Here is a 72,089-nt window from a genome sequence, read left to right as displayed (position 1 = left end):
CTCAGGCAGCAATAAAACCAGGAGGCTAAGATCAGTTTGCCTCAGCTTTTCTCTGCCTACATAATGACCATACCTGGGAGCAAGAAGGAAGATATCTCAAAGCAGTCCTCTTTAGGTAGAACACTTCTATTCATGTCCTAATCTGTAGACTTTTAGCCTTACAGCATTGGAAAGGACCTGAAAGATAATTTAGGCATTTTGGGTGTTTGGTGGTGGTGGTGGTAGTGATGGTGATGTTGCTCATTTGGTTGATTTTGTAATGAAGATTTTATTTCAAATGAAATATTATGTGGAGTTAAATATCTATAAGAGAAAAAGCAGAACTTCTTTAGAAGAGCAGAGATATGGAACCAGAACCCACTCTTTCAGTCTCCCGTTGCTTCCTGAAGTGCCTTTTGAAGGATTTTCCCAGGGCTCAATGGAACCAATTTCTAAAAATATTGATTTTATCTAATTCTCTCATGTTACATGTGAGAAAACTAAGGCCAAAAGCCACACTAAAATTTAGTTTATTTCCAGATCTAGAACCCAAATTTTCTGATTGCTAAACTAAGGAACTATCATGATTCCAAGCTGCTGTTTCTTATAAACTTATCCCTAAATTCCTGTGGGCTAGGATACTTTCCCCATAAAAGTAAGAATAAAAACTTAGATCTTCACTATTAATTGGTTTTTGCTGGGAGCACTACACTTTTGTGGTCTAATGAGACAATTATAGATCTCAAGTTTGTCAATAAAATAAACACATAATGTCAAAAGAAAACATATTTCTCGGCCTAAAGCAAAAAGGATAACTTGATTATAGCTCAGTCAGTCATGTCAATATCTAAAGGTACAATATGTTAATTTTTAAAAAGCATAAATCGTTATGGACACAGAAAAACAAAGTATTAGAAGGATCCCAAAACAAGACAAGTAATATCAAGTGTTGGAGAGGTTGTGGAGAAAAGGGAACCCTCATTCAGTGCTGGTGGGAATTTAGACTGGTACAGTCACTATGGAAAATAGTCAGTGATTGCTCAAAAAATTAAGAATAGAGTTACCATATGACCCAGCAACCCTTCTCCTGGGTATATAGCTGAGAAACTTGAAAACATATATTCACAATTATATACGCACACCTCTGTTCATTGCAGCATTACTCACAGTGGCCAAACCATGGAGACAATCAAAATGTCCTGCTATGGAGGACTGGATAAAGAAGATGTGGTACATATACACATGGAAGGATGGAATACTGCCATTTGCGCAAACATAGATGGACCTTGAGAATAAAAAGCCAAGTGAAACAGTCAGGGATAAAAAGCTAAGAATCATATGCTTTTACTTATATGGCGGCTATAAAGTTGAAACCCTTGAACACAAACAGCAGTGGAGTGGTTGCCAGAGGGAAGGAGGTGAGGATGTGGAGGGAAATGGGAGTCTAATATATATAGTGATGGAAAATTATTTGACTTTGGGTGGTGAGCACACGGTGCAATATACATACAGATCTTGTAACATAGAAACCCACAAGTGAAACCTATATGATCATATTAGCCAATGTCACCCAAAAAACTTTGTTTTGCTAAACTAAGGAAATATGTTTTATTTTAATAAAAAATTAAAGAAACATGTTTTCTTTAATTAAAAAAAGAAAAATTAATTAATTAAAGAAAATATGTTTTCTTTAATTAAAAAAGAGACGAATTTTAATTGACAGTATATATCTTAGAAAGTCTAAGCACCACCAGAATCGAAATGACCTCCAAACTCAAGTCATTAAAGAAAGTGTTTCTAACAGGTAGAGATGGTCTGGATTAAATATCCCTTAAATTTATCCACCTCCTTTTTTTAGGACGCCTTGCTTATTAAACATCTTTTGCATCTGTTTAAAAATTGGGATTTCTAGGAGGAGAAAGTGTTCCTTCCTTGCAGGCTCCTTCTTGCCCTTTTAAGTCCTCTATTTACTTCATACTCTTTCTGGGCAATTATCTCCACTGTCACAGCTTCCACTTCCTTCTATAACCAATGAATCACAAATCTCTGGCTCTAGTTTAGGTCCCTCGCTGAGTTTTAAAACCATTAATCCAATTCTCTACTACCATATGTCTCTTGGCTCACGTGACCCTCAAACTATAAAACTTAATTCCTGGCAAAGATGTTCTCCTATACAGTGGGTTTCCATTTCATGTTGATGCTGGTTTCTCTTGCTGTGCAGAAGCTTTTGAGTTTGATTCAATCTCATTTGTTTACTTTTCCTTTGTTACCCTTGCCCTAGGACAGGGGTCTTCAAACTACGGCCCGCGGGCCACATGCAGCCCCCAGGGGAGTCTGATCCTGCCCACCAGGTTTTTTGGGCAGTGAGTGCAGCCAAGGTGTTACAGTAGGAATTAGTAGTTCATATAGTCCAGCCCTCCAGCTCTCTGAGGGACCGTGATCTGGCCCCCACTTTAAAAAGTTTGAAGACCCCTGCCCTAGGAGATGTGTTGGTGAAATGTCTGCTCAGTGAGATGTCTGATATTTTGCTGTCTACATTTTGTTCTAGAATTATTATGGTTTCACAACTTACATTTAGGTATTTTATCCAATTTGAGTTTATTCTTTAAAATTTTTTTTTTTATTCCAGAGAAAAAGGGAGAGGAAGAGATAGAAACATCATTAATGAGAAAGCATCATTGATCAGCTGTCTTCTGCATGTCCCCTATTGGAGATCCAGCCCACCACCTGGGCATGTGCTCTGGCTCAGAATCAGTCATGACCTCCTTGTTCAGAGATGGATGCTCAAACATTGAGTCACACCTGCTGGACTTCAGTTTATTTTTCTGTATGGTTGTAAGCTGGTGGGTCTAGTTTTTTTTTTTTTTTCCTGTTTGTTTGCTTGTGATTTTTGTTTGTTTATTTGTTTGTTTTTGCATGTACATGTCCAATTATCCCAATATCATTTATTTTTTTAGTTTTAATTATTTTTAAATTTATTTATTGATTCTGGTATCACATGATTGTCCTAATTCACCCATTCCTATCCCAAACTCCTCCCCTTGTATACTCCACCCCCCCTGCTGTCCATGACCACTGGTTAGGCCTATATGCATGCACACAAGTCCCTTGGTTGATCTCTCCCCCCTACCCAAACCCTCCCCTGCAGTCTGATCGCAGCTTCTCTGTCTCTGGGTCTGTTTTTGTTCATCAGTTTATGTTGTTCATCATTTCCCCCAGATGCGTGAGATCATGTGATACAAGAAATACCCTTATAAGAACTGAAACTGAGACAAGCCATAATGGTTATGCTGAGAGGCATATGAATCAGTCTGTAGTGAGTTCCTTTCTGGGCCAACAGTTCTTTTGAGTCCCAATTTCAATGTAAAACAGTTCCTTATGTGTACATGTCAGCCATGACATTTCAGATTTGGTTGGTGGACAAATGGTGTTCATGCAGGTCCAACCCTCTCTGGTTTGGCCCTGGGCATCCTTCAGGGACACACAGCTACTTTCTGCTAGCATGCCAAGGCTTCCTCAGCATCTTCCATCTCTGGACTGTTTTTCTTCTGTCTTCATGTCTGAAGAACTCCTGTCTATTCCTCTCTGTTGCAGGAATCCACATGGTCTCAGAGTTGTTTTCTGAAAATATAAAAAACATATACTCCACCAAAATTTAATAAAGGGATATTTTCTATAAATTTTACTTGAGATCCTTTTTCTTTTCTCTCCCCCCCCCCTCCACCCCCAAATGATTTTTCTCTGGCTTGTTTTGACACCATGTGTATTTTTTATGGGTATCTTGCTCTTAACATTTCAAATGAAAGTTAATTTTCTAAAGTACAAATTTTCTAGATGTAATTTACTTGCAGGATATTTTTCCGTACATGATATTTTTCCACAATAACTCCTTCTTTTAATTTAAATATTAGGAGGCTTTTGGAAATTTTATAATGTAGTCTTGATAACTTTTACATTTTAATTATTTGTGCTAAAAATATGACTGCTTTAAGTTCATTACATGTTATACAATTTTACCATGAGATGAACTGCCAATAAGAATTTATGTTAACACTTTAGGAACAGTTTTTTGTACAGTACAACCAATTTTTCTAGAATATTAGCTTATTTCAATTACCCAATATAATTTCCTCTGAGAAATTGACTACTATTCAACTGTCAAACTCAACATTCTAACAACAATCTTATTTTACCCTGTGTGTATTAGTGGAAAGGATTATTTGCCTTCTTGAGTAGGCCCTGAACATTACTGGTACTGGGCTGGACTTGGATATTAAAAACCCACTTCCCCATGCCATGTTTACAAGACATCTCAAACAAGTCTTGTTGCTGTGAGAGGGCAGCTGCTGCCAGCCAAGTCTGTCTGTTACCTGGGTCTCCATCTGAGCTGGGCCAAGTCTCTGTCTGTTACCTGGGTCCCAATTTGAGCTGTGATGGGAAGTAAAGCATCCATGGGGGAAGGAGACCTCACTCAGAAGGGGTGAAGATTCACGCCACTGCCAAGTTGTGTGTGGGGGGTAAAGGTCTGTGCCCCACCTCTCTTGAACACCAAGTTCTCTCATGATGGCCCCTCTATGACTGTGTCTGTCTTAGGTTGTTCCTTCCCTGAGGAATCTTATCTGTTTCTGGCTAACCAGCCATCCTCTGAGGCCAAGAAGGGAGATGTGAGATTCAGTTCTGTCTGCTTGGTAGCCTATGCCCCCATGGCCTCCACGCCCAGCACCTGCATTGGGATCCCCTCGCCTGCCTGGGCACTGATCTCATATTTTGGGAAACCCAGGTTTTTTCTACAGAGAGGGCCCAGCTCACCCCACTGGACAAGAGACAGATCCATGGTACCAGCCAACATGATGCTTCAATCTTGGCATGAACTGAAAGCTCAGGCAACAGCTGTGGGCAACTGGACCACAATAAGAGGGTCCCTGTTGGCCAGAGGGCAAGAGGGGCCAATATAGAATGCTCAGGTGCCTTCCCAGAGGGCCCTCTACACAGTGTAAGGGATAAATCCTTTCATGTCATTTTTAAATTACTGCCAGACATTCAAAGAATTGATTTGTAAGTTTGTTTGGGATAATTGTACATTATGATGTTGTAATTCTAAAATATCTAGAGAAGTGTTACATTTGTCTCAAAGCACCAAAAATATGTTTTTTTATTGATACCCAAGGGTGTGAGGTACTATTATAGGTAATGGGGATAACCCAACTTTGGGAATAATTATAATGGCATTGTAGAATAATATCATGTAAGGATATTCTTTGCTCTAGGCCATGGAAATTCCATTTCAAACTGGCTGTCAATTTCTTTTTGTATAGACAAGGTCTTAGTTCCATTTTCTGCACCTCTCTAAGGAAGAAGTAGTGATGGTCCCTTCATTTGGTGTCCACTCAAGCCAGAACCTCTCTTTAATTTTCCACACAAAGGAGCAATGGTTTGATTTTGTGTCATACAGAAGGGATGCTGGGTGGTGATCCCTGTGCAATTATACTTCCTTGCCCCACCCATGGTCCTCCTGGATGACCAAGGTGTTTGGTATCATCAGTGACTATTAATACATTAGGTGGGGGGATCAGTCCATGTAAGGGCTCCATCCATGAAGAATCAGGAACATAAGTCCAGAAATACTTCCCCAATAGCCCTAGGTTATATTACCGTACAGCTGATGACTGCTAGCATGGCAGTAAAGACGTTCTCAGGTGTTCTTGGGGTTCTGGTTACCTCATACTTTCTTTTTAAAAAATTTTATTATTATTATTATTATTATTATTATTATTATTATTTTACATATGTGTTCTTATCCCCCATTACCCTCTACCCCCCACTCATGCCCCACCCCCCTGTTACCTGTGTCCATTTATTAGGCTCATATATATGCACACAAATCCCTTGGTTGATTTCTCCCCCTTACTCCCACTGACACCCCCTCCCCCCCCCTTTCCCTGAGGTTTGAGATTCTGATCAACGTTAGTCTCTGGGTCTATTCTTGTTCGTCAGTCTATGCTATTCATTATATTCCACAAATGAGTGAGATTATGTGATGTTTATCTTTCTCTGCCTGGCTTATTTCATTTAGCATAATGCTCTCCATCTCCATCGATGTTGTTGCAAATGGTAGAAACTCCTTTTTTACTGCAGCATAGTATTCCATTGTGTAGATGTACCACAATTTATTAATCCACACATCTGCTGGTGAGCATTTAGGCTGTTTCCAAATCTTAGTTATGGTGAGTTGTGCTACTACCATATTTCCCCGAAAATAAGACCTAGCGCATGGAAAGATAAGACATCCCCTGAAAATAAGACCTAGCACAACTTTGGGAGAAAAAAATTAATATAAGACACTGTCTTACTTTTGGGGAAACAGGGTGTGAACATAGAGGTGAATATGTCCTTTCTGATTCGTGTTTCTAGTTTCTTGGGATATATTCCTAGAAGTGGGATCACTGGGTCAAATGGGAGTTCCATTTTTAGTTTTTTGAGGAAACTCCATACTGTTATCCACAGTGGCTGCACCAATCTGAATTCCCTCCAGCAGTGCACAAGGGTTCCTTTTTAAAGGAATCAAAACAACAATGTAGTACCATCTTACCCCAGTCAGAATGGCTATCATCAACAAATCAGCAAACACAACAAGTATTGGCGAGGATGCGGAGAAAAAGGAATTCTTTTACACTGCTGGTGGGAATGCAGACTGGTGCAGCCATTGTGGAGAACAGTGTGGAGTTTCCCTATAAAAACTGAAAATGGAACTCCCAATGCCATTTATTGAAGAGACTATCTTTACTAATATTCTTTTTTTATGTTCTTGCTTCCTTGGTCAAAAATTAATTGAGCAGGAAAAGAATGTTGTAGAAGGAAGATGGCAACGGGAAGGAAGGTAAGGAGGGAGAGAGTGTGAAAGTGTGAGGGAGAATAGTGGTCATTTGAGGTGTGTGTATGTATGAGCTAATGACAGTTAGATTCTGAAGGTCTTCCAAGGGGCTGCAAAACCAGGCAGTCTTAGATGGCAGAGCCCCGCTCCCAATTTGGACACTTCAGGGTGGCCATCTTGAGAAAAAGACCTGTTTGAGACTAGGTTCCTGACCTCAGAACCACCCAGTCTGTTCTCAGGTGCAAACTAGGACTCTTCAGACACTGGAGACACAGAGACTTGCAACCATGGCTGCAGAACCACAGACACCAAGAATCCAGACATCCAGACTGCAGATTTTTGTGAGTCACAGAGCCTATTCCCCTCCCCACATGCTTGGAGGCAGTGCCATAGTAACTGACACACCTGCCATTGGACAGACTGCAGTGATGCTACAGGAATTTGAGCCCGGGAGCATGCAGACACTGGAAATCTGTTTCTGGCAACACAATTGGTGAACAAACCTAAAGCCCACACAAAGTGGAATGCCATCTGATTTTGATTCTGGGCAAGTGCACACTGAAGTCTGTTTTCCGCAGTGCAGAAGAAGAACTCCTGCCAACACAGTACAACTGTGCAACCCAGTCCCCCAAGCTGACCAGGACATCAATTCTCCAGACAGGAGGCAGCACTGAGTACCAATGAATTGACTCTGTTTCTTATAGTGTGCACCTGGGATCCCTGACTCCCAGTGCATTCACACTAAGAGCCAATGACTCCAATTCTTGGTGTGTACACACACAGAGACTCTAATTTTTTGCATGAGAATGCAGAAAGCATAAGACGCTCTGATACTCAATTCCTGGAGCATGCACAGGTTAACTATGACTGCTGGCATGCACTAAGGGGCTCTGATTTTCAACACACACCAGTGGGTCTCTGTTTCAGTGTGGTGCAGGCAGGGTCCCTGATTCTAGGTGCACACACGAGGCCACAATAAGCACTGATAATGCTGACTCTGGGCGAGTTTGGTTCCCACCGACCCACAGCACCCATGCATCTCAGTGTCAGAGCTATTCAATGACACTCAGGTGATACAAAGCTCCCACTGCACATGGTCCAGGCCCACACAATTCATTGTTTGAACCTTATGGTGATAGTCAGAATGGGGAGACAATACAATCCCCAGAGGAAAAAAAATGAGGAGTTGCTAGGAAAGGAAATTAGTGAAATGGAAGCATGCAACATGCCAGAAAAAGAATTCAGAGTAATGGTCCAATTAATTCACTGGGTAGATGAAAAATCAGCAACCTATGCAAGAATCAGGAAGAAATAAAAAGTGACATAGCTACAATCATAAACACAATGGAAGGTTTCAACAAGAGACTAGTAGAAGCAGAGAACCGAATTAGTGAGTTAGAACACAAGGTAGAGAAACAAGCTCAATGTGTATAGTAATTGGAGAAAAAATAAATAAAAGGAAGAAGGAAAGCCTAATGGAGCTTTGGGACAACATGAAACGAAGTAACATACATATAACAGGACTGCCAGAAGGACAAGAAGAGCACAAAGGATTAGAAAATCTATTGGAAGAAATAATGACAGAAACCTTCCCAGATATGGGGAAGAAAAAAGTTACACAAGTACAGTGATTGGGGGGTGCGGGGGTTGAGGGGTTAATATGGGGATGAGGTTTGTTCCTGGAAGATGGCGACAAGGTAAACACTTGTATGTGCTGCCTCTCACAACCACATCAGTGCTGCAACTGGGGATCTTATCTGAGACCTGAGAAAACCACAAATATGGGGGCCCCGACCAGTGCAGACACACGGATTCCACAGAAAGGTTGGATTTTGCCGGGGATAACATGGTTGTCTGTGTCCCAACAGCGAAAGCGGCAGCCACAGAAGCTGTGGCCTCTGTGGTGGCAGAAGCAAAAGCGTGCACGCTGGGACCATGGAAATCTGTGTCCACAAAAGCCCCCTGCTGTTGGGTCTGGCATGATTCAAAAGTGTGGACAGGGATCCTCAAGGTTGCTAATAGTGGGGTTCTCTAGGGAGCAACCCATTCTGATCTGACTCGGAGGGAGAACATAGGAGTTGGAAAGCAGTCAGTTTGTAAGTGCGCGCAGACTGGCCCATCGCGCACCTAGGCTGATTCCCCTGAAACCCTTTGCTTCTGATTACAAAGGAGAGATCACCCAGATTGGCTGGCCCTAAGAGACAGCAGGGGGAAACTGCTTTTCTTGAAGCTTAGAAGCAGAGTGGGGAGAAATCATCTGTGACTCAGCTCCAAGGCAAAAAAACAAAAAACAAAAGCAGTATTGAGTGCCATAGAAAAAGAGGGCTAGAGCAGCCAAAAAAGACCAGGACATCAATCCAGAAACACTGCCACCTAGGGGCTGGAGTACAAACTGACTGTGTTTATTACAAGTTTTATTTGATCAAAAAAAAGAAATTAAGGAATCGCCATCTTAAAATCAAGGACTAGTTTAAAACACAGAGGTGCAGGGAACTGTAATACTGTCTGGACTGAGAAACAGGTGTGCCAAACAGAATAAGAGAAGTGAATGGCCCTCACAACTGCACACTTTTTTTTTTGCTAATTTTTTTTATTTTTTATTTTATTTTCATTTTTTGCATCTCTTACTTAAGAAACAATTTTTTTCCCCTTTTTCCTCACTTGATTTTACCATTTTAATTATTACACATTTAGGTTCAATCAGCGTTATTACTACTGCTATTATACGTTTTTAAGTGCCATTTTATTTTCTCTTTATTTTACATTGGAATTAGTGTTCTTCATTTTATGTTCATTTCTCCTTTAACATTGTTTAACCCTATCTCAACACGACCTTTATACAATCACTCTCTTCCTAACCTTCTGCCTTTTGCTATCTTCTTTATCTTAACCATTTCCTGCTTTAGATTTTCCCTACTCTTTCTGTCTCCCCCCTGCTAAAATTTCTACTCTACTTATATATCTAATTTATAATCCCCTGTGCCAAGTGCATACACACCTCTCTCTGACCTGTATTAACTAGATTAAAAAAAAATTGTTTTCCTCTCTGTCCTTTTGATGCTGTTTGTGGGAATGTTGATTATATTGAACTTTTATGCTTTCTAGTGAGAGTATTTTGCTTATTTTTTGTTGTTGCTGTTGCTTAGTATTTTCTTATTTGATTTCTTTTTGTTTTTTTGTGTGTGTTTTTTACCTCTGCTTTCCCTTCCTGTGCTGGATATTAGTGGGTGTTGTGGATTTTATTATTCTCCAGGTACTGCTGCCAGCATTTGCTGGGGTTGGTGGTTGTTCTATTGAAATTCTCTCCCCATATATATAGTTGATTCCCCTTTTATCTCTAGTCTCTTTCTTTTCTCTCTCTTTCTCTATCTATCTATCTATCTATCTATCTATCTATCTATCTATCTCTTTTTCTTCTCCCTGCTTCCCAATTTCATTTTGACAATCAAATATATATATATATATATATATATATATATATATATATATATATATATATATATGTTTCCCCCCAATCTTTTTCTTTTCCTACCTCCATCTTCTCTTTTTACTCTTCTTCTTTCTCTCCTATCCCCTAATTTGCCTTTCCCTAGTGGTCACCTTTATTGGAGGTTATTAATATTACAAATACATTTCTGTTCAGTGCCTTGTGTGTTGTACTTGGTTGTGTTGTATTTTGTGCCTTTAAATCAATGCAGGAAAGAGAGAACTATTATATATAACCAGACATCCTGAAAAGAGAGAACATGGGGAGACAAAGAAACAGCCCAGAAATTAAAGAAAAGCAGGCATCACCAGAAAAGGAAGTAAACGAGTTAGACATAAGTAACCTACCAGAGCAAGAATTCAGAGTAATGATCATAAGATGGCTAAAAAGAATGGAAGAAAAATTTGACAATATGAGTAAGACCCAAGAGGAAATGAAGAACAACCAAGAGGAAATGAAGATGAATCAAGAAGAAATGAAAAATAACATCGCTACTATGAAAAACTCAATAGAAAGCATCAAGAGCAGACAAGAAGAAGCAGAGGACCGCATAGTGAGCTAGAAGACAAGATAGAAAAAAATACCCAATTAGAGGAGCTTCTAGAAAAAAAAAAAAAATTAAAAAGCAGCAGGAGAGCCTAGGGGAAATTTGAGACAACACAAAACAAAACAATATCAGAATAATAGGGGTTCCAGAAGGAAAGGAAACTGAGGAAGACATGGAAAACATATTTCAAGAAATAACGACAGAAAATTTTCCTGAGATAGAGAAAAAATCCCCCACATTAATCCAAGATGCTTGCAGAGTCCCAAGCAAAAGGAATCCCAGAAGACCGACGCCAAGGCACATTATAATTAAATTGGCAAACACCAACGACAAAGTAAGAATCTTTTTTTTTAAATTTTTTTTTTATTAAATTATTATCTGTGTACATATTTTAACATTGACCCCCCCCCATACATACCCTCCCTCCCCAGAGTTTTGTGTCCATTGGTTGTACTTATATGCATGTATACAAGTCCTTTGGTTAATCTCTTATCTCCCCCAGATCTCCCTACTCTCCCCGCTGTAATTTTACAGTCTACTTGTTGCTTTACTGTCTCTATATCTATCTTTTGGTTTATCAGTTTATAATGTTTTTTAATATCCATAAATGAGTGAGGCCATGTGGTATTTCTCTTTCATTGACAGGCTTATTTCACTCAGCATGATGTTCTCTAGTTCTATCCAGGTTGCTGCAAATGATGAGAATTCCTTCTTTTTTATGGCAGCATAGTATTCCATTGTGTAGATGTACCAAAGTTTTTTGATCCAATCATCTGCTGACGGGCACCTAGGCTGTTTCCAGATTCTAGCTATTGTAGACTGTGCTGCTATGAACATAGGGGTGCATATATCCTTTCTGATTGGTGTTTCTAGTTTCTTGGGATATATTCCTAGGAGTGGGATTACTGGGTCAAATGGGAGTTCCATTTTCAGTTTTTTGAGGAAACTCCATACTGTTCTCCACAGTGGTTGCACCAGTCTACATTCCCACCTGCAGTGCACGAGGGTTCCTTTTTCTCCACAACCTCGCCAACACTCGTCGTTTGTTGATTTGTTGATGTTGGCCATTCTGACAGGTGTGAGATGGTACCGCATTGTTGTTTTGATTTGCATCTCTCAGATAATTTGTGACTTTGAGCATGTTTTCATGTGCCTTTTGGCCTTCCTTCTGTCTTCTTTTGAAAATATTCTATTTAGGTCCATTGCCCATTTTTTAATTGGATCATTCATCTTCCTTTTACTTAGTTGTATAAGCTGTGTGTAGATGTTGGAGATTAAACCTTTATCAGTGGTAACATTTGCAAATATGTTCTCCCAAACAGTGGGCTTTCTTGTTGTTTTGTTGATGGTTTCTTTTGCTGTAAAAAAGCTTTTTATTTTGATGTAGTCCAATTTGTTTATTTTCTCTTTAGCTTCCATTGCCCTAGGGGCAGTATCAGTGAAGAAGTTCTTTAGGCATATGTCTGAGATTTTGTTGCCTGTGGATACTTCTAGTATTTTTATGGTTTCCCATCTGATGTTTAAGTCCTGTATCCATTTTGAGTTTATTTTTGTGTATGGTGTACGTTGGTAATCTAGTTTCATTCTTTTGCATGTATCTGTCCAATTTTCCCAACACCATTTATTGAAGAGACTGTCTTGACTCCATTGTATATTTGTGCCTCCTTTGTCAAATATTAATTGAGCATAGTGATTTGGGTTGTTATCTGGGTTCTCGATTCGATTCCATTGATCTATATGTCTGTTTTTGTGCCAGTACCAGGCTGTTTTGAGAACAGTTGCTTTGTAATACAGTTTGAAGTCTGGTATTGAGATCCCTCCTACTTTACTCTTCTTTCTCAGGACTGCTGTGGCTATTCGGGGTCTTTTATTGTTCCAAATGAACTTTTGGAGAGTTCTTTCTAGGTCAGTGAAATATGCCATTGGTATTTTAATGGGGAGTGCATTGAACCTATAGATTGCTTTAGGAAGTATGGACATTTTGATGATGTTGATTCTACCAATCCATGAACATGGTATATTTTTCCATCTGTTTACATCTTCCTCTATCTCTTTTTTCAGTGTCGTGTAGTTTTCCGCATATAGGTCCTTTACTTCCTCAGTTAAGTTTATTCCTAGGTATCTTAATTTTTTTGGTGCGATGGTAAATGGAATTGCTTTTTTAATCTCTGTTTCTATAAATTTGCTGTTGGTGTATAGAAATGCCATAGATTTCTTGGCGTTAATTTTGTATCCTGCTACATTGCCAAATTCATTTATTAAGCCAATTAGTTTTTTAATGGAGTCTTTTGGGTTTTTTATATACAATATCATGTCGTCGGCAAATAAGGATAACTTTACTTCTTCTTTTCCAATTTGGATGCCTTTTATTTCCTCCTCTTGTCTAATTGCAATGGCTCGTACTTCCAGTACTATGTCAAAGAGGAGTGGCGATAGTGGGCATCCCTGTCTTGTTCCTGATCTTAGAGGGAATGGTTTTAGTTTTTGCCCATTGAGTATGATGTTGGCTGTGGGTTTATCATATATAGCTTTTATTATGTTGAGGTATGATCCTTGTACTCCCACCTTGTTGAGAGTTTTTATCAGGAAAGGGTGTTGGATTTTATCAAATGCTTTTTCTGCATCAATTGATATGACTATATGATTTTTATCTTTCAACTTGTTTATGTGATGAATCACGTTTATTGATTTGCGGATATTATACCAACCTTGCATCCTGGAATAAATCCTACTTGGTCATGGTGTATGATCTTTGTGATGCTCTGCTGGAGCTGATTTGCTAGAATTTTGTTGAGGATTTTGGCATCTATGTTCATGAGGGATATTGGCCTGTAATTCTCTTTCATTGAGTTGTCTTTATCTGGTTTTGGTATTAGGGTGATGCTGGCTTCATAGAAGGAGTTTGGAAGTGTTCCTTCCTCTTGAATTTTTTGGAATAGTCTGAGGAGGATAGGTTTTAGTTCTTCCTTGAATGTTTGGTAAAACTCTCCTGTGAAGCCATCTGGCCCTGGGCTTTTGTTTGCTGGAAGCTTTTTGATGACTGTTTCAATTTCTTCCCAAGTCACTGCTCTATTGAGATTTTTAGATTCTTCCTGATTGAGTTTTGGAAGGTTGTATTTTTCTAGGAATATGTCCATTTCCTCCAGGTAGTTCAGTTTGTTGGAATAGAGTTGTTCGTAGTATTTTATAACAAACCTTTGTATTTCGGCGGGGTCTGTTGTTTTTTCACCTCTTTCGTTTCTGATTTTGTTTATTTGAGTCCTCTCTCTTTGTTTCTTGTTTAGTCTGGCTAGAGGTCCATCTATCTTGTTTATTCTTTCAAAGAACCAGCACTTGGTTTTGTTGATCTTATGTATTGTTTCTTTGGTCTCTATGTCGTTTATCTGTGCTCTGATTTTTGTTATTTCCTTCCTTCTGCTTACACTGGGCTATTCTTGTTGCTCTTTTTCTAACTCTTTGAGTTGTAGAGTTAGATCATTTGTTACCCTTTTTTACAGTTTTTTGCAATAGGCTTGTAGGGATACGAACTTCCCTCTCAAAACTGCCTTTGCTGTGTCCCATAGATTTTGGATAGTTGTGTTTTCATTGTCATTTGTTTCTAGGATGTTTTTAATTTCTTCCTTGATTTCTTTGGTAACCCAGTCCTTGTTTAATAGCATGCTGTTTAGTCTCCATGTGTTTGATTTCTTTGGATTTTTTTCATTGTAGTTAATTTCCAGTTTTATGGCACTATGATCTGAGAAGATGCTTGATATGATTTCTATCTTTTTGAATTTGCCTATGTCCCAAAATGTGGTCTATCTTTGAGAATGTCCCATGTGCGCTTGAGAAGAATGTATATTCTGTGGCTTTGGGGTGGAATGTTCTGAAAATGTCGATTAATTCCATCTGGTCTAGTGAGTCATTTAGGATTGATATTTCTTTGCTGATTTTTTGTTTAGATGATTTGTCAAAGGTTGACAGTGGGGTATTAAAATCTCCTACTATGATTGTATTGCTATTAATCTCTCCCTTAATGTCCTCCAGGAGTTTTTTTTATATATTGGGGTGCTCCCGTATTGGGTGCATATATATTTACCAGGGTTATTTCTTCTTGTTGGATTGTTCCCTTTAGTATTATGAAGTGGCCTTCATTATCTCTTGTTATGTCCTTCACTCTGAGATCTAATTTGTCAGATATAAGTATTGCTACCCCAGCTTTTTTTTCATTTCCATTCGCCTGGAAAACCTTTTTCCATCCCTTCACCCTCAGTCTGTGTGCATCCTTTTTTCTGAGGTGGGTTTCTTGTAGACAACAGATATATGGGTCTTGTTTTCTTATCCAATCCGTTACCCTATATCTTTTGATTGGAGCATTTAGTCCATTTACATTTAAAGTTATTATTGATAGATACTGATTTGACGCCATTTTTATTCTATACCCCTGTGTTCCTTCTTTGCTTTCAATTTCTTTAATTTTACAGTAGACCCTTTAGCATTTCTTGCATTGCTGGTTTGGTGGAGATAAATTCCCTTAGTCTGTTTTTGTCTGTGAAGCTCCTGATTTCACCTTCACTTTTGATAGATAGCCTTGCTGGGTACAGTATTCTTGGATTCAGACCCTTCCTTTGCATGACGTTGTATATTTCATCCCATTCCCTTCTGGCCTGATAAGTTTCTGTGGAGAAATCAGTTGCTAGTCTGATGGGGGCTCCTTTATATGTAACTTTCTGTCTCTCTCTGGCTGCTTTTAAAATTCTTTTTTTGTCGTTGGTATTTGCCAGCTTAATTATAATGTGCCTAGGGGTGGGTTTTCTGGGGTTCATTTTGCTTGGGACTCTGCGAGCATCTTGGATTTGTGTGGGTTTTTTCTTCTCTATCTCAGGAAAGTTTTCTGTCATTATTTCTTGAAATACGTTTTTCATATCTTCCTCAATTCCCTTTCCTTCTGGAACCCCTATTATTCTAATATTGTTTTGTTTTGTATTGTCCCAAAGTTCCCTTAGACTTTCCTCCTGTTTTTTAATTTTTTTTTCCAGAAGCTGTTCTAATTGGGTATTTTTTCCCATCTTGTCTTCTAGCTCACTGATGCGGTCCTCTGCTTCTTCTAATCTACTCTTGATGCTTTCTATTGAGTTCTTTACAGTAGCAATGTCATTTTTCATTTCTTCTTGGTTCTTCTTCATTTCCTCTTGGGTCTTACTCATATTGTCAAATTTTTCTTCCATTCTTTTTAGCCATCTTATGATCATTACTCTGAATTCTTGCTCTGGTAGGTTGCTTGAGTCTATCTCGTTTACTTCCTTTTCTGGTGAAGCCTGCTTTTCTTTCATTTGCGGACTGTTTTTTGGTCTTCCCATGATCTAGGATGTCTGGTTGTGTAGTTCTCTCTCTCTCCTGCTTTGATTTAAGGGCACAAAATACAACACAACCAGGTACAACACACAGGCACTGAATAGAAATGTGTTTGCAATATTAATAACCACCAATAATGGTGACTAGAACCCAGCTAACAAAAACATACAATCAAACAAAAAGCATAGGCAAATCTATCTTATAAAAAAAAAGCATACAACTTCAGTATAGTTAACATTCAACATACAACTTCAAAGAGTTAGAGAGATAGACTCTTTTTTTGTTTTGTTTTGTTTTGTTTTGTTGTTAGGACAACTGCGAGGGAGGTGTGAATGGGCTTGGAGCAGGTAGTTGGAAATTAGATATATACAAGTAGGGTGAAATTTTAGGAGGGGGTAGACAGAAGGAATGGGGAAAATCTAGAGCAGGAAAGGGTTAAGATAAACGGGGTACCAAAGGAAAAGATCGGAAAGAGGGTGAAGGCATAAAGGTAGGGTTGAGATAGAATAAAGCGTTGGAGAAGGAAAGATAGATAAAGACTGTAGAACAGTAATCCTGAGATAAAAAAAAATCTATATAATCAAATGAAATAAAAGTAATAAAAAGAAACAAAAGAAAATAAGATGAAAAAGGTAAATTAATAGTAGTAATAATGTCGATTACATATACAATGTAATTATTATAAAGATAAAATCAAGTGAGGAAAAAGAAAAAAAATAGTTTCTTGAGTAAACGTTGCAAATAATGAAAACAAAAATAAAAAACAAAAATTTAAAAATTAAAAAAAATAATAAAATTTAAAAAATTTAAGTAAAATTTGCAGTAATGAAGGTCATTCACTTCCTCTATTGTTATGATCCAGTCCTGATTTTTAGGCAGGTTTTGCTTTGTTTTTATTACACTAGAGTAGGGGTGTCGAACTCAATCTGAGAAGGGGCCAAAATCTAAAATCCAGCCTAAATCGCGGGCCGAATGGTTTACTGACCAGTGATAAACTGACAATGTCATAAACTGACAGCGGAGTGCAGTGATGACAGCGCGGTGCAGGCCACATTGCAAGGCCTGGCGGGCTGGATTTGGCCCGCGGGCCCTGTGTTTGACACATGTGCACTAGAGTCAATTTGTGAATTAGCCTCTGGGGGCAGTGTTTCTAGGTGAGTTTCCAGACTCTAGTCTAGAGCCCCTCCAGCTTTTTTTTTTTTTCTCTCCGCCATCTCTGCAGCAGGAACTATGGAGGGGGGAGGGGGCAGGCCCGAGCAACTGCAATCTCCCGCAACTCTCCTATATCCCTCCGAGCCAGATCCAAATGTGTTGCTCTTTAGATATCTCCCCTGTTAGGAGCCCTGTCCACTCTCACGGGTGACACCCGCCCAACAGCGGGGGCTTCTACTTGTAATCACTGCCTTTGTCCTCCAGCTTCCGCGAGCGCAGGCGCGCAGGCTTTTTATCTTCACTGCGAGCACTCTCCACCCTCTCCCCGCGAAATCTGACCTTTTCGCCGAGCAGTGGGGTATTCCAATGCAGTCAGGTGTTCGCACCGCCTGGGATCCGCGTTCTGAGGGGCACAGCTGCTTGGTGGTCACTGCGGCTGTGGATATTCAGGCCTCTGACACGATCCTATCTTCCTCTCAAGATGGTGAGGTTTCCCCGTGCAAGCCGGTAGGTAGCTCCTGGCAGGGACAAAGCCCGTGTGGGTGCTTCCCTGTGAGGGGCACCTCCGTCAGCGGCCCCCCAGCAGTTTCTTCTGGTGTTCGCTGTCTCCCAGCTTGCTAATAAACACTCACAGCACAAGACCATCAGTTGCTCTCTCTTTCTGCTTCGGGAGAGGGCTCAGAATCCGCCCATCTATTCTTCCGCCATCTTACCTCCTCCCCAAAGTAAGAATCTTAAAAGCAGCCAGAGAGAGACAGAAAGTTACATATAAAGGAACCCCCATCAGTCTAACAACTGATTTATCAACAGAAACTCATCAGGCCAGGAGGGAATGGGATGAAATATACAAAGTCATGCAAAGGAAGGGTCTGAATCCAAGAATAATGTACCCAGCAAGGCTATCAATCAAAATTGAAGGTGAAATCAGGAGCTTCACAGACAAAAAAAGACTAAAGGAATTTATCTTCACCAAAGCAGCAATGCAAGAAATGCTAAAGATTCTACTGTAAAATTAAAGAAATAGGAAGCAAATAAGGAACACAGGGATATAGAATAAAAATGGCGTCAAATAAGTACCCATCAATAATAATTGTAAATGTATATGGATTAAATGCTCCAATCAAAAAGCATAGGGTAACAGATTGGATAAGTAAATAAGAACCATATATCTGTTGTCTACAAGAAACACACTTCAGAAAAAAAGACGCACACAGACTGAGGGTGAAGGGATGGAAAAAGTTTTTCAAGGCGAATGGAAATGAAAAAAAAAAAAGCTGGGGTAGCAATATTTATATATGACAAATTAGACCTCAAAGTGAAGAGATAATGAGAGGCCACTTCATAATACTAAAGGGAGCAATCCAACAAGAAGAAATAACCCTGGTAAATATATATGCACCCAATACAGGAGCACCCAAATATAAAAAGAAAAAGAAAAACAAACAAACAAACAAACAAACAAAAAACCTGCTGGAGGACATTAAGGGAGAGATTAATAGCAATACAATTATAGTAGGAGATTTTAATACCTTTGGACTGTCACCTTTGGAAAAATCATCTAAACAAAAAATCAGCAAAGAAACATCAATCCTAAATGATGCAATAGACCAGGTGGTAGTAATTGACATCTTCAGAACATTTCACCGCAAAGCCACGGAATATACATTCTTCTCAAGAGCACATGGGTCATTTTCAAAGATAGACCACATATTGGGACATAGGCAAAGTCTCTTCAAATTCAAGAAGATAAAAATCATATCAAGCATCTTCTCAGATCACAGTGGCATAAAATGGGAAATCAACTACAATAAAAATAATCCAAAGAAATCAACCACATGGAGACTAAATATCATGCTATTGAACAAGGACTAGGTTACCAGAGAAATCAAGGAAGAAATTAAAACATCATGGCAGCCGAAACCAGTTTGGCTCAGTGGATAGAGCGTCGGCCGGCAGACTGAAAGGTCCCAGGTTCGATTCCAGTCAAGGGCATGTACCTTAGTTGTGGGCACATCCCCAGTAGGGGGTGTACAAGAGGCAGCTGATCAGTGATTCTCTCTCATTGATGTTTCTAACTCTCTATCCCTCTCTCTTCCTCTCTGTAAAAAAATCAATAAAATATATATATATTTTTTAAAAGTAAAAACATCATGGCAACAAATGATAATGAAAACACAACAATCCAAAATCTATGGGACACAGCAAAAGCAGTTTTAAGAGGGAAGTTCATATCCTTACAAGCCTATTGCAAAAAAAAAAAAAAAAAAAAAAAAAAAAAAAAATGGTAACAAATTATCTAACTCTACAACTCAAAGAGTTAGATAAAGAGCAACATGAAAAACCCAGTATAAGCAGAAGGAAGAAAATAATAAAAATCAGAGTGGAGATAAATGACATAGAGACCAAAGAAACAATACATAAGATTAACAAAACAAAGAGCTGGTTCTTTGAAAGGATAAACAATATTGATGTACCTCTAGCCAGGCTAACCAAGAAACAAAGAGAGAGGACCCAAATAAACAAAATCAGAAATGAAAGCGGTGAAAAAACAACAGACCCCACCAAAATACAAAGGATTGTTACAAAATACTACGAACAACTCTATTCCAACAAACTAAACAACCTGGAGGAAATGGACATATTCCTAGAAAAATGCAAACTTCCAAAACTCAATCAGGAAGAATCTAAAAACCTCAATAGAGCAGTGATTTGGGAAGAAATTGAAACAGTCATCAAAAAGGTTCCAGCAAACAAAAGCCCAGGGCCAGATGGCTTCACAGGAGAGTTTTACCAAACATTCAAGGAAGAACTAAAACCTATCCTCCTCAAACTATTCCAAAAAATTCAAGAGGAAGGAACACTTCCAAACTCATTCTATGAAGCCAGCATCACCATAATACCAAAACCAGATAAAGACAACTCAGTGAAAGAGAATTACAGGCCAATATCCCTCATGAACTTAGATGCCAAAATCGTCAACAAAATTCTAGCAAATCGACTCCAGCAGAACATCACAAAGATCATACACCATTACCAAGTAGGATTTATTCTGGGAATGCAAATCAATAAACGTGATACATCACATAAACAAATTGAAAGATAAAAATCTTATAGCCATATCAATTGATACAGAAAAAGCATTTGATAAAATCCAACACCCTTTCCTGATAAAAACTCTCAACAAGGTGGGAGTACAAGGATCATACCTCAACATAATAAACGCTATATATGATAAACCTACAGCCAACATCATACTCAATTGGCAAAAACTAAAACCATTCCCTCTAAGAACAGGAACAATACAGGGATTCCTACTCTCACCACTCCTCTTTAACATAGTACTAGAAATACTAGCCATTGCAATTAGACAAGAAGAGGAAATAAAAGGCATCCAAATTGGAAAAGAAGAAGTAGTTATCCTTATTTGCAGATGACATGATATTGTACATAAAATACCCAAAAGACTCCCTCAAAAAACTAATAGACTTAATAAATGAATTTGGAAATGTAGCAGGATACAAAATTAATGCCAAGAAATCTATGGCATTTCTATACATCAATAGTGAACTTGCAGAAACAGAGACTAAAGAGCAATCCCATTTACCATTGCACCAAAAAAATTAAGATACCTAGGAATAAACTTAACTAAGGAGGTAAAAGACCTATACGCAGAAAACTACATGTCACTGAAAAAGGAGATAGAGGAATATATAAACCGATGGAAGAACATACCATGTTCATGGATTGGTATGTTAAAATGTCCATACTTCCCAAAGCAATGTAGGTTTAATGCACTCCCCATTAAAATACCAACGGCACATTTCACTGACCTAGAAAGAAACAACATCATTAAAATGTCCATACTTCCCAAAGCAATATAGGTTTAATGCACTCCCCATTAAAATACCAACGGCATATTTCACTGACCTAGAAAGAACTCTCCAAAAGTTCATTTGGAACAATAAAAGACCCCGAATAGCCACAGCAATCCTGAGAAAGAAGAATAAAGTAGGAGGGATCTCAATACCAGATTTCAAGCTGTATTACAAAGCCACTGTCCTCAAAACAGCCTGGTACTGGCACAAGAACAGACATATAGATCAATGGAATAGAATAGAGAATCCAGATATCAACCCAAATCACTATGCTCAGTTAATATTTGAAAAAAGTGACATGAACATACAATGGAGTCAAGACAGTCTCTTCAATAAATGGTGTTGGGAACACTGGACAGATACATGCAAAAGAATGAAACTAGATCACCAACTTACACCATACACAAAAATAAACTCAAAATGGATACAGGACTTAAACATAAGACAGGAAACGATAAAAATACTAGAGGCATCCACAGGTAGCAAAATCTCAGTCATATGCCAAAAGAACTTCTTCACTGATACTGCCCCTAGGGCAATGGAAGCTAAAGAGAAAATAAACAAATGGGACTACATCAAAATAAAAAGCTTTTTTACAGCAAAAGAAACCATTAACAAAACAACAAGAAAGCCCACTGTATGGGAGAAAATATTTGCAAATGTTATCACTGATAAAGGTTTAATCTCCAACATCTATAGACAGCTTATACAACTTAATAAAAGGAAGATAAATGACCTAATTAAAAAATGGGCAATTGATCTAAATAAAATATTCTCAAGAGAAGACAGAAGGAAGGCCAAGAGGCACATGAAAATATGTTCAAAGTCACTAATTATCTGAGAGATGCAAATCAAAACTGCAATATGGTACCATCACACACCTATCAGAATGGCCAACATCAACAAATCAACAAATGACAAGTGTTGGCGAGGTTGTGGAGAAAAAGGAACCCTCGTGCACTGCTGGTGGGAATGTAGACTGGTGCAATCACTGTGGGGAACAGTATGGAGCTTCCTCAAAAAACTGAAAATGGAACTCCCATTTGACCCAGTAATCCCACTCCTAGGAATATATCCCAAGAAACTAGAAACACCAATCAGAAAGGATATATGCACCCCTATGTTCATAGCAGCACAATCTTCAATAGCTAGGATTTGGAAACAGCATAGGTGTCCATAAGCAGATGATTGGATCCAAAACTATGGTACATCTACACAATGGAATACCATGCTGCCATAAAAAAGAAGGAATTCTCATCATTTGCAGCAACCTGGATGGAATTGGGGAACATCATGCCGAGTGAAATAAGCCAGTCAATGAAAGAGAAATACCACATGACCTCACTCATTTAGATAAATAAAGAACATTATAAACTGATGAAACAAAAGATAGATATAGAGACAGTAAAGCACAAGCAGGCTGTCTAATTTCAGCGGGGAGGGTAGGGAGATTTGGGGGAGATAAGAGATCTACTGAAGGACTTGTATACATGCATATAAGTACAACCAATGGACACAAAACTCTGGGGAGGGAGGGCATGTATGGGAGGAGGGATGGCAATGGTATATGTACACAGATAATAATTTAATTTAAAAATGTTTTTAAAATATGGGGATGAGGACACATATGTAATACCTTAACCAATAAAGAAATTAAAAATTGAAAAAAAAATATTGATCATACTAATCGCCAGACAGATGCAAATTAAAAGGTCAATGAGGTATCACCTCATACCTGCCAGAATGGCTGCCATCAATAAATCAACAAATAATGAGTACAGGCGAGGATGTGGAGAAAAATGAACCTTCATGCATTGTTGATGGGAATGCAGACTGGTTCAACCACTGTGGAAACAGTGTGGTGTTTCCTCAAAAAATAAAAAAAGTGGAACTGTTGTTTTATCCAGTTTTCTCACTTCTAGGAATATATCCTAAGAAATCAGAAACACCCATCAAAAAGAATATATGCACCCCTGTGTTCATATAGCAGCATTATTTTAAATAACTAAGACGTGGAATCTGCCCCATCGGTGGATGAATACATTAAAAACCTGGGGTACATTTACAAAATGCAGCTGTAAAGAAAGATTTCTTACTCTTTGAGACAGCATGTAGGGAACTGGATAATATCATAGTAAGTGAAATAAGTTAGTCAGAGAAATACAAGTATTATATGATCTCACTCATTAGGAATCTAATGAAGAAAATAAACTGATAAGCAAAAAAAGAAAAAAAAGATCTAAAGACATTGAAGCATGCAACAGTCTGATATATTTCAGAGTGAAGGGAGCAGGATGCAGAAAGTGATTAGCCAATGAATTTATATGCATGTGCGCTATCCCATGGACAAACAACAGTGCAGAGAAAGTCTGGGGAAATAATAAAGGGAGAGGGGTGAAGCGGTCAATGGGAGGTAGGGACAAGGACATCTGTAATACTTTCAACAATAAAGATACATTTTTTTTTAAAGTAGTGGATTAGTTAGGGTCCCAACCAGCAGCAAAAAACACACTTAATATAGGATAATTTGAACCAGATGTCTTTACAAAGAGGCTATTTATAAAGGGGTTGATGTTTGAGAACAGTAAGAGATTAAGGCAGTAAACCAAGAGAGTATCCTTTAAGCTGTTATCACCTGAGGAGAGGACTAAGGGAGGGAGCAGCTGCTAGAAGAGAAAGTTCTGTAGATTTGGCCACCTTCAAATGAGCAGTTTTTTTTTTTAGTTAAGAAATTCAAGCAACCCAAAGCAGGTTCTCAGAGAGGAAACCAAGGGAATAATAATCCTGACCTGTCTGTTTTTGTATTCAGTTTTTTTTATATATTTCCTCCTGTTGGCTAAATGCAGAAGGTACTATAATCCAGAAGTGAAGTTTATTCATTTCACCATCTCTGAGAGTGAATTTTTGAGGGGCAAATCAAAGATGCCTAGCATATATGTTCTTTTGCTTATGAACATGTACACATAATGTGTATATGCCTATGTATATGTCTGTATATGTGTTTATATAGTTTATATAGTCAATCTGTGTGTTTATATAGTCAATCTCCCCAACACATAGTCTTGCTACACCTTCAATAAAAAAGCACCATACTGTGAAGTGCACTTCAGACCTGGATTATCCAACGTCAGGATGTTCAAAGGAACAATGCAATTCCCCAAGAGAGAATTCCATAAAACAGTATTTTCATATGATGTTAATAGATATTGTAAGAAAAATATATTCTATGATTAGATAAGTTTGAAAAACACTGGGTAAAACAAAGTTTAATAGTGTTTTATATTTTAAGTTTTCTAAGGACCTTTAATACTCTATTATGTATCATAAAGCTCTAATAAAAATTATAATAATTAACATTAGTTCAAATAATTTGGCTATTAAATCTTCTTTAGCAGGATATTTCCTGTAACTAATGTGCTGGAAAACCCACTTTCTATTCTAGTCTAACCACTCCATTTGATAGATAGAAAATTGATATGCAGAAAAGAGAACATTGCATCTCAAATCCCAAGATAGCTTAATGAAAGGCTAACATTTAGGTCTACAATTCAGGAATATGTAGTCTACTGCTGTTTGCACCATATCATATTGCCTAACGATCTGCTTTTAATAATACCTTACTATTAATGTATCTTCTATTACTTTACCTAAACCACTTTAGGATTTTAGTTTAGTTTATACCATGTACTACCTTCTTAAGATAACAATTGCCTAAAATTACTATTTGAGGTATAAAATATCACTTTTTAAATTTGCCATAAAAGTATTGCTTTCTTTATTTTATTTTTTAGTTGTTAGTTTTCATTTTTTTACATTTTATTTTTTAATTTTATTGGGGTGACATTAATCAACATGAACATATAGGTTTCATATGTTGATTACTAATTTATAAAATCTGTATATAGGACCATGTGCCCACCACCCAAAATCACATCTCTTGTCACCTCATATTAGGACCTCTTTCTCCCCCCATCCCATCCCTCTGTCAATCACCACACTTCTGTTTGTATTCTTAAGTTTCAGTTTTATATTCCAAATATGAGTAAAATCATATAGTTCTTAGATTTTTCTGTTTGACTTATTTCACTTCGCATAACGTTCTTAAGGTGCATCCATGTTGTTGTAAATGCTGCTATTTCTTCCTTTCTTGTGGCCATGTAGTACTCCATTGTGTATATATGCCACATCTTCTTTATCCAGGCCTCTATTGTAGGGAACTTTGGCTGTTTCCAACTCTTCGCCACCGTGAATAATGCTGCAATGAACATAAGAGTGCATATATCTTTGAGAATAAATGGTTTTGAGTTTTTTTGGGGGGGAGTTAACCCCAAAGGCAAGGGAGGTAAAAGCAAAAATAAATGAATTGGGACTATATTAAACTGAATAGCTTCTGCACAGCAAAAGAAATGGACAACAAAACAAACAGGCAGCCAACTAGATGGGAGATCATATTTGCAAACAGTATCATCTGACAAAGGTTTAATTTCTAAAGTATATAAAGAACTCATAAAACTCAACACCAAACAAATAAACAATCCAATCAAAAAGTGGGCAGAGGACCTGAAAATACACCTCTCCCAAGAAGACATGTAAACAGCCAATAGATATTTGAAATTATGTTCAACCTCACTGGCAATCAGGGAAATGCAAATTAAAACTACAATGAGATACCACCTTTCACCAGTTAGAGTGGCCATTATCAACAAGACAAGCAACAACAAGTGTAGGAGAGGTTATGGAAAAAAGAGAACCCTCATTTACTGCTGGTGGGAATGTAGATTGGTCCAACCATTATGGAAAGCAGTCGGGTGACTTCTCAAAAATTTAACAATAGAACTACCATAGGACCCAAAAGTATTGTTTTCAACCTTTAATTCCAGAGACTACGAGTGTTCTTATTCTGGATTTTGTGGACAAGGTTATTTCCTTCTTTCACCTCTTTCATGATACTGGTCCTTGAGTTTTATTCCCTCTCATTCTCTGTCTTCTTATCATGAAAGCACATGGAACTGGAAGTTAGGAGTCTAGGGCTCAGGCTAAAATCTGCTAATGAGCAGCACTGTAATCTTGGACAAGTCACATTTTGGCCCTCAGTTCTTTGATCTGTAAAATTGAAGGAGGTAGAAGCTGACAAATAAGGAAAGTAGATAATTAAATACTTTCCTTGAATTTGTGGTTTATAATTTTAAGACTGCATATAGTATTTTAATAGGGTTGCCTCTTGATTTTGCACAAGAGTAGGACCTTTGTGGGCCAACGAGGTCATATGTTGTTTCTTAGCTTGTGCAATTTTGAGGTGCACACAGGAGGGCGGAGACTTGACTCTGGGACACATAGCACACCCCACACTCTGACAGGATGATTTTCATATACATTTTACTAACTTTCTTTCATCTGTGTGGTCATCCATCCAGTTGTTTTGGTCATGACAGGCCCTGGCTTTTTATATGTATGGATAACATTGATCTCCCATGCAGTGGTTCTCTTGTTGTTTTGTTGATGGTTTATTTTGCTGTGCAGAAGCTTTTTATTTTGATGTAGACTCATTTATTTTTCATTGTCCTATGAGTTATAATGGTAAATACATTTCTACAACATATGTTTGCTATTTTGCTGCCTATGAAATCGTCTACAATTTTTATGGTTTCCTATCCATTTTGAGTTTATTTTTGTGTATGGTGTAAGTTGGTGGTCTAGTTTCATTATTTTTCTGCATGTATCTGTCCAATTTTCCCAACACTATTTATTGAAGAGACTGTCTTGACTCCATTGTATGCTCTTGCCAACTTTGTCAAACATAAATTGAGCATAACAGCTTGTGTCAATTTTTGGCTCTTTGTTCTGTTCCATTGGTCTATATGTCTGTTCTGGTGCCAGTACCAGGCAGTTTTGAGAATAGTGGCTTTGTAATATAGCTTGATACCTGGTATTGTGTTACCTCCAACTTTGTTCTTCTTTTTCAGGATTGCTGTGATTCTTTGGGGTCTTTTTTATTTCTTTTCTTTTTTTAATATATTTTATTGATTTTTACACAGAGAGGAATTGAGAGGGACAGAGAGCTAGAAACATCAATGAGAGAGAAACATCGACCAGCTGCCTCTTGCTCATCCCCCACTGGGGATGTGCCCGCAACCAAGGTACATGACCTTTCAGTCCGCAGTCCAACGCTCTATCCACTGAGCCAAACCAGTTTTGGCTGGGGTCTTTTTTATTTCATATGAATTTTTGAAGAGTTTGTTCTATGTGAAATATGCCATTGATATTTTAATGGGGATTGCATTAAATCTATGGATTGCTTTGGGTAATATGGACATTTTAATGATGTTGATTCTGCCAATTGATGAGCAGGGTATGTTATTCCATCTGTTTATGCCTTACTCTATCACTTTTTTCAACATTCTGTAATTTTCCAAGTACAAGTCTTTTACCTCCTTAGTTAAGTTTATTGCTAGGTATCTTAATTTTTTGTTGTTGCCATGGCAAATGGGATTGTTGTTTTGGTTTCTCTTTCTGTGAAGTAATTGTTGGTTTATAAAAAAAAAAAGCCATAGATTTATGGATGTTAATATTATATCCTACTAAATTGCCAAATACATTTATTAAGTTTGGTAATATTTTTAAAATATATACTTTATTGATTTCACATAGGCAGAGGGCGAGAGAAACATCAATAATGAGAGAAAATCATTGATATGTTGGCCTCTGCATGCCCACCACTGAGGATCTAGCAACCTGGTCATATGCCCTTGACTGGAATCAAACCCTGGACCCTTCAGTTCACAGGCCAATGCTCTAACCACTGATCCAAACCAGCTAGGGCAAGTAAAATAGTTTTTTGATGGAGTCTTCATGGGTTTCTTTGTACCATACCAAGTTCTCTTTGAATAATGGAAGTTTTACTTCTTCTTTTCAAATTTGGATGTTTTTTATTTCTTCTTGTCTGATCACTTTGGCTAGCACATCCAATACTATGTATAATAGAAGTAGTGAAAGTGAGCATTCCTGTCTTTTTCTTGTTTATAAGGGAGATGGTTTTAGTTTTTGCTCATTGAGTATGATGTTAGCTGTAGGTTTGTCATATAAGGCTTTTATTATATAGAGGTATGACCCCTCTATTCCCAGCTATCTAAGAGTATTTATCAAGAAACGCCCTTGGATTTTGTCAAATGCTTTTTTCTGCATCAATTGATATTATTATGTGATTTTCGTCTTTCAATTTGTTTATGTAATGTATCACGTTTATTGATTTGCGGATATTGTACCAGCCTTACATCCCCAGAATAAATATCAGTTGGTCATGGTGTATGACATTTCTAATGTAAGTCTGGATCTGATTTGCTAGAATTTTATTAAGGGTTTTAGCATCTATATTCATCAGGGATATTGACCTGTAATTTTCTTTCTTTGTAGTGTCTTTACCTGGTTTTGGGATTAGGGTAATGCTTGCTTTGTAGAATAAGCTTGGAAGTGTGCCTTCCTCTTGAACTTTTTGAAATAGTTTGATGAGGATAGGTTTTAGTTCTTCTTTGAATATTTGATAAAACTCCCCTGTGAAGCCTTCTGGACCAGGACTTGTTTGCTGAAAAATTTTTTGATTACTGTTTCAATTTCATTGGTAGTTAATGGCCTATTTAGGTTTTTTTTTTATTCTTCCTGATTGAATTTTGGAAGCTTGCATTTTTCTAGAAATATGTCCATTTCAACAAGGTTTTCCAGTTTTTTGGAATAGAGTTGTTTGTATTATTTTTTTACAATGCTTTGTATGTCTGTGGGGTTGGTTGTTACTTCACCTCTTTCATTTCTGATTTTGTTTATTTGGGTCTTCTCTCTTTGCTTCTTGGTGATCCTGGCCAGAGGTTCATCAATCTTATTTATCATTTCAAAGAAACAGCTCTTGGTTTTATTGATCTTTTGTTTGTTTTGTTTTGTTTTTGTCTCTATGCCCTTTTTTCCACTATAATCTTTACTATTTTCTCCCTTCTGCTTACTCTGAACTTTCATATTTACTGACTGTATAATTCTTTATGTTGTTGGGTTAGATAATTTATTACCTTTTTTTTTTTTTTTTTTTTTTTTTAGGTAGGCCTGTAGAGCTAACAACTTCCCTCTCTAGAAAGGTTTCACCGTGTCCCATGGATTTTGGATTGTTGTGTTCTCATTTTCATTTGTTTCCATGATCCTTTTTCCCCCTTCTTTGATCTCCTTGATAATCCAGTCATTGTTTAATGGCATGCTATTTAGGCTCCAAGTGCTTTATTTTTTTTTTCATTGTTTTTATTGTAGTTGATTTCTAATTTTATGCCATTGTAATTTGAGAAAATTTCTGATATGATTTCTATCTTCTTAAATTTGAAGAGACATTGCCCATGTCCCAATATGTGGTCTATCTTTGAAAATGCCCCATGTGCACTTAAGAATAATACATTATTTTTCTTTGAGATGAAATGTTCTGAATATGTCAATTAATTCCATCTGATCTAGTGAGTCATTTAGGATTGCTGTTTATTTGATGTTTGTTTTTTTTTATTTAGAGGATTTATCTAGTGGTGCCAATGGGGTATTATGGGCCCCAACTATGATTGTATTTCTGTCTATCTCTCCCATGATATCTTCCAGAAGTGTTTTTATGTATTAGGCTTCTGCTGTATTCGGTACATATATCTTTACCAGAGTTATAAATTCTTATTGAATTACTCCCTTTTGTATTATGAAGTGGCTCTCCTTATCTCTTATTATAGCTTTCACTTTGATGTCTATTTTGTCAGATATAAATATTGTTAACCCAGTTGCTTTTTTTCATTTACATTTGCCTGAGAAAATTTTTTCATCCTTTCACTATCAGTCTGCGTGAATTTTTTGTTCTGAGGTGGGCCTTTTGTAGACAGCAAATATATGGGTCACGGTTTTTTATCCATTTAGTTACCCTATGCTTTTTGATTGGAGCATTTACTACATTTGCACCTAAGGTTATTATTAATAGGTATTTGTTTATGGCCATTTTTTATTTTTATGCCTGTGTTCCTTCTTTCCTTTCTTTTCTTTTTTTTATTTTTTATTTTTTATTTTTTTTTACAGCAGTCCTTGTAGTATTTCTTACAATGTTTGGTTAGTTGTAATATACTCCGTTAGCCTTTATTTATGTCTCTGAATCTCCTGATTTCACCTTCAGTTTTGAATGATAGCCTTTCTGGGTATAGTATTATTGGACTCAGTTCCTTGCTTTGCATCACTTTTTATATTTCATTCCACTCCCTTTTGGCCTGTGTGTTTCTGTTGAGAAATCAGTTGATAATCTAACGGGAGATCCCTTGTAAGTAACTTCCTGTCTTTCTCTGGGAGCCTTTAAGATTCTTACTTTGTCATTGATGTTTGTTAATTTAATTAAGCTGAGTTATGATATCAGTCTTTTTGGTTTCATCTTGTTTTGGACTCTGTGTGCTTCCTAGACTTGTGTGAGTTTTTTTCTTCCCTAAATCAGGAACATATTTTTGTCATTATTTCTTCAAACGGGTTTTCTATTCCTTGCTCAGTTTCTCCTTCTTGCACCCCTATTACGTGGATATTCTTTCTTTGACTGTTGTTCCACAGCTCCCTTAGGCTCTCCTGATTTTTAAGGTTGTTTTGTTTGTTTGTTTGTTTGTTTGTTTTCCCAGTTGCTGCTCTCCTTGGGTGTTTTCCTATCTTGTCTTCTAACTGTTGATGCAATCCTTAGATTTGTCTAGTATACTGTTGTAGCCTTCCATTGTATTCTTTATTGCAGCTGTGTCATTCTTCATTTCCTCTTTATTTCTTTTATGTTGGTGAAATTCTCATTTGGCTCCTTGTAATTCTCATTGGATTGTGTGTATTTGTCATCTAGATGTTTGAGCATTCTTATATCCATTACTCTGAATTCTCTCTCTGACAAATCTCTTGCCCATGTTTCACTTAATTCCTTTTCTGGCAATCCTTCTTTTTCTTTCCTTTGAGGATTGTTTCTTTCTCTCCTTTTTACTGTAATGTTTTAATTGGTTCTATGTCTTAGATCCAACTGCTATGCTACTCATGTTCTTTTGAGGGTAATCCTATGTAGTTGGTGATTTTTGGGACCCAGTGGTGCTGCTTAGTGGAGCCCCCTACTTGAGCTATTTGGGTTCTCTTGATGTAGTTGGGGCTTGAATGTTAGTTTCTCATTTGTGGATTAAGTCTTGTCCCAGGTTATCTGACAAAGTAATCCACCCCCAGCCTCATCGTGTAAATTGTTGTGGATGTACTTGTGGTTCCAGCTCTTATAGAAGGAGTTGCCTGAGGTCTCGCTGGCATGTGCTCACTGTGAGATCCTGGGGTCCATGGCCTTTGAGAAAAGGATCTCAGGGCATGAGGCTCAGATCATGAGTCTCTAGCCAATTTTGTGTGACACTTGCTGGGGTAGCATCATTCTGCAAATCACTACAAGGATCCTGGAGCCCATGACGGTGGGAAGCAGCTGTCCCATAGTCTGCAGAGGAGACACTGGGACTCTGTCCAGGGTAATTTCACTCTAGGAATCACAAGGGGGTCCTGTAGCCAGTGGCTGGAGATGCAGGAATTTTGGAATCTGTGGCTTAAGCAGTGCAACCTTGTCTAGGAAGTGACCCCTCAGAAGCTCATGTAGGTGTCCAGAAGCTGGCAGCCCAGGCAGGGGAAGTTTCAGTTTCTGCTGAGAGAGCCATGCGCCCTGCAGAGGCTCACAGAAGGGCCTAGGAGCCATCTCCTGGGGCGGTGGCTTGAGAGACCTGCATGCTGGAGCAGCATGACTGCAGTGTGTATTTTTAATTTTTACTTTATTTTTATTGCTTACACTATTGTAAAAGTCCCCATCTGCCCCACCTCCTTGACCCCTCTTCACCCCACCCTGTCATCACCACACTGTTCAAAACAACAATCTTTTCTTTTTTTTAAATTCTTTATTGTTTAAAGTATTACATATATCTCCTTTCTCCCCCCCCTTTGACCTCTTCCCAGTTGTTCTTACCACCCAGTACATGCCCTCAACCCCTCCCCCTAATATTTGTGTCCATGGGTTATGCTTATATACATGCATACAAGTCCTTTAGTTTGTTCTTTTACCCAACCCTTCCTTCTCCTGCCTTCCCTTTGAGGTTCAACAGTCTGATGCTTCTATGTCTCTGGATCTATTATTGTTCATCGATTTATGTCTTTCCTTAGAGTCTCTTCTATATGGGAGGGTAGTATTCCACTATGTAATTGTACTATAGCTTTTATCTTTCTGTATTCTACCATAAAGATTTTCCAAAATACAGAAAAGTTTAAATAATGGTACAGTGAATTCCCATAAACCCAATGTATAGGTTCTACAGGAGTTCACATTGTGCTACATTTAGTTTATCACTTTATTACTTTACTCTATTCTTTTATGTATCCACCAATTCATCTGATTATTTTCATGCATTTCGGAGTCAGTTGCAGACATTGTTCCACTTCACCCCTAAAGACCTTAACATGCATATCATTAAAATCCAATATTTGTTTTAGGTCTCACCTTTAATTTTGTATTAAATTTGTTGGTGTGATATCTTCCTTAATAAAAGACTACCATGTTAATTGGCCATACCTTTGTGATGCCCACCAGCCAGTCAAGAGTGGGTATGCCAATTAATCCAACAAACATAATGGGTTAATTTACATACATAGGGGCGCCAAGTGGCTGTGGGTGAGGTGGGACACTTGCATTGTTGCGGTGGTGACAATGCAGGTGTTCCACACCATCCCAGACATTCCGGGCCTCTGGATAGCATGGGAAGCCTGATAGGTGGCTACAGGCAAGAGCAAAGGCGGTGCCAGCAGTCAAGGGAAGGAAGGCCTATTCTTGCATGAATCTTCATAGATTGGGCCTCTAGTTGGTATATAAAAGTACATAAGTTTCAAGTGTAGACTTCTATGATATATAATCTGTGTATTGCATGTGTGCCCAATACCCAAAGTTAAATCTCCTTCCAAATATCTGTTGTTCATTTGTATGTCTTTTTGGGAGAAGTATTTGTTCTGGTTCTTTACTCATTTTTTTTCTTTCTTTTTAAAATTTATTTTTTACTAGAAGCCCAGTGCATGAAATTCATGCATGGAGGGGGTGTTCCCCAGCCCAGCCTACACCCTATTCAATCTGGGACCCCTCGAGGGATGTTTGACTGCCCATTAAGGCCTCAATCCAATAGGCCTAAACATTCCTGTCTCAATCCAGGACTGCTGGCTCCCAACTGCTCACCTGCCTGCCTTCCAAATTACCCCTAACTGCTTCTGACTATAAGCTTGATCACCCCCTAACCATTCCCCTGCCAGCCTGATTGCCCCTAACTTCCCTCCCCTGCCAGCTTGGTCATCCATGACTGCCCTGCCCTGTAGGCCTGGTTACACCTAACTCTCCTCCCCTGCAGGCCTGGTACTGCCCCAACTGTTCTGCCCTGCAGGCCTGGTCCCTTCCAACTGCCATTCTTGTGGTGGCCATTTTGTGTCCACATTAGGGAAGCCATCTTTGACCACATGGGGGCAGCCTTCTTGTGTGTTGGAGTGATGGTCAATTTGCATATTACTCTTTTATTAGATAGGATTGTTGACAGTATTACAGATGTCCCCTACCTCCCTTCAAACCTCTCCACTGCCCCACCCCAGGCCTTCACCACACTATTGTCTGTGTTCATGGGCTATGGATATATGTATATAAGTTCTTTGGGTAATCTTTTCCCATCCCCCTATGCATCTCCATCTAATATCTGTCAGTCTTTTCCATGCATCCATGCTTCAGGTATTATTTTGTTCATCAGTTTATTTCTTAGATTCCACATATTATGTGATATTGATCTTTCTCTGACTGGTTTATTTCACTTTCCATAATAATCTGCAGGTCATCCACACTGTTACAAAGGATAAGAGATCCTTATTTTTTATAGCTGCATAGTATTCCATTGTGTCAATGTACCACAGCATTTTTATCTACAGAGGTGGTATCTTATTGTGGTTTTATTTGATGAGCATATGGAATATTTCCAGATCTTAGCCCATTTTTTTAATTGAATTGATTGTTTGTTAACCCCTTGTCAAAGATGTCATTTGCAAATATCACTTCGCATTTGGGTGGTTGCCTTTTCGTTTTATGGGCAGTATTTACTACTGTGCAGAAGGATTTTAGTTTTACATACTGGTAGTCATTTATTTTTCTTTCTTTATTTTTGGAATCAAATTTATAAAATCTATTCTAAGATCTAGATCCATTAGTTTAGTACCTATGTTTTATTCTATGTAATTTATTGTTTCAGATATTATATTAGGGCATTGATCCACTTTGTGTTTTTTGTTTGTTTGTTTGTTTTTCATACTTCGATGATTCACTTTTTCTTTTCTTTTCTATTTTTTTATTAAGGTATTATATGTGTACATATCTTAACATTTCCCCCTTACCCGGCTTCCATACATGCCCTCACCCCCCCCCCTCCCATTTTGCATCCATTGATTGTGCTTATATGCATGCATACAAGTCCTTTGGTTGATCTCTTATCTCCCCCACCTCTCCCTAACCTTCATGCTATAATTTGACAATCTGTTTTACGCTTTCTGCCTCTGTATCTATTTTTTTGTTCATTAGTTTATAATATTCTTTATTATCCACAAAAGAGTGAGATCATGTGGTATTTTTCTTTCATTGACTGGCTTATTTCACTTAGCATAATTCTCTCCACTTTCATCCAAGTTGCTGCAAATGGTAAGAATTCCTTGTGTGTTTTTTTTTTTAAGCAGCATAGTATTCCATTGTGTAGATGTACTATACGTTTCTGATCCAGTCATCTGCTGAAGAGCACCTAGGCTGTTTTCAAATCTTAGCTATTGTAAATTGTGCTGCTATGAACATAGGAGTGCACATGTCCTTTCTGATTGGTGTTTCTAGTTTCTTGGGATATATTCCTAGGAGTGGGATTATTGGGTCAAATTGGAGTTCCATTTTTAGGTTTTTTGAGGAAACTCCATATTGTTATACACAGTGGCTACACCAGTCTGCATTCCCACCAGCAGTGCTTGAGGGTACATTTTTCTCTGCACACTCAACAATAGTTGTCTTTTGCTGATTTGTTGATGATAGACATTCTGACAGGTGTGAGATGGTACCTCTTTGCCATTTTGATTTTCATCTCTCTGATAATTAGTGACTTTGAGCATGTTTTCATGTGCTTTTTGGCCTTCCTTCTGTCTTCTTTCAAAAAGATTCCATTTAGGTACGTTGCCCATTTTCATAAGATCATTTATCTTCCCTTGATTAAGTTTTATATGTTGCCTGCAGATGTTGGAGATTAAAACTTTATCAGTGATAATATTTGCAAATATATTCTCCCATACATTAGGCTTTCTTATTGTTTTGTTGATGGTTTCTTTTGATGTGCAAAAGCTTTTTATTTTAGTGTAGTCCCATTTGTTTATTTTCTCTTTAGCTTCCATTGCCTTAGGAGCATTATCAGTGAAAAAGTTCTTTCAGCAGATGTCTGACATTTTGAGGCCTGTGGATACCTTTAGTACTTTTATGGGTTCTTGTCTGATGTTTAAGCCATTTATCCATCTTGAGTTTATTTTTGTGTTTGGTGTAAGTTTGTAATCTAATTTCTTCTTCTTTTTTTTTTTTTTGCATGTATCTGTGCGGTATTCCCAACACCATTTGTTGAAGAAACTCACTTGACTCCATTGTATGTCCATGCCTTCTTTGTCATATATTAATTGAGCATAGTGGTGTGGGTTAATATCTGGATTCTCTATTCTATTCCATTGGTATATATGTCTGTTCTTGTGCCAATACCAGGCTGTTTTGAGAACAGTGGCTTTGAAATCTGGTATAGAGATTCTACCTACTTTACTCTTCTTTCTCAGGATTGCTGTGGCTATTCAGGGTCTTTTTATTTATTCTAGATGAATTTTTGGAGAATTTATTCTAGGTATGTGAAATATGCCATTGGTATTTCATGGGGAGTGCATTGAATCTATAAATTGTTTAAGGTAGTATGGACATTTTAAAGATATTGATTCTACCAATCCATGAACTTGGTATGTTCTTTCATCTGTTTACGTCTTCCTCTATCTCTTTTGTCAGTGTCTTGTAGTTTTCTTCATATAGGTCTTTTACCTCCTTAGTTAAGTTTATTTCTAGGTATCTTAATTTTTTGAAGTGATGGTAAATGAGATTGCTTTTTTAGTTTCTCTTTCTGTAAGTTCACTATTGAAGTATAGTAATGCCATAGATTACTTGGTATTAATTCTGTATCCTGGTATATTGCAAAATTCATTTATTAAGTCTATTAGTTTTTTTATGGAGTCTTTCAGGTTTTTTGTGTACAATATCATGTCATCCACAAATAAGGACAGCTTTTCTTTTTCTTTTCCAGCTTGGATGCTATTTATTTCTTCTTCTTGTCTAATTGCAAAGGCTAATACTTCCAGTACTATATGGAATAGGAGTGATGAGAGTGCGCATCCCTGTGTTTTTCTTGTTCTTAGGGAAAATGATTTTAGTTTTTGCCCATTCAGTATGATGTTAGCTGTGGGTTTATCATATATATATTTTATTAAGTTGAGGTATGATCCATCTATTCCCACCTTGTTGAGAGTTTTTATCAAGAAAGGGTGTTGGATTTTGTCAAATGCTTTTTCAACATCAATTGCTATGACTATGATTTTTATCTCTCAGTTTGTTTATGTGATGTATCATGTTTATTGATTTGCGGATATTGTACCACCATTGCATCCCTGGGATAAATCATAATTGGTCATAGTGTATGATCTTTCTGATGTACTGCTGGATAATATTTGCTAGAATTTTGTTGAGGATTTTTGCATCTATATTCATGAGGGATATTGGCCTGTAATCCTCTTTTATTGTGTTGTCTTTATCTGGTTTTGGTATTAGATGCTGGCTTCATAGAATGAGTTTGGAAGTCTTCCTTCCTCTTGAATTATTTTGGAATAGTCTGAGGATGATATGTTTTAGTTCTTCTTTGAATGTTTGATAATACTCCCCAGTGAAGCCCACTGGCCCTAGGTTTTTGTTTGCCTTAAGTTTTTTGATGACTGCTTTAATTTCTTCCATAGTAATTGGCCTATTGGCCTATTGAGATGTTTAGATTCTTCCTGATTGAGTTTTAAAAGATTATATTTTTCTAGGAACATGTCCATTTTCTCCAGGTTGTCCAGTTTGTTGTAATAGAGTTGTTAATAGTTATTTTTCAATAATCCTTTGTATTTCTGTGGGGTCTATTGTTATTTCATCTCTTTCATTTCTTATTTTGTTTATTTGGGTCTTAACTCTGCTTCTTGGTGAGCCTGGCTAGAGGTTTATCAATCTTAGTTATCCTTTCAAAGAACCAGCTTTTGGTTTTGTTGTTCTTTTTTATTGTTTCTTTTGTCTCTGTGTTGTTTATCTCCATTGGAATCTTTATTATTTCCATCCTTCTGCTTGCACTGGGTTTTTCTCATTGCTCTCTTTATAACTCCTTGAATTGTAGGGTTAGATAGTTTATTACTATTGTTTCTTGTTTTTTGCAATAGGCTTGTAGAGCTATCAACGTACCTCTCAAGATGGCTTTCACTGTGTCCCATAGATTTTGGATTGTTGTATTTTCATTGACCTTTCTTGCCATGGTGTTTTTTTATTTCTTCCTTGATCTCTGTGGTAACCCAGTAATTGTTTTACAGAATTCTGTTTAGTCTCCATGTGTTTAAAATTTTTGGACAGTTTTTATTGTAGTTGATTTCCAATTTTATGCCATTGTGATCTGAGAAGATGCTTGATATGATTTCTATGTTCTTGAATTTGAAGAGACTTTGCCAATGACCCAACATATGATCTATCTTTGAAAATGACCCATGTGCACTTGAGAAGAATTTTTGTAAATTCAGACAAACTAATCCAGTTTTATTCTTTTTTATATATGGCTTTCTAACTTTCCTAGCATCATTTATATAACAGGCTTTCTTTTCTCCAATTCTTGTTATTAGCTTATTTGTCAAAAAAATTATTTGCCCATACATGTGTGGGTTTATTTCTGGGTCCTCAATTCTATTTTATTGGTCTGTGTGTCTGTTTTTCTGCCCATACCATGCTCTTTTGATTATTGTTACTCTATAGTACCACAAAATTTTTATCCATACATCTACTCATCAGCACTTGGGCTTCTTCCAAATCTTGGCTATCGGAAATAATGCTGCAATGAACATAGGTGTGAATATATTCTTTCAAATTAGTGTTTTGGGTTTCTTTGTATATATTCCCAAAAATTGAAATATTGGACCATGAGGTCATTCCATATTTAAGTTTTTCAGAAAGCTTCATAATGTTTTCCACATTGCCTGAAACAATGTGTATTCATACCAACAGTACATGAGGGTTCCATTTTCTTCACATCTTCACTAAAACTTGTTTGTTGATTTTTAAAAATATATATTATATTGATTTTTTTTACAGAGAGAAACGGAGAAGGATAGAGAGTTAAAATCATGGATGAGAGAGAAACATCAATCAGCTGCCTCCTGCACACCTCCAACTGGGTATGTGTGCACAAGCAAGCCACATGGCCTTGGCCGGAATCATACCAGGGACCCTTCAGTCCGCAGGCCATTACTCCATCCATTGAGCCAAACCAGTCAGGGCATGTTTGTTGACTTTTTGATGATTCCCATTGTGACAGGTGTGAGGTGATATCTCATTGTCATTTTAATTCGCATTTCTCTGGTGAATAGTGATGTTGAAAAAATTTCCATATGTCTATTGGCCATCCTTATATCTTCTTTGGAAAACTGTTTATTCAGGATCTTTAGCCCATTTCTTAATTAGATTGTTTGGTTTGGTTTGGTTTGGTTTGGTTTGGTTGTTGTGTCGAATCATGTAAGTTTTTTTTTTTTTTAATTTCAGACATTAACCTTTTATCAGATATATAATTGCCAAATGTGTTCTTCTATTCAGTAGGTCTTTTTTCCCCATTTTGTTAACGGTTTCCTTTTATGGGCAAAAAATTTGTTTGATTTAATCCAATTTGTTTATTTTTTCCTTTGCTTTCCTTGCCTTTGGAGATATATCAGGAAATATATTGCTATGAGAAATATCTACAATTTTACTGCCTATGTTTTCTTCTAAAGTTTTTATGTTGAATTGAAGTTCTTACTCTATTTTAGGTATATTCTTGTATATAGTGTAAGAAGGTGTCCTAGTTTCAATTTTTTTGCATGTATTCATCCAATTTTCTCAATAATTCATCCAGTTTTCTCTATATATAAAATTTATTTCAGAAAGGAAGGGAGAGGAAAAGAGTGAAAAATCAATTATGGATAAATAAAATTAAATTAAAAATAAAGAAACATCAATGATGGGAGTGAATCTTTGATTGGCTGCCTCCTGCATGACCCCACTTGGGATTAAGCAAACAACTCAGACATGTGCCCAGACCTCCTGGTTCATATGTTGACACTCAACTATAGAGCCACATTAGCCAGGCTGTTCTTCTTTCTCAATTTTACTGTGGCTATTCTGGGTCTTTTGCAGTTCCATATAAATTTCTGGATTATTTGTTCTAATTATTTAAAATATGCTTTCAGTGTCTTGATGGTAATTTCATGAAATATATAAATTGCTTTGGATAGCATATACGTGTTAATGAATGTAATATTTCCTATCTATGAGCACATTATATGCTTCCATTTATTTATATATTCTTTAATTCATTTCTTCAGTATCTTATGATTTTATTAGTACATATCTTTTACATCCTTGGTTAAATTTATTCCTTGATATTTTTTTCATGCAATTGTAAATGATATTCTTTTAATAGTTTCCATTGCTTATATTTCATTATTGGTGTATAAAAATAGAAATGAGCCCAACTGGCATGGTAGATTGGTTGGTAAAATTATATAAATTTCAAGCATGTAATTACAATATATAATACATAATATGTATATTGCATTGTGTATTACATACCCAAATTCAAATCTCCTTCCATCACTATGTAATTGATTCTCTTTAGACTTTCCTACCTTCCCCATCCCCCTTTCCCTCTGTTATCCAGCATGTACTTGTCTGTACCCATGACCTGTTATTTGTCCATTTGTTGCTTTCACTTTTACATCCCACATATGAATAAAATATTTTTTACTTTTTCCAACTGACTTATTTCACTTAGCATGTTATTTTCAAGATCTGTTCATGTTGTTACAAATGACAGCATTTTAACTTTTCTTATTTATTGTGATGATTACCCTTAAGAAGAGTTTGCAGATTTAATTGTGTGAACTTTGTGACTTGTTTTTACTGTATGAATGAAGAATATTCTGAAATTTTATAATTTTATCAGAATGTGAATTGGTGTCTATGTCGTTTCCCCATGAAATATAGTTTGCTTGGCTGAAGAACGATGGCTGCCTATGGGAAAGCCGACAACTGCAAGATAGTGCGTGAGCGAGAGAATGAAAGGAGAGTGTGTTGTCATACGGGGAGTGTATATTTATGGGTTGAGGAATGGCTATACTCAAGGGATTGTTGGGGATTGATTGCCTTATCTGGTTCCCCTGACTGGGAAGCCTCCACTGCTGCTGAAATCTCTCCTGGAGCAATGGCTCTGACGTGGAGACTGTGCCATCTTAAAGGGGAGATTGGCTGTTATTGGAAGCATAAAAATCCTGGGAATCTACAACAACAACACCCAGGGAACAGCTGCAAATCCAGGAAGACCAGACCTCAAGCAGCACGAATAGGTGGACTCAGAGGAGCTATGCATCTTCTCACTAAAAGTTTCAGCTAGAGAAACGTGAGGTCTGCGATCCAGGCAGGAGACAGAAACATGCAAAATGGGAGCTAGAGGTTCCGGGGAAGTCTGCACCCCACAAAATCCACAGCTGTTGAGGCTAACGTGATCCAGAATGTGGAAGGGGATCCTCAGGTCTGCAAACAAAAGAAAACACTAAAAAGCAACCCATAGCTGGACTGGGCGCAAAAGGACAGCCTAAAATTTTAACAGTGTGCCAACTTCTTAGAGCCAGGGGAAAAAAGACTGCACAGATTTGCGAACAGCACCAGAGGGTAATAGTTGCAAGTTCGCACACTTATTCTGGCTCTTTTTTTCCCCTCTTTAAATCCTTGCTTTTGATTACTAATCCCAGTACATAGGATCACCCAACTGGGGACACTCTCACGACTGCAGGGAAAAGTTGTTTTTGTGGAACCTGGGGATCAGAGTAGGGAGTAATGATCAGAGAATCAGCTCTGGGGCAGTCCATACTCCCAAACCAGTATTAAGTGCAACAGAGAAAACAAAATCTAAATACTGGTTAGAGAGGAGTTATAGTCCCAGAAATCAATCCAGAAACACTACCACCCAGGGGTTAAATCACAAATTGACTCTTGTGTAAACACAAATAAAGGAGTCTAAGAAATAAAGAAATACTGCCTGCTGGAAAATCAAGACTGTGGTTTACAACACAGAGGAGCAGTGGAACACAGGGAACTTTAATACTGTCCTGATTACCAGACAGGAAATAGGCATACCAAACAGAAGAGTAGAAGAAGTGAATGACCTTCACTACTGCACATTTTTATTTTTTTCATCTTTTACTTAAAAAACTATTTTATTATCTTTTTTCTTCACTTGATTTTACCTTTTTAATTATATTTTTATTTTAACCAGTATTATTACTACTATTATTTCACCATTTTTAAAGTGTCATTTTATTTTCTCTTTATTTTATTTTATTTTATTTTATTTTATTTTATTTTAGGATTAGTGTTCAACATTTTATTTTAATTTTTCCTTTAGCATCATTTCACTCTTCCTCAAGTATACCTTATGCCAACATTCTCTTCCTCACTTTCCCTCTTTTGTTGTCCTCTTTCTCTTACCCTATTCATGCTTTAGATTTTCCCTATTCCTTCTTTTCACACCCTGTTAAAATTTCACACTATTTATGTCTAATTCCTGATCACCCGCTCTAACTCCATACACACCTCTCTAGCCTTTCTTCACCATCCAAATTTTTTTGCTCTCTTCCCTTTTTTTGTTTGTTTTGTTGTTGTTGTTGTTGTTGTTATTTTATTGTGTTGTTGTTCTGTTTCAGAATTTTGTTTTCATTTTCTTTTTGTTTTATTTTGTTTTGTTTTGTCTTGCTTTCTCTCTGTCCTATTGTTATTTGCTTCATAGTTGATTAGATTAGTTATTGTTGTGCTTATTTGTGATATTGTTACTCATTTTTTTTTTGTTTGTTTTTCCTCTCATCCTTTGTTATTAGTTGCTGTTAGTAGTTTGCATTCATCTCTGGGTATTTGTTGTCTGCATTTTTTGGGATTAGTGGTTGTTCCATTGGAGTTTTCTCCCCATATAAATAGTCCCCCCCCCTTTTAATTCTCTTTTTTTCTCTCTTATTTTTTTCCTTTTCTCAATATCACTTTTGCACTCCTTTTTTTTCTTATCCCTCAATTCTCTTTTTTTCTAGTGGCAACCTTTATTTTGGATTATTAGTATTATGAATATATTGGTGTTCAGTGCCTTGTGAGTTGTACCTTGTTGTGTTGTACTTTGCGCCATAAATCAATGCAGGAGAAAGAGAACTACATAACAAATAACAGGAGAAGAGAGACCATGAGGAGACAAAGAAACAACCCGCATATGAAAGAAAAGGAGGCATCACCAGAAAAGGAAGTAAATAGAATAGAGGCAAGCAATATGTCAGAGAAAGTATTCAGATAAATGGTCATAAGGTACACTGAAAAGAATGGAAGACAAATTCAACAATATCTTTAAGAATGAAGAGGAATTGAAGAACCAAGAAGAAATGAAAAATGACATCTTCACTATAAAGAACTCAATAGATAGCATCAACAGTAGACCAGAAGAAGCAGAGGACTGCATCAGTGAACTAAAATACAAGGTAGAAAAAAATACCCAACAACAGCAGCAGCTAGAAAAACAAATCAAAACAAAACAAAAAGCACAACAACAACAGGAGAGCCTAAGGGAATTTTGGAACAACAGAAAACTAAACAACATCTGCATCATAAGGGTGCAAGAAGGAGAGGAAACAGAGCACAGAATAGAAAACCTGTTAGAAGAAATAATGACAGAAAACTTCTCTGATATAGGGAATAAAAATATCACACAAAACCAAGAGTCTCACAGAGTCCCCCCCAAAAAATTAACCCCAAAAAGATTGACACCAAGGCACATTATAATTAAATTGTCAAACACCAACGACAAAGTAAGAATCTTAAAAGGGGCCAGACAGAGAAAGAAAGTTGCCTACAAAGGTTCTCCCATCAGACTAGCGACTGGATTCTCAACAGAAACACATCAGGCCAGAAGGTAATGAAATGAAATATACAAGGTCATTCAAAGGAAGGGTCGGAATCCAAGAATAATGTACCCAACAAGGCTATCAATCAAAATTGAGGGGGAAATGAGAAACTGCACAGACAAAAAAGGACTAAGGGAGTTTAATACTACCAAACAAGCAATGTAAGAAATGCTAAAGGATATGTTGTACAAAGAAGAAATAGGAAGTGAAGAAGGAACACAGACATAAAGAATGAAAATGGTGACAAATAAGTAGCTATAAGTAATAACATTAAATGTAAATGGATTTAGCATACCAGCAGACAGCAGCTGCGTGTTGCTGAAGGATGCCCAGGACCAAACCAGAGACGGGCGGACCTGCATTACCACCATTTGTCCAACAACCAGATCTGAAATATCATGGCTGACATGTACACATAAGGAACTATTTGACATTGAATTGGGACTCAAAAGAACTGTTGGCCCACAAAGAAACTCACTACAGACTGATTCATTTGCCTCTCAGCATAACCATTATGGCTTGTTGCAGTTTAGGTTCTTACAGGGGCATTTCTTGGATCACATGATCTCACACATCTAGAGGAAATAATGAACAACATAAACTGATGAACAAAAACAGACCCAGAGAAAGAGAACCAGCGATCAAACTCTTAAACCTCAGAGGAAAAGTAAGGGAGAATGGGGGTAAGGGGAAGAAATAAACCAAAGGACTTGTGTGCATGCATATGGGCCTAGCCAGTGGCCATGGACAACAGGGGTGGGTGCATACGTAGGGAGGGGTTTGGGATGGCAATGGGGGGATAAGGACAATTATGTGAGACCATAATGAATAAAATAAATTAATTAATTAAAAAAAGACATAGGGTAGCTGAGTGGATAAGAAAACAAACCATATATCTGTTCTCTACAGAAAACCCAACTCAGAAAATAAGACTCACACAGACTGATGGTGAAGGGATGGAAAAATGTTTTTCAATCAAATGGAAATGGAAAAAAAAAAAAGCTGGGGTAGCAATACTTGTTTCTAACAAATTATACCTCACAGTTAAGAACATAACAAGAGATAAGGAAGGCCACTTCATAATACTAGAGGGAGAAATCCAACAAGAAGAAATAACACTGGTTAACATAAACAAACCCAATACAGGACCACCCAAATACATTTAAAAAAAAAAAAAACTTCTGGAGGATAGCAAGGGAGATATTGACAGCAATAGAGTCATAGTCAGGGACTTTAATATCCCACTATCACCATTGTACAAATCCTCTAAACAAACAAACAAAAATCAGCAAATAAATATTAATCCTAAATGATTCACTAGATCAGACAGATTTAATTGACATCTTCAGAACATTTCACCCCAAAGTCATAGAATATACATTCTTCTCAAGTGCACATGGGTCATTTTCAAAGATATATATTTGGTCACAGGCAAAGTCCCTTCAAATACAAGAAGATAGAAATCATATTGAGTATCTTCTCAGATCACAGTGGCATAAAACTGGAAATCAACTACAATACAAACAATAAAAAAATCAAACACATGGAGACTAAATAGCATGCTATTAAACAATGACTGGGTTACCACGTAGATCAAGGAAGAAATAAAAAGCATCATGGCAACAAAGAACAATGAAAACACAACAATCCAAAATCTATGGGACACAATGAAAGCAGTCTTGAGAGGGATGTTCAGAGCTCTACAAGTCTACAGAAAAAAAAAAAAAGAAAAAAAAAAAAAGAATCAATGGTAATAAATTACCTAACCCTACAACTCAAAGAGTTAGAAGTTAGCAACAAGAAAAGCCCAGCATAAACAGAAGGAAGGAAAGAAGGAAATAATAAAAATTAGAATTGAAATAAATGATATAGAGACAAAAAAGAAAAACAATACATAAAATAAACAAAACCAAGAGCTGGTTCTTTGAAAGGAAAAGCGAGATTGAGAAATCTCTAGCCTGGCTAACCAAAAAGCAAAGAAAGAGGACCTAAATAAGCAAATCAGAAATGAAAGAGGAGAAATAACAACTGATTCCACAGAAATACACACTATTATAAAAAAATACTAACAACTCTATTAAAAAAAATGGACAACCTAGATGAAATGGACTCATTTATAAAAAATTACAAGCTAGCAAACTCGATCAAGAAGAATAAAAAAAAAAAACCTGAATATTTCCTGTTCCTCCCCTGAAAAGGCTCCCCCAACCGTCCATGTGCTGCTCTCTCCATCTCCGTTTGTGAAGGCACACTGGCTGGGTACTTTCTCCTCTCCCCCCTGCTTTAATTCTTATTTATCTGCCTCCATGATGAGTCCCACTCATTACTGAGGAATAAACCTTACTTTAATATGGGGGGGGGGACTGAATAGGCCAATAACTACTTAAGAAATTGGAGCAGTGATAAAAAAAAAAAAAAAACCTTCCAGCAAACAAAAGCCCTGGTCCAGACAGCTTTACAGGGGAGTTCTACCAAGCATTCAAAGAAGAACTAAAACCTATCCTGAGGGGGCCTGATGTGTCGGGGATCTCCCTTTTTCACATACCGCACAGAAAGAGAGATGAATGAACCGCTTCTAAGTGGAGGTGGCCAGGGGTTGAGAAATATTAGAAATAAAGAGAGAAGACGCAGAGATAGATTTTAAGCTGGGGGCTCGGAGGGCCGCCAAACTCCTCTGCTGGAGAGACTGACTGATGACCTCCTAAGCAACACAGCACATGTATTTATACTCCATTCCAACAAGGGGATTCACAAGAAAACAAGGAGCCTGGGAGAGCCCAGATCCCACCCACTCCTTCCTCCTGGACAAACAAGCCAGGAACTAAGAACATCTCTACACTCCCAGGGCGGGAATGCAACTGACATGATTTTGCCAATATCCCAGGCCCAGTCCAGTCAACAACAATGTAAAGAATGTCCAGGTGTCTTCCCATTTGGCCCTCTACACTATCCTACTCAGAATATTTTTTAAAAATCAAGAAAAAGTAACACTTCCAAGCTCTTTCTATGAAGCCAAAATTAAGCTAATCCCCAAACCAGATAAAGACACACACAAAAAGAGAACTATAGGCTAATACTCTTGAAGAACATAGAATCTAAAATACTCAACAAAATTCTAGCAAATTGGATTGAGCAACATATTAGAAAGATTATACACCAAGACCAAGTGGGATTTATACCAGGATGCAAGGATAGTAGCATATCTGCTAATCAATAAACGTGATATATCACATAAACAAACAGAAATAAAAATTACAGAATCATATAAATCGATGCAGAAAAAAACATTTGACAAAATGCAACACAATTTCTTTATAAAAACTCTCAGCAAAGTCAGAATAGAGGGATCATACCTCAACATAATAAAAGCTCTAGATGACAAATCTACAACCAACATCATACTCAGTGGGCAAAACTAAATTTATTTCCCCTATGAAGAGGAACAAGACAATGATGCCCACTTTCACCACTCCTGTTCAGCATAGTTTTAGAAGTACTAGCAATAGTGATCAGACAAAAAGAAGAAATAAAAGGCATCCAAATTGGAAAAGAAGAAGTAAAACTGTCCTTGTTCACATATGATATGATACTATACATAGAAAACCCCAAAAACTCCATAAAAAACTTCTAGACTTAATAAATGAATTTGGCAATGTAGCAGGATACAAAGTTAATGCCCAGAAATCTATGGCCTTTTTATACATCAATAATGAACTCACAGAATGAGAAATGAAAAAAAAAATCCCATTTACCATTTCACCAAAAATATTAAGATAATTAGGAATAAATTTAACCAGGGACGTAAAAGACTTATACTCAGAAAACTACAGGACATTGAAAAAGGAGATAGAGGAAGACTTAAACAAATGGAAGAACATACCATGTTCATGCATTTGTAGAATCAACATCATTAAAATGTCCATACTACGTAGAGCAATCTATACATTCAATGCAATACCTAATAGCATATTTCAAAGATCTAGAGCAAACTCTCCAAAAATTTATCAGGAACAAAAAGACCTTGAATAGCCACAGCTAGCCAGAGAAGGAAGAACAAATTAGGAAGGATCACAATACCAGACATAAAACTATATTACCACGCCAAGATTTTCAAAACTGCCTGGTACTGGCAAAAGAACAGACATATAGACCAATGGAACAGAATACAGGACCCATAAATGGACCCAAGCCATTATATTCAATTAATATTTGACAAAGGAGGCAATGGAGTCAAAACAGCCTCTTTAATAAATGGTGCTGGGAAATTTGGTCAGATACATGCAAAAAAGAAAAAAAAGAAATTAGATCACAAACTTACACCATACATAAAAACAAACTTAAAATGGCTAAAGGACTTGAACATAAGATGGGCAACCATAAAAATTCTACAAAACTCTACAGGCAGCAAATAGCAGACATATGTCATAGCAATATCTTTACAGACACAGATCCTAGGACAAGAAAGGCTAAGGAGAAAATAAACAAATGGGACTACATCAAAATAAAAAGCTTTGCTCAACAAAGAAAACCATCAACAAAACAATAAGAAAGCCCACTACATGGGAGAACATAATTTTCCCATGTTATCCCTGATATGGGTTTAATCTCCAACATTTAAACATTTACAGGGAATTCATACAACTTAACAAAAGGAAGATAAACTATCCAATCAAAAAATGGGCACTGGACCTAAATAGATACTTTTCTAAAGAAGACAGAAGGAAGGCCAAGAGACATACGAAAACATACTCAAAGTCACTAATTATATGAGAGATGCAAATTCAAATGACAATGCAGTATCATCTCACACCTGTCAGAATAACTATCATCAACAAATCAACAGACCACAAGTGTTGGCGAGGATACAGAGAAAAAACAACCCTTCTTCACTGCTGGTGGGAATGCAGATTGGTGCAGCCATTGTGGAAAACAGTATGGCATTTCCTCAAAAATTTTAAAAATGGAACTGTCATTTGACCTAGTAATACCACTTCTAGGAATATTTGCAAAAGAAAACAGAAATACCAATCAGAAATTATATATACATCCCTATGTTCATAGCAACACAATTTACAATGCTAAGATTTGGAAACAGCCTACATGCCCATCAACAGATGAGTGAATTATAAAACTATCGTACATCTACACAATGGAATACTACACCAGTATAAAAAAGAAGGAATTCTTAGGGTTTCAAGCAGCATGGATGGATCTGGAGAGCATTATGCTAAGTGAAATAAGCCAGGCAGTGAAAGAAAAATACCACATGATCTCACTCATTTATGGATAATAAAGAACATTATAACCTGATGAACAAAATCATAGATACAGAGGCAGAGAATCATCAGACTTACAGCAGGAAGGCTGGGGAGTTTTTTGGGAGGCGGGTAAGAAACCAACTGAAGGATTTGTATGCACGCATATAAGCATAACCAATGGACACAAGACACTGGGGTGGGAGTTGAAGGCCTGTGCCAGGGGGTAGGAGAGGCTGGGTGAAAGTCAATGGGGAAGAAAAGGAGACATATGTACTACTATTTCAATACTTTAAACAATAAATAAAAGAAATAACAGGCAACCACTCAAAAAAATATCGTATGCTTTTTGCTTGGTACTATATCTCAGGGACAACACTTTTCTTTATAGTGGCTCATCATTATTCCTCTTATGTTACTAACTTTTCTCTGATTTTGTTATTGAGTGTGTCTTTGAATATATATACATGGACTGTTTTTCCTTTGGGCCTTAGTTTGCTTAACTAGTTCTACAATCTCAGTTTTCTATCATCTAGTCTGTTGTCTTGTTTCACTGTAATACTATTCAATGTAATTACCTCTAGAGTTTGATACACTGAGAATTTTCTTTCAGTTTTTGCACCGAGAATTAATTTTTCATATCTTTTCATAGAATCTTTCCTTTCCTTTTTCTTTTCTTTCCTTATAAGGCTGAGGTATTTTTTTACACATCTGCCAAAATACTTTTTTGAATTATTCACATATTCAAAGTAGGTGGTCTAATCAAAATTTTATATTTGCTCAGAAATAATATGGGTAAATCCTTGACTTATTCCCCACTTTATCTGGGCTTGGTATTCCTCAGAACTTTATTTATTTATTTATTTATTTTGATAATCCTCACCTAAGGATATTTTTCCATTATTTTCTCAGAGAGAAAAGAAGAGAGAGGGAAAGACAGAGAGAAACATCAATGTGAGAATTAAAAAAATAAAAAGGAGAAAAATATATGGAAAATCGTAGATACAGAGGCAGAGAACAAAATCATAGATACAGAGGCAGAGAATCATCAGACTGTCAAATTACAGCAGGAAGGCTGGGGAGTTTTTTGGGAGGCGGGTAAGAAACCAACTGAAGGATTTGTATGCACGCATATAAGCATAACCAATGGACACAAGACACTGGGGTGGGAGTTGAAGTGAGAATAATTGAACTTAAATTCTGCATTGACTTCTAAACACTTAGGAGCTCCTACTTTGTGTACCAGTAGTGGCTGGCATGTAGTAAGTACTCCACAATTGTTAACTAATTCTAAGATCATAAGTTCTCCATAACTCAAAATAAGTGAACAAAAAAATAAGGTGATAAAGTGAGGCATTTAAAAAGGAGCCTTGTCTGGGCAGCTCAGTTGGTTGGAGCATTGTCCCACACACCAAATGATGTTGGTTTTGATTCCCAGTCAGGGCACATACTCAGATGTGTGTTTGATTCTGAAATGGGGCACATATAGGCGGCAACAATAGAAACACATTTATTTATTGCCTCCTGTTAAAGCCCTGAAGAGGGCCCTGGCTGGGGAGGATTCTGCAAACCAAAGTATGTACCCTTGACCGGAATTGAACCCAGGACCCTTTGGTCCACAGCCTAACACTCTATTTTCTGAGCCAAACCGGCTAGGGCAGCTCAGACCTTTAAAAACTGGGTATTGTTAACTTCATTTCCTTTTCTGTAGCCTTAGAGTTTAAGTAGAGTGAAACAGCTTTATTGGTACTGTAAACAGTTTTGATTCAAGAATCTGAACTCTGATTTCCCTTATGTAATTTTGACATGTACTCTGTACTTGAGTTCACTTAATCTAAGTTAAGGTGTATCTTATTCCTACCTATGAAGGGAGGCCACTTTACTTTGGACCATCTCCTTAATTCAGGATTCAGTATTAGAGACTTTGCCTCCAACAAAAAGTCTTTTTTTTTTTTTTTTTTTTTTTTTTTTTTTTTTTTTTTTACTTCTGTCACCTCACCTTCATCTCCTGAACAATTATGTCCATTATTCTTCCAAAAGGTGGATGGAAAGGAAATATAGGTAAAATCCATGAGTTGTGACCTAGGTATTATTAAATCAGAAGGGTTGAGAGACTTTAATTATCATTCTCTCTGAGAATCCTTTCTCTGATTCTCCGCAACTTTCGATAATCTTGTTTTATTTTTTCTTTTCTCTTCTGACATGCTAAATCCTCAAATACTGCTGTAATTAACTATCACTTAGTGATAATTACCATTCTGTTTTTATCACTATCATTCCTTTTTATTTAGGCCTTTACTAGGATACTTAAAGGAAAATAAAAGAGACCATGCATTGTCTAGGGATTTATAGTATTCTTATAAAAGCCCCTCTGATTATAATATCTAGATTGAGATTTATTATTGAGATTTTAAAAGACATATTTCACTTACTTTCTGTCTCTCCACCAATAGTTGTTTTAAGTGGCCTATGAATCTGTCTTTCTCTAAAAGTATTTTTCAAAAACAGTATTAATTTTTTCTCTTTCCATATATTTTTCTCCTTTTTATTTTTTTCTCACCTGAAGATATGTTCATTGATTTTTTTTAAGAACGAGAGAGAGAGAGAGAGAGAGAGAGAGAGAGAGAGAGAGAGAGAGAGAAAGGAACATTGATGTGAGAGGGAAACATCAATTTGTTGCCGCCTATATGTGCCCCATTTCAGAATCAAACACACATCTGAGTATGTGCCCTGACTGGGAATCAAAACCAACATCATTTGGTGTGTGGGACAATGCTCCAACCAACTGAGCTGCCCAGACAAGGCTCCTTTTTAAATGCCTCACTTTATCACCTTATTTTTTGTTCACTTATTTTGAGTTATGGAGAACTTATGATCTTAGAATTAGTTAACAATTGTGGAGTACTTACTACATGCCAGCCACTACTGGTACACAAAGTAGGAGCTCCTAAGTGTTTAGAAGTCAATGCAGAATTTAAGTTCAATTATTCTCACAGAGAACTGAAAGCATAGAATAGTGTGTTTAAAAAATTTAAATATGTGCTTGTATGTCTATAAATACACTTAATATTATTAAAAGTGTCTAAAGGATATAATCCAGTAATTGTATCATTTTAGGATAGAGGTAGGCTTATAGAAGATATTTGCTTTATATTTTGTACATACATATATGTATTATTTTGTGTGTTTTTTTCATAATGAGCAAATGTCTTTAAAGTAATAAAAATGAGAATTTCAATTTTAAAACAAACTTTAGGGAAAAGAAAACAGTAGATGAATAGGCAGACATGTCTTGCACCTCATCATAGGGCCAGAATTAAAAAACAAACAAACAAACAATTAAATCAGAGAACATTCCTGGAATTAACAAATTAGACATAGCTGAAGAGACAGTTGTCAACAAGGAAGGGCAGAGGACACCTGGAGAATGGTAGAAACGAGGATCTGGATGGGAAAGGACCACCACCCATTAGGCCAAGAGGGTGAGGTGGAAGCTGCATTTTACCAAAGCTGTGTGCCATGGTGACAGGTATAATACCTAACTGAGAAAAGGAAAACTCACAGGGCTGCTGGAATACAGGGAATCTGGACCTGAGACCATGTGTATGAAAGATTGCACCTTGACAGATGGCCAGAAAAGTGGCCTGAGCAGCATGGTGCCAGCAGGAAAGAAACCCACAGTTTTATTGTTCTTTTGCTTTGTTTTTTGTTAGGTTTTAAAGATTCTGAACTGATACCCCCCTCCCTAGGAACCAGCTTTTTGGGTCATTTCACTATGGACATTCCCTTTGCTGAGGCCACATTTCACTTGTGGTGACCACATTCCATTACCTCCCCTCAGGGTATGAATAAAGAAGTCTCTGCCCAGAAAAAAAACAAACAAAAAAAACATCCTGCATAAAGTCCTTTAAAAGCCGCTGACTCCTGACACTGGGTGCTGGAGCCATCCAGGCTCAGCCACATGGTGTGCAGATGATCAAATAAATTCATAAGTCCTCACCATTCTGGCCTCGTGTGTTCCTCCTTTGGCAACCTAACATCTGGTACCAAAACCCAAGAGGGTTCCACGGGGATGGGGAGCCATTGCCCTGGCTTTGGTCACCCCGAGTTTGCTACTCAGAGAGCAGTAGGCAGCAACAGCTCATCTGGGCTTAACTTCCAATCCTACTCGGGTGCCTGCCTTGATCAGGCCTCCCTTCCTTACAGCATATGCCCACAGCCATCCAAGGAGGATGCCAGACCAGGAATCTCTCCTTCTCCATTGCTGACCCTCCATCACACACTGGACAATCTTCTCTAGGTGAATGATGTTCCATAATTTTCCTTCTTTAGGGTCTTCTGCCCACATTCTCACTGACTTCTCAGAAGTCTCTCATCTCAAAAGTCCTAGCACTAGGCCAGAAGACTCCTCAACCATTCGGTTTTGGGTCCTTCTGGATTGGGGACGCCTAGTCCAGAGTCACCTCTTCTTTCTCATGGTGATTTGTTTAGCATCAGGGATGCCTCACCTTTGGATTTGTGGTCTGTCATTCATCCTTTCTCTCTCGTGGGCCACACCAACTCTCTCTGCACGCTTGCGAGGGAGATCATGCCCAACCACCTCACTTTACTTTGTAACACTATTTGGTCACAACATAAACCAGATAATAAATCTCAATGGCCTAAAAACAGCACTTTCTTTTTAAAAAAATATTTTTTATTGATTTTTACAGAGAGGAAGAGAGAGGGATAGAGATCTAGAAACATCGATGAGAGAGAAACATTGATCAACTGCCTCTTGCACACCCCCTACTGGAGATGTGCCTGCAATCCAGGTACATGCCCTTAACGGGAATCCAACTTGGAACTTTCAGTCCACAGGCTGACACTCTATCCACTGAGCCAAACCGGTTTCAGCAGCACTTCCATTTTAACACACTAAGCAATTTAGATAATAGCTGTCACTGCAATGGAAAATGGTCAGAGATTCCATATGTCCAGGCCCTTTTCACCCTTTTGTCCTGACCCTCTCTCTTTAAGTCCTGCTGTACCCATCAGATCTTTCTCCTTCACACAAAACATCATACCCTAACACTTCTGATTCTGAATCTACTCTTGACCCAACAGACCACCGACCTCCACCTCTTTACACATCCTCTCCCTCACCTGCAGTAGATTTCCAAAACCCAGATCCTCCTAATCAGCAACCACCCTCTCTCTGGCCCCTGAGAGCCCAAATACCAAGAATACAAGTTCTAAAACAGCCTTTTTCCACTTAACACTTGCTCTCAGGCCACCCAAAGACCACCCTCCTCAACAGCCTTTTCTATTTCTTCACCCATTCTACCTCTGAGGGAGGCAGCAAGAACTGAGAGCATAGTCTTTGTACATGTCCCATTCTCTATGTTCAGCCTCACACAGATTGAGAGGCATCTCAGATCTTTTTCCACTGACCTTATCACCTTCACTAAGAGATTTGAGTGCCTGACTCAATCCTATGTCCTGATCTGGCATGACATCTATATATCCCTGTCTTCCTCTACAGAAAATTACCAGCTTAGACACCACCCCCCCCCCTTAGAGGGATCCCTTCTTCTAAACACCCATATTATATTCCCATCAGCCCCTTGACACATGCCACATATTTTGATAAATAGAGGTCTACAAACCCCTCAAAAAGAACTCATTAACTTAACCTTTAAGGTCTTTAATAATAGAGACAAGAAGACCCAATTCCCAAAACAAAGGAGAGATCAGGCCAAGGCTGAGACCCAGAAAGTGTCCATCTAACTCCTAGCCACCACTCTCATGAATCCCAAATAAAGTGCCAGTTCTCCACCCAAGGGGAAGTCAGGGGCTAAGCCTCCTCCAGGCCTATGCTTCAAATTCAGCAAGGAAGGACATTGAGTCAAGTTCTGCTCAAACCTGAGAACCCTGCCCAAGGTGTGGAAGGGAAGGCCACTGGAAATCAGATGGAAGTATGGCCCCTCCAGGTCAGACCTCAGCCTGTCCAGCAAGGCTGCCCTCTGGATCCAGTTTGGAGCTCCCAGACCTCTTGAGACTGGCCACCAAAGACTGAAGCTGCCCATGCCCTGACAGGGCCCCACAGATTTATATCACCAGTACAGAGCCTCAGGTAACAACTTTTATGGCATATAAGCCAGTCTCCTTTTTAATTGACACTGGGCCCACTTATTCTGCGCTCTCCAAATTCACTGGGACCCCTGTCCACATCTCAGTTTCTGTTAAGGAAGTTAACGGGTTAGTCTCAGAGCTACTAGCCACCTCACCTCTACACTGCATCTTACTAAATACCCCCATTCACTTTTTTCTCATTCTAGCTCAGTGCCCTGTCAGGGCTACCAAGCATTCCCTCATAAACCACATGTCCCAAACCACAGTCACTTACCTCAGTTTCACTCTCTCATCCTACAAGGCTGAGCCATTCCTCAGACTGTAAATTCATCTCCTTACCTACTCCATGACTGTCCCCTTCTCTGAACAAAAAATTGTCTCCTTTCTCAGACTCACTGGGTACTCTCGCCTCCAGGTTCACAACTTTAGTCTTCTTGCAAAGCTCCTCTATGACATGACATGGTGAAGGGACCCCCTCACTGAGCCTTTAGATTCCAAGGGCAACATTCTCACCCCTTTAATGCTCTGAAAACTTCTATTACCTCACCTCAGTGCCTTCTCATCCCCCACTCCACCTTTCCTAAAGAACAGCTTTTTTTTTTTTTTTTTTTTTTTTTTTTTTTTTTACTGCACATGCTTACTTAACAGTCTGGCTACTATCAGAAGCTAAGCTCATTATCTCCCAAATGTTAGCATCTTATTGATAAGGAAAAATTCTGCAGTTTTGAATCCAAGTGGCTAGACTCCTGGGAACAGGCTGCGGGGCCTGCTCCCTCCTCCCCCTGCTTTTTCTCCAGCCTCATATACCTATACATAATTTTCCAACTTCTTTATTAACTAAAAGACTTTGGAGCACTGCTGGGTTAAATGATAAACATCTAAATATTTTAAAATAGCATGCAATAGTGAAACATTGATTGCTAGACATGTTTTAATTAACCTGCTCTTAGATTTTATTACAGAAGGTCTCTTGTACTTTGTTGAATGTATATTATCTTGAAAGTAAGAGTGTGCTTAAAGTGTGTTGATAAATGTCAATCTAAGAAATGTTGGCTGTTTACTTTCTGGTTATCATTGAAAAATTAAGGTTTCTAAGAGTGAAGAATTCTAATACATTTTAAAAAAGAAATCAAATGTCTGTACAAGTGCTGAAAATATAATAGAAAAAAAGAATATTAGAGTATTATAGAAACACTTAGTGGAAAGTCTGAGCCATGGTTATGCATTTTTGAATGACATAGAAGGTTTGAAGGCTAATTTGAAAGTGTGAAATTTGTAAAGGTTGCAAGTGTGATGAAAAGAAAAAGAGAAATGATAAAAGACAAGATTTCTGGATACTTCTCAAGCTAAACCAGAATATTCAGCAGCAGAATTTTAAGACAAGAATGTACGTAGTACATCAGACCCCCACCCAGCCTGCTCTTCAGATCGGCTAAGGGGGTGGGGGATGGAATCTGTATTTCATGGGTCAAATGTATAGGTTTGATTACTTTGCTTTTTAAAAAAGAACCATACTTTAATTACTTGATAAGGTAGCTTTTCACAATATAATCAAGGTCTCAAACCCATTCATATGAGAAGCCAATATTTTATGAGCAACTGCTTCTAGTAAAGTCCAAAGTAAAATTTGCCTATATATGTAAATGAGCACTAGTCAAAAGAATGCTGTTTAGAAGTAAATTTAAGCTTAAAAGAAGTAATTTAAAAATCTCTTCCACTACTATTTACAGAATAAACCAAATGTTATTATTTATAATAAGCATTAAATCCCACCATTAATGAGACACCATAAGTAAAAAAAAGTTACTTGAGATGTATGCATTGCAGTTACTGGCTAATATGCTTCTCTCCTACGTGTTTTTCTAGAAGGCAACCAAGTTGGTTGTTTGAAAGAAAGTAAAAGTCTTTAATGTAGCAATTTAAAGTTTAAAATTAAAAATAGCAAGGATTAAGGTTCAGTTAAAAACAAAAAGTTAAGCCAGTAAATGGGAGATAATAATTTCAGAAAACTTAAAGTACTAAATTTGTGGGGTCTCTGAATGCAGTGGTGTTTTATAACTAATTGATCACAGCCAGTTTATCTTAGTTTTTATACAACCACCCAGGCCCCTAGCTTTAACTACTCCTTTCCTTCCCTTCCTTCTCCCTTAGATAACAGCCCATTCTAGGATTCTTTTCCACTTTCACTGCAATAAAATCTCAACCACTCATCTGTCCCTCCTTATTAGTAGTGCCTCTCAGTTTGGAGTGTGGAACCAGGAAAGGGAATCTCATATCCTTTGGTACACCTCTCCTTATACCTTTCAGCTTGTCTCCAGGATCAGGGATTTTTCTTCCTCTGTGGGGAAAACACATATATTTGTCTCCCCATCAGCTGGACAGAAACCTGTACTCTCATCTATCTCTCACCAAATATATTGTAGATGTAGCCCCCAATAATCAGTCTTTACCTGTCCCCCTAACCCATCATATCTGACACAAAAAAAATGAGTCAAATAATCTCTCTCCTAATAACCCTGGGCATCACAGAAGTTGGAACTGCCATAGGGAGCTTAATCACTGCTCTACCTATTTTGAAATCCTGTCTCAGGACCTTCAAGAAACCTGTAGATAACCAGAAAGAGGCAAAACTGGGAAAACTAGACCCTTACCCTCCCCCCAGGGTAACCTTTTCTCCTTTCATATCACTAGTTAGGCAACTGAAACCTCTACTCTTTTCCCCCCTAAAGATAAGGTTTATGTCTCAGTTGTATTTCATCTCCAGGTCCATAAAAGCAACAAAACTAGACAAGTGATGCTGTGGCAGTCTCAGGTCCAGCTTTTACCTCCAAAGTCACTTTGGACTACTTTCTAGACTTCACCAACCAGTCTCTTGGGGAAATCATGCTACTGAACCCTCAGTTCAGTCGACTACTATCAAAGTCTATTCCCCTGTTATCTCAACATCCTACATCAGAAGGGTATAATTATAGAAGATATGACTTCTGTCCCCATTCCATAAAACAAAAAAGCTGGAATGTTGGGTTTGATGGAGCAATTGAACTGATACCCATCTCCCCAGGAACTGGCTTTTCAGGTCATTTCACTATAGACATTCCCTTTGCTGAGGCCACATTTCACTTGCAGTGACCACATTCCATTATCTCCCCTTCGGGTATACATAAAGAAGTCTCTGCCCAGGAAAAAATTCAACCAAAAGTCCTTTAAAAGCTGCTGACTCCTGTCACTGGGTGCTGGAGCCATCCAGGCTCATCCACCTGGTGTGCAAATGATCAAGTAAATTTGTAATCCTTCATCATTCTGGCCTCATGTGTTCCTCCTTCAGTGACCTAACAGTTTTGTCTTTGCTTTTATTTGCTAAACCCAGAATGCAGGACTTTTCAGGTGCAAGAACTCACCTGGGTCTGTGGAGCAGGGAGAAAGGCACAGAACTGAGGTACCTGAGGAGAGGCTGTGGAGGGAAGCAGGGCAGTGAGATGTTTCCAGGGCTCCAGTATTGGGACATTCATAACCTTCCAAACTTAAATGACCATTTCTCCCCTGAAGAGCCAGCCCCACTCAGTAGTCTCAAGACAGATAACACAGCCTGGCACACCCTGCTTGCATTTTGAGCTGTACAAAAGAAACAGTGGCACTGAATAGCCCCAAAGAGGCCTCAGTGGCTGGGTTGGAAGAGGGACTCATTAGCCCAACTATTCTGGGAACCAGACTGATAAAACTCCAGGTTTCCAGCCAACACCACTGGTCTTCATACAAGGATATCTGACCAACCAAGGCCAGGAGAAGTAGCTTTTGGTCAGGGAAATAAACATCATTCTGATTCTTGGAAAGCAAGACAGTACCACCCTCACATAAAACCCTGTCAGGTACAGACACTTGGATGATTAATATTAACAGCTGGCAGACAGGCAAAGCCAGCAGATTGGTCCTGCCTGCTTGCAGCCAAGGCCTATGGAGACAGACACAAGCAGAGGAGCAGTGGATCACTTGGAGCTAGAACAGGATGCTGAATGCTGAAGACAGGGACTGACAGTGGTCAGCACCTAACTACCTAACAGGAAGCCCAGAATTGGCAAAGAGAACAGAAGAGTGGAGTCCTAACTAGCCCCTATGTGACATTAAAATTCAACTAAAGCAAATGCCACTTCACTTTTTATCTTTTTAATTAAAAATTTGTATTACTTATTTCTTTATTTTATTTTTATTTTTATTGTAAATTTATTTTCTTTTTTCACCTTTCTCTTTTTAACATCTCACATTTTCATCCTGTTTATCTTATCCTTTACCTGCTTCAGCTTTTCTTTTTCCTTTCTTCTTACGCCTAGTTAAAAATTGATCTTTTTTATCTGCCTTATTGATGTGTTATTATTATTGTAACCTCTGTTGGCTAACTCATATATATAATTTCCTCTTCCCTGCTCCTACTACATTTCCCCCTCTCTTTACTCTTTATTCATTACTCAATGTAATTTTTCTCTCCTCTCTTGCATTTTTCTCCTAATTTTTTAATTAGCATTACTTCCTAAATTCAGCCCTATCTGCTCTCTCCTCTATTCTCCCTTTCAATAAACAAAGAAACAGACAAACATTTATTTATTTATTTATTTATTTATTTATTTATTTACTACAGGCCCAGTGCACAAAATTCGTGCATGGGGCAAGGGGGGGTCCTTCAGGCCAGCCTGCACCCTCACCAATCTGGGACCCTTCGGGGGATGCCCAACTGCCCATTTAGGCCTGATCCTAATGGGATCAGGCCTAAATGGGCAGTCGGACATCCTTTTCACAATCCAGGACTGCTGGCTCCCAACTTCTCGCCTGCCCTCCTTCCTGATTGTCCCTAACTGCTTCTGCCTGCCAACCTGATCACACCCTAACCACTCCCCTGCCAGCCTGATTGAAGCCTAACTGCTCCCCTGCCAGTCTGTTTGCCCCTAACTGTGCTCCCCTGCAGGCCTGGTCACCCCTAATTGCCCTCCCCTGCAGGCCAGGTCCCCCCAACTGCTCTCCTCTGTAGGCCTAGGTCCCCCACAACTGTCCTTCCCTACAGGCCCAGTCACCCCTAACTGCTCTCTCCTGCAAGCTTGATCGCCCCCAACTGCCCTCCCTTACAGGCCTGGTCCCTCTCAACTTCCCTTGCCTGCTGGCCATCTTGTGGTGGCCATCTTAAGTCTACATGGATGCAGCCATCTTGTGTGTTGGAGTGATGGTCAATCTGCATATTAGCCTTTCATTAGGATAGAGGCCTGGTGCATGAGTGGGAGCCAGCTGGTTTGCCCTGAAGTGTGTCCTGGATCAGGGTGTGGGTTCCCTTGGGGTATGAGGTGGCCTGGACGAGGGGCCTGTGGCAATTTGCAGGCTGTCTATGCCCCCTAGCAACCCAAGCAGAGGCCCTGGTATTTGGAGTTTATTTATCTACAATTGAAACTTTGTAGCCTTGAGTGAAGCCAAGCCACATGCTCACTCTGTGGCTGTCACCATTTCTGTTTGAATTATTGATAATTTACCTTCTATAATTGAAACTTTGTAGCCTTAAGTGGAAGCCTTGGCTGGCCAGGGCTGCAGAAACTTGGCTTCCTCTATTGCTGGGGGCAACTCTAGCCTCCTGCTCTCTGCAGCTCAGTGTCTGCCTCCATTTCTGTTTATTTATCTTTTATAATTGAAATTTTGTACCCTTGAGTGGATGCCTGGGCCCACCAGGGTGTGTGGAAAGCTTGGCTTCCTCTATCACCAGGGAAACTCAAGATTCCCTCCTAATGGTTCAGTGGATGCAGCCATCTTGGTTGGGGTTAATTTGCATGCTAGCTCTGCTGGTGGGCATGGCTGAAGGGCATAGCTGGTTAGTGTAGCAGAGTGATGGTTAATTTGCATATTACTCTTTTATTATATAGGATTGTTAATTTTTCTTCTTATCCACTTATTATTTTTCTCCCTCCTCTACACTAAACAGTGTTCCTTCCCCTATTCTTCCAATTCCTTAACCTTATTTTCTGTCTTTAAACACTGCCTCTACAGATTTTGCTCCCCCGTTTTCCTAGGTGTTTTTTAGTTTAATTGTTTATTTTGTATTTTCTCCCCATGTGCTTCTTTTTTTTTTTTTTACTTTCTTTTTTTTTTCTATTGCTATCATTTATCACTATACTTTTCTTCTCTTTTCTATATCCTAGTTCTCTTTTCTCTGGTGGTCACTTTTATTATGGTTATAGGTGTCTTGTGTACATTAGTGTTCTGTTCCTTTCATGTTGTGATGTATTGTGTTGTATTTTGTGCTGTTAGGTAAGCACTTCCACAATGGTTGGCATGAAGTGGTAGAGAGTGAGCCATATAACCAGACATGCCTAGAAAAGACCTCATCCAAAAACCAGGCAATAATACTCAAGACCCAACTACATCAAGAGAACCCAAATATCATAACTAGGGGGCACACTTTGAATATCCAGTCAAGAAGACCAAAGAGGCTGCACCACTGAGACCCATAAAGCATATACTACATAAGACAAATACAAGAAGTCAGGGAGCCATAGCAGTTTGATCAAACACATAGAAACAATCACAAGAAACAGTAAAAATGGGGAGACAAAGAAACAACCCCCATTCCAAAGAAAAGAAGAAATCAACAAAAAAGGAAATAAATGTAATGGAGGCAAGCAACTTATCAGAGAAAGAATTTAGAGTAATGGTTATACAGATGATCAAAAAAACTGGATGAGAAATTTGCCAACATGTGTAAGAATCTAGTGGAAATGAAGGATGATATAAATGCAATAAATAACACAATGAATGATTTCAATAGTAGATTAGAATAAGCTGATGACCAGATCAGTAAGTTATAAAACAAGTTAGAAAAACACTCAAGCAGAGCAGCAACTGGAAAAGAATTAAAAAGCAGGAGGAGGGTATAAGGGAGATTTGGGACAACATGAAATGAAACAACATCCTCATAAATGGATTGCCAGAAGGAGAGGAAGCTGAGAAGGCATCAACAACATGTTTGAAGAAATAATGAAAGAAAACTTCATTGACTTTGTGAAGAAAAAAGTCACTCAATTCCTAAAAGCACAAAGAGTCCCAATCAAGATGAGTCCAAAGAGACCATCACCAAGACACATTATAATTAAACTGCCAAATATTAAGAACAAAATAAGAATTTTAAAGGTTACCAGAGAGAGACAGAAAGTTACCTACAAAGGAACTTCCATTAGTATGTGAATTGATTCCTCTACAGAAACACAACAGACAGAGGGATTGGAATAAAGTATACAAAGTGATTTAAAGCAAGGGAATGAATCCATAAATATTTTATTCAACAAGGCTATCATTAAAAATTGAAGGCAAATCAGAAACTTTACAGACAATAAAAGACTAAGGAGTTTATTACCAACATGAAAGGAATGCAATAAACGTTAAAGGGAATGCTGTAAAAAGAAGAAATAGAAAGGGAAGAATAAACAAACACAGGCATAAAGAATAAAAATGGCAACAAACAAGTACCTCTCGTTAGTAACCTTAAATGAAAATATATTAAATGCTCTAATCAAAAGTCAAAGGATAGTTGAATGGATAAGAAAACATGACTCAGCCCTAGCTGGTTTGGATCAGTGGATGGAATATTGACCTGCAGACTTGGGGGTCCTGGGTTTGATTCTGGTCAAGGGCATATGCATGGGTTGCAGGCAGCCAATCAATAATTCTTTCTCATCATTGATGTTTCTATCTCTCTTCCTCTCCCTTCCTCTCTGAAATCAATAAAAATATATTTTAAAAAAGAAAGAAAACATGACTCATATAAATGCTAAGAGACAAAAATCACATAATCATATCAATTGATGCAGAAAAACATTTGACAAAGTTCAACATGCTTTTCTGATAAAAATGCTCAGCAAAGTGAGAAAAGAGGGATCATACCTCAACATAATAAAAGCCTGATATGACAAAACTACCAAAAACATTATACTCAATGGGCAAAAACTAAAACAATTTCACCTAAGAACAGAAACAAGACATGGATATCCACTTTCACCACTGCTGTTTGACATAGTACTGGAAGTGATAGCAATAGCAATTAGAGAAGAAAAAATAAAAGGTATCCAAATTGGAAAAGAAGACGTAAAACTGTCATTATTTGCAGATGACATGATATTGCGTAGAAAACCCTAAAGATTTCATAAAAAAAAAAATTAGACTTAATAAATGAACTCAGAAATGTAGCAGAATACAAAATTAATGCCAGGAAATCCATGGCATTTGTATACACCAATAATGAGGTTACAGAAACAGATAATAAAAAAGAAATCCCATTTATCATCGTACCAAAAAAAAAATTAAGATATGTAGGAATAATCTTAACTAAGGAGGTAAAAGACCTATACGTGGAAAACTATAGGACACCGAAAAAGAGATAGAGGAAGACATAAACGGATGGAAGAAAATACAATGTTCATGGATTGGTAGAATCAACATCATCAAAATGTCCATACTACCAAAAGCAATCTATAGATTCATTGCACTCCCCATTAATATACCAATGGCATTTTTCATGGACCTAGATGGAACTTTCCAAAAATTCATCTGGAATAAAATAAAAGACCCCAAATAGCTGAAGCAATCCTGAGAAAAAAGAACAAAGTAGGTGGTATCTCAATAAGAGATATCAAGCTGTATTACAAAGCTACTTTTCTCAAAACAGCCTGGTACTGGCACAAGAACAGACATATAGATCAATGGGATAGAATAAAGAAACCATAAATTGGCCCAAACCATTATGCTCAATTAATATTCAACAAAGGAGGCATGAACATACAATGGAGTCAATACAACCTTTTCAATAAATGGTGCTGGGAAAACTGCACAGATACATGCAGAAAGATTAAACTAGACAACCAACTTACACCACACACAAAAATAAACTCAAAATGAATAAAGGACTTAAACATGAGACAGGAAACCATAAAAATACTAGAGGAATCCACAGGCAGTGAAATTTCAGATATATACTGAAGCAATTTCTTCACTGATACTGCTCCTATAGCAATGGAAACTAAAGAGAAAATAAACAAATGGTCATCCAGGAGGTCCATGGGAGGGGCAAGAAAGTGTAATTACACAAGGGTCTCCACCCAGCTTCTCTTTTGTATGACACAAAATCAAAACACTGCCCCTTTGTGTGTAAAATTAAAGAGCAGTTTCTGGCTTGTGTGGACACAAAAGAAAGGGTGTCACTACTATCACTACTAGACCCTTGGAGAGGTCCAGAAAATGTAACTAAGACCTGGCCTATAGAAAAAGAAATGGACAGCCAGTATGAAATGGAATTGCCATGGCCTAGAACAAAGAATAACCTTACATGATACCATTCTACAATGTCATTAAAATTTTCCCAGATTTGGGTTAACCCAATTACTTATAATAGTACCTTGAACCCTTAGGGATCAATAAAAAAAAATTATCTTTTTTTTGTGCTTGGAGACAAAGGTACCATATCTTTTAATATTCTAAAATTACAAAAGCATAATATACAATTTTCCCAAGCAAACTTACAAACCAATTCTTCAAATGTCTGGCAGCAATTTAAAAAAAGGCGAAAGATTTATGTGATCTGAATAGAAACCATAGTATAGGGCAGCAATTTAAAAAGGACATGAAAGGATTTAATCCCTTCTATTGTGTATAGGGCCTCCTGGGAAGGCACCTGAGCATTCTATATTGACCCCTCTTGCTCTTTTGGCCAAGAGGGACCCTCTTCTCACAATCCAATTGCCCACAGCTGCTGCCTGAGCTTTCTGTTCATGTCGAGGTTGAAGCCTCGTGATGACTGGTACCATAGATCTGTCTCTCACCCAGTGGAGTGAGATGGGCCCTCCCTAGAGAATAAACCTGGGTTCCCCAAGATATGTGATCAGTTCAGGGGCCCCGCCAAGAGGCATGGGAATAGTAAGGCAGGAGCTGGACATGGAGGCCACGGGGGCATAGGATACCAATGAGACAGAACTAAACCTCACATCACCCTATTTGGCCCCAGAGGATGGCTGGTTAGCCAGTGACGGGTAAGATTCCTCAGGGAAGGGACAACCTAAGATAAGCACAGTCAAAGAGGAGCCATCAGGAGAGAACTTGGGGGTCAACTGAGGAGGGGCACAGATCCTCACCCCCAAAACTTTGCAGAGGCCTGAAACCTCACCCTGCTGAGGGAGTCTCCTGCCCCCATGGCTGCTTAACTTCCCATGCCCAGTTCAAATGGGGACCCACATAAAAGACAGAGACTTAGCTGACAGTAGCTGCCCTCGCACTACAAGACTTGTTTGAATATCCTAGAAAAACTAATTGCACTTGACAAGAAACTGTTCCTCAAGTGTTAACTAAAATTTTTATTGGTAGTTTATCTCAGGATAAAATTTCACAACAGGAAATGAACCTAAAGCAGTCATATTATAATGCAAAAAAATAAAATTTAAAGGCTATTAAGACTACATTATAAAATTTTCAAAAGTCTCCTAATATTTAAATTAAAAAGTGGGAAAGTAGAAGAATATTATGTAAGGAAAAATATCCTGAAATTAAATTACATCTAGAAAATTTGTACTTTGGAAAATTAATTGTAATGCTATCAGCAAGACACCCATGAAAAACACACATAGCGTCAAAACAAGCCAGAGGAAAATCATTTGGGCAAAAAAATGAAAAAGGATCCCAAGTCAAATTTATAGAAAAAATTCCTTTATTAACTTTTGGTTGAGAATATGTTTGTATATTTTCTGAAAACAACTCTGAGACCATGTGGATTCTAGCAACAGAGAGGAATTGACAGGACTACTCCAACCATGATGACAGAAGAGAAGCAGTCCAGAGATGGAAGTCGCTGATGACGCCTTACCGTAATAGAAATCAGCAGCTGTGTATCACTGAAGGTTGCCCAGAACCAAATCAGAGAGGGTTGGACCTGCATTACCACCATTTGCCCACCATGCAGAACTGAAATATCATTGCTGACACGTACACATAAGGAACTGTTTGATATGGAAATTGGGTCTCAAAAGAACTGGTGGCCCAGAAAGAAGCTCACTACAGACTGATTCATATGCCTTTCAGCATAACGATTATTGCTTGTCTCATTTTTTATTCTTATAAGTATATTTCTAGTAGGACATGATCTCACTTATCTAGGGGAAATGGTGAACAACATAGACTGATGAACAAGAACAGACTCAGAGATAAGGAGCCATGGGTCAGACTGTTGGACCTCAAAGGGAGGGTGGGGATAAAAGGGAGAGATCAACCAAATGTCTTGTGTGCACACATATGAGCCTAACCAGTGGTCAAGGTCAATAGGGAGGTGGGGGCATGTGTGTGAGGGGGTGGGGGATTGGAATGGGGGGTTGAGAACAAATATGTGATACCTTAATCAATAAAGAAATTAATTAAAAAAAACAAGATACATCAAAATAAAAAGCTTTTTTCACAGCAAAAGAAACCATCAACAAAACAACAAGAAAGCCCACTGCATGGGAGAACATATTTGCCAATGTTATTATCGATAAGGGTTTAATCTACAACGTTTTTAGGGAACTCATACAATTTAACAAAAGGAAGATAAACAATCCAATCAAAAAATGGGCAACAGACCTAAATAGATACTATTCTAAAGAAGACAGAAGGCCAAGAGGCATATGAAAACATGCTCAAAGCCACTAATTGTCCTAGAGATGCAAATCAAAATGACAATGCTGTACCATCTCACACCTGTCAGAATGGCCATCATCAACGAATCAACAAACGACAAGTGATGGTAAGGATGTGGAGAAAAAGGAATCCTCGTGCACTGCTGATGTGAATGCTGACTGGTGCAACCACAGTGGAGAACAGTATGGAGTTTCCTCAAAAAAAACTAAAAATGGAATTCTCATTTGACCCTGTGATCCCACTTCTGAGAATGTATACCAAGAAGCTAGAAACACCAATCAGAAAGGATATATGCACCCCTCTGTTCCTAGTAGCACAATTTACCATAGCTAAGATTTGGAAACAGCCTAAGTGCCCATCAGCATATGAGTAGATTAAAAATTTGTGGTACATCTACCCAATGCAATACTGCACTGTGGTAAAAAAGGAGTTCTTACTATTTGCAACAGCATGGATGGAGATGTAGAGCATTATGCTAAGTGAAATAAGCCAGTCAGGTAAAGATAAATATCACATTATCTCACTCATTTATTGGATATAATGAACAACATAAACTGATGAACAAAAACAGATCCAGAGACAGAGAAACATTGATCAGACCATCAAACCTCAGAGGAAAAGTAGGGGATGGCGGGGTATGGGGAGAGATCAAACAAAGGACTTGTATGCATGCCTATAGGCCTAACCAATGGACATAGACAACAGGAAGTGAGGGAATGAGTTGGGGGATGGAGATTATGGGGAGATAAGAACATATATGTAAAAACTTAATTAATAAAGAAGTTTAAAAAATAAATAAAACTGAAAAAAAATAAAATAAAATAATTTAATCTTTAAAAAATTAAAGAACTAAGGAAAGAATGTTCATAGTTTAAGTGGATTAACATCATAAATCTATAAACTAGACACCATAATTATATCCATTTTACATATGAAGAAACTCAGATAAGAGAATTTAATTGTCCAAGGTCACACAAGTAGTATATGCAAAAGTCAAAATTCCAATCCATTCAGTCTGGCTCCTGAGTTTGTGCTCTCAATCATTACTTTCCATTATTTTCATGTAATCACTATTATTGTGCAAGGAGCCACTGGGTGCGGAGAAAGAAGAAATTCTACTTCACATTTTTCTAACATGGCTCCCAAAACCATCCTATTGTAGCATAAGTGTGCTGAAAGATTGTCAGTGACATATGGGGTAGAGACTTTTTATTGAATTTATTATGGTGATACTTATTTTCATTACTTCGACTACTTCATGCCACTCCCTTCTAGCCTGATGTGTTTCCCTTGCAAAGTCAGTTGACATTCTAATGGGAACCCCTTTGTTTGTAATTTTCTGTCTCTCTGTTGATGCCATTAATATTTTTGCTTTGTCTTTAACATTTGCCATTTTAATTATGATGTGTCTAGGTGTGGGCTTCTTTGTGTTCATCTTGATTGGAACTCTGTGCTTCCTGAACTTGTGTAACATTTTTCTTCACCAGGCAGCAGACATTTTCTGTCATCATTTCTTTAAACAGGCTCTCTGTTCCTTTCTCATCCTCTTTTCCTTCTGGTATTCCTGTAATGCCAGGATGTTGTTAAGTTTTATATTCTCCTGGAGCTCCCTTAACCTATCTTCTTGATTTTTAATTATTTTTTTATTTGCTGCTCTAATTGAGTATTTATTTCTACCTTGTCTTTCAAATAGCTGAATTGCTCCTTTGCTTCATACAATCTACTTTTAACCCTTCCAGTGTGTTCTTCTCATCAGATATATGATTCTTTATTTCTGTCTAGTTCTCATTAATTGCCTCTATTTCTTTTTTCATGTTGTTGTAATTTGCACTAAGTTTCTTAAGCATCTTGCTAACCATTTCTTTTAACTCTATATCTGATAGGTTGCTTGCCTCCATCTCATTTAGTAATTTTTCCTGAGATACCTTATTTACTCTCATTTGGGGGTTGTTTCTTTGTCTTCCCATTTTAGCTGTCTCTTTTTATTTGCTTGTATGTATTAGGTAGAACTGTTATGCCTCCAGGTTTTTGTGGGATGGCCTTATGTAGAAAGTGCCTTGAGGGGTCCAGTGGTTTATTCTCTTTCTTTACCTGAGCTGTATGCTTTAATAATGCCTTCTATCTGCATTGTTTGGGCTTTCCTGTTGTAATTGGGACTTGATTGTTGATGTTCTAAGTGTGGGTAGGTTCTCCTCTTCAACTTGCAGCGAGTAAGGTTCAACCCCAATGTCATTGTGCCAGCTGTCAGTGGATGAGGATTCCTTAACCTAGAGGCTGGGTCTGACTTGAATCTCACATGTTGGTTGAACCTGTTCTTGTTGAATTGTTATTAGTAGCCATTCTGAAAGGCATGAGGTGGCACCTTATTGTAGTTTTAATTTACATTTCTCTGATGATTAGTGACATTGAGAATTATTTAAGTCTATTGGCTACATGAATGTCCTCTTTGCAGGAGTTTCTATTCAGATCTTATGCCCATTTTTTAATTGAGCCCTTTGTCTTCTCGGTGTTGATTTGTATAAGTTCTTTATATATTTTTAAACTCATGCCTTATCACGTGTATCATTGGTAAATATGTTCTTCAACACAATAGGATCTCTTTACTTTGTTGATGGTTTATTTTGCTGTGAAAAAAGCTTTTTAGTTTGAAGTAGTTCCGATTTTTTATTGTTTATTTGTTTTTCTTGCCCAAAGAGATATTTTAGAAAAATATTTCTAAGTGAAATGTCTTAAATAGCACTGCCTATGTTTTCTTCCAGGGTTTTTATGGTTTTGCAAATTACATTTAAGTCTGCTATCCATTTTTAGTTTAGTCTTGTGTATGGTGTAAGTTGTTGTCTAGTTTTATTTTTTGCTTGTACCTGTCCAATTTTCCCCAACACTATTACTTAAAGAGTCTGTATTTACCCCACTGCATGGTCTTTCTTCCTTTGTCAAATATTAATTGTCCAGAAAGGTGCGGGTTTATTTCTGTGCTTCCTATTGTGTTTCATAGATCTATGTGCTTCTAGCTTCATTTATTTTTATTACTGTGGCCTTGTAGTATACTTTGATATTGAGAATTTTGTTTTATTATTTTTAATTAATCAGGTATTGAAACCTTCAACTTTGTTTTTCATTCTCAAGATTGCTCAGGCTATTCAGATCTCTTGTAATTCCATGTAAATTTTTTGAATACTTGTTCTCTGTGATACGCCATTGATACTTTGATTAGAATTGTGTCAAAGTATAGATTGCTTTGGATAGTATGGGCATTTTAATGATGTTATTTTTTTTAAATCCATAAACACAGTACATACTTCCACTTATTTGTATCTTCCTCGTTTCTTTCTTCAGTATCTTATACTTTTACTTGTTTCTTTCTTCAGTATATTATACTTTTTATAAAAGTACAGACTTTTTACAAGCTTGGTTAAATTTATTCCTAGATACCTCCTCTTTCTTTGTTGTAATAGTAAATGGGATTGTTTCTTAATTTCCCTGAGAGAGAGAGAGATCATTATTGATGTATAAAAATGCCATCAATCTCTTGATATTGATTTTGTGTCCTGCTACTTTGCAGAGTTCATTTATTAGATCTTGTTGGTTTTGGTGGATTCCTTAGGATATATATCTATATATCTATATATCTATATATCTATATATCTATATATCTATATATCTATATATCTATATATCTATATATCTATATATCTATATATCTATATATCTATATATCTATATATCTATATATCTATATATCTATATATCTATATCATCATGCCATCTGTGAATAATGGGAGTTTTAATTTGTCCTTTCCAATTTTTATTTCTTTTATTTCTTCTTGCTTGATTGCTTTGGATATTATTTCCAGTACTATGTTGAAAGAGTGGTGAAAGCAGGCATCCCTCTCTTGTTTCTGATCCTAAGGGGAATGATTTCAGTTTTTGCCAATTGAGTACGATGTTGGTTGTAGTGTAGTTGTATCTTCATGTGTCACTCTTCATCACTTTAGTACTTGGGAAGGGGTAAGCACCCTACAGTTATAACCTAAATTTTCTACACTACACCGTCTACATCTTCTGCAAATAGGCTATTTTTTTAATCTATTAAACTCATGTCAGGTTCCCAATTTGAGTGTGCCATCTGTTTCCTGTCTGGATGTTGTTAAAGGAGGTAATCTGATACTCTTACAGGATCTGAAGGTTTACCCTCATAAGGCTGCTAGCCAAGTGTTTTCTCTGTTGAATATAAAGAAAAAGTTATAGTTCATATTGCAATAGAAGAGCATTACATTAGGCAAAAAATTATGTGTTTGATTAAATTATTATTAAGAACATAATTTAGGCTGATATTTCCAAATACTGGACCTGAAGGATTATGTAACTATATTTTCAGTGGCCTATAGTAAAATGATAAAAATAAAGACTATGCTGGAAGTTTGCATATAGCTAAAATTCTCTAGTTAAAAAAAAATTATTATGAGATTAATTATAACTACGTTTTTGGTGTTTAAATGTTCTTTATTTTAAGAAATGGTAGAACCTGCAGAATTGATTGTGTAATTTTAATGTCCTTACTTAGCAAAACAAAGAGCTGGCAACTTTATAGATGTCCCACTAAAATAGAATGTTTTGATCTGTGAAATCCATAAGTCAAGGGCATGGCCACCATCTCTACAGTGAATTCAGAGTTGAGATTTTTTTTGAATCAAAGGTTTTGACAGGGTGTATTAGTATACATGTTTCTTCCACTTCCTGCTCTAACTTATTTGGAGCTGAAAACCCAAGAAGTATGAATCTCAGATTATTCTGCCTTGCTAACAAGTGTCTATGTCTTCTAAATATTAATATATCTTGGTTTCTAGATGATAGGTAGAGTTGGTGGCTATTATTTTTGTTTTATTATTTTTAATTAATAATGGGAAAGGAAAAAAAAAACAATGCTTCACAGCCTTTCATCACTGTTCTCTCCAAACCTCAAATATCTTCTCCTTCCCATAAATAACACCCCCAACATATTTCTGATAATAGACTTGCTTTGTTGATTTTCCTGGTGGATTCTGTGGTGGCTACATTCTTTCCTCCTTTTTATCCTTTCTTCCTCTATTTCTCCTTACTGCCAGACTCACAAAGAAGGTTTGTTCCTTAAACAACAGGGCAATTTTGCCTGGCAGCCAATGCCAGTTTAAGACATTGATTAGGCCAAAACCGGTTTGGCTCAGTGGTAGAGCGTCGGTCTGCAGACTGAAAGGTCCCAGGTTCAATTCCGGTCAAGGGCATGTACCTTGGTTGGGGGCACATCCCCGGTAGAAGGTGTGCAAGAGGCAGCTGGTCGATGTTTCTCTCTCATCGACGTTTCTATCTCTCTAACTCTCTCCCTTCCTCTGTAAGAAAAATCAATTTATATATATATATAAAGACATTGATTAGCAAAGGACTACCCTCCAGGATCCCAAGTTTCTACCATCTACAT

This window comes from Pipistrellus hanaki, assembly GCF_964339955.1.
Source record: "Pipistrellus hanaki genome assembly, chromosome: X".
In the NCBI taxonomy this organism is placed as follows: Eukaryota; Metazoa; Chordata; class Mammalia; order Chiroptera; family Vespertilionidae; genus Pipistrellus; species Pipistrellus hanaki.
The sequence above is the reverse complement of the archived record's forward strand: the minus strand, read 5'-3'. Positions refer to the sequence as shown.